At 38.1% G+C, this 60,948-nt stretch overlaps 4 protein-coding genes across 5 annotated transcripts; 3 read left to right on the top strand and 1 right to left on the bottom strand.

Moving 5' to 3' along the window:
- Positions 1–10,487: 10,487 nt before the first annotated feature.
- Positions 10,488–27,655, bottom strand: LOC121388624. 2 transcript variants are annotated; one of them, XM_041520043.1, is made up of 3 exons: positions 27,554–27,655; positions 20,984–21,452; positions 10,488–13,793 (listed from the first exon to the last, which is right to left on the bottom strand). In XM_041520043.1, the coding sequence occupies exons 2-3, from the start codon at positions 21,383–21,385 to the stop codon at positions 12,357–12,359; spliced, it is 1,839 nt and encodes a 612-aa protein (XP_041375977.1). In that variant the 5' UTR covers positions 21,386–21,452; positions 27,554–27,655; the 3' UTR covers positions 10,488–12,356. The 2 variants fall into 2 exon arrangements, with proteins under 2 accessions (XP_041375977.1, XP_041375978.1); XM_041520044.1 differs by lacking the exon at positions 27,554–27,655 and adding an exon at positions 27,026–27,109.
- A 2,407-nt stretch (positions 27,656–30,062) lies between these two features.
- Positions 30,063–32,129, top strand: LOC121388515 (carboxypeptidase Q-like). The gene has a single exon (XM_041519878.1). The coding sequence runs from the start codon at positions 30,398–30,400 to the stop codon at positions 31,838–31,840; it is 1,443 nt and encodes a 480-aa protein (XP_041375812.1). The 5' UTR covers positions 30,063–30,397; the 3' UTR covers positions 31,841–32,129.
- Positions 32,130–37,595: 5,466 nt separating this feature from the next.
- Positions 37,596–39,982, top strand: LOC121389019 (carboxypeptidase Q-like). The gene has a single exon (XM_041520613.1). The coding sequence runs from the start codon at positions 37,824–37,826 to the stop codon at positions 39,258–39,260; it is 1,437 nt and encodes a 478-aa protein (XP_041376547.1). The 5' UTR covers positions 37,596–37,823; the 3' UTR covers positions 39,261–39,982.
- Positions 39,983–43,622: 3,640 nt separating this feature from the next.
- Positions 43,623–55,914, top strand: LOC121388114 (charged multivesicular body protein 4c-like). The gene is made up of 5 exons (XM_041519336.1): positions 43,623–43,909; positions 49,999–50,176; positions 51,747–51,861; positions 52,406–52,529; positions 53,188–55,914. The coding sequence occupies exons 1-5, from the start codon at positions 43,726–43,728 to the stop codon at positions 53,247–53,249; spliced, it is 663 nt and encodes a 220-aa protein (XP_041375270.1). The 5' UTR covers positions 43,623–43,725; the 3' UTR covers positions 53,250–55,914.
- Positions 55,915–60,948: the final 5,034 nt, after the last annotated feature.

Here is a 60,948-nt window from a genome sequence, read left to right on the forward strand (position 1 = left end):
TAAATTAAATGTTGTCCGATATCTGCTGTCAGTATACTGGGCGTAACAAGAGAGGAAAAAAAAAACGTTGAAGCAAACCCAGACCCTTGGCCCCGTTCCGCGAAGCGATCTTAGTGCTACGATCACCTTAAGTACATAAGGTAGCTATGTGTTTAAGATTTAGGGCTAAGATCGCTTCGTGGAACGGGGCCCTGTAAAAAAAATATCAGTGTCATGGGGAAAATAAAATAAATCGTCTGCCTCATGCTGGCTACGCCATTGGTATAGCATGAGTTCGTTTAAATAATAATAACAATAAATAGTAATAACAATAAATAATGAAGTTTGACCCGAGATAAATCGGACCAGTAGGCCTATGGTACAACAATTTGTTATATTGCAAGTAATAAGGAAGTTCTTGTGTTTCCAAAGCCATCCCTCCTTATATGCGACAGCATTGCCAGTGGTGTGGTATGTAGGTTATCCTATGGCGCTGTTTGATGTTTTCCTTCTTATTTTTTTGTTAATTTTTTTTTTTTTTTTTATACATTATTTAGCTAATTTAGTTATAGGTCCTTATTATATGCCCCGCCCAACTAAACATACGAAAAAGTAGGCTACCCATTTTAGCTGAAGACCTTGTATATTACTGTACCCCGATATTTTGTTAGTAATCCCCCCCCCCCCCCCCCCTTATATTTTACGACGTGTATATATGTGTACGTGTGTTTCTGCGTGTAGGACTATATGTCTGTGTTTGCGTGTGTATGGTTAGAGTTTAAAATACACATGTAATAAAGATTTTTATAACCTAGTTTAAAAAAAAAAAATTAATAATATATTATAATAAATACACATAATATTATTTCCTGCTTTCACAAATTGTTTAGCCTACTATATAAGGTTTATTTATAAATCAAAACTGAAACAAAACTTGGCCTGCAAACCAGTAAATATGTCCGCGTTATTGTTCGTCATAATCGAAGTTGTTATCGAGCACGTAGGTCCTACTATGGGTATAAGTTTGAAAATAGACCAGAACCTGTTTGCTTATAAATGTTTAGTCCGGCTTCAAGGGTGTAGCGCAATTTGCATACTAACTGCTTGTTATTTGTATGGACTGGGGCGGAATGTAGCTCAGAAAATCTTCTCGGTGGACCCATTCTCCGATTTTATGTACCTCCCCCTCCCCATAAGCGTACGAGACGGGGGACCACTGCCCCCCCCCCCCCCCCCCCCCCCCGTGCTGGAGCAAAACCTAAAATCCGGGCAAAAATTATAGAGATATTCAGGGAAAATGTGCTAACCTGAGACCTTTTTACCAGGTATTTCTATCATTCTACCCTCAGAATTAGCTAATCCATGTAAAAATGCGGAGTGATTCGTGTGCCACCCTATATAGCTGTTTGGATGTAACGCTAATATGAATAAATGTTACTACTCAGATTCGGGCATTTTCGTTTAATTAAGGCAAAAGCCAGCCTCCCCATCCCCCCCCCCCCCCTCCACCATCCCCACCCTACAAAAATGGTAGCCCGTACGCCTATGATCCCCCACCCCATCCCAACGAGTTCTCCACGACTGCTATATCAAAGGCCGTGGTAGGGCTTCTGTAGGATAGAACAAGTATAAGATTCTTTGCTAATAATGGAAACACATTATAGCGGGCTTCTATAGGATAGAACAAGTATAAGATTCTTTGCTGATAATGGAAACACATTATAGCGGGCTTCTGTAAGATAGAAGAAGTATAAGACTCTTTGCTGATAATGGAAACACATTATAGCGGGCTTCCTTTTAAGACTACGCCTCAGAATGACCAAATGTTCGATTTCCAGTAGTAACCTGATGATTAAATAATCAATGTTATTAAAAAAAAAAACTTTACTTTTTGTATATGCAAAACGAAACGCCGCATGTGGTTATCAAAAGTGCATTCTTCAAATTGCAGGTGTCCTATTTTATTATTCACGAGTACGTATATATGTATTAAATAAGTACACAGTTTTAATGATATTTTCAAAATGAAAAGACCCCTTGTTATACACCAATGCAAGTAGCCGTTATTTAAATTTACTAAAATGTCATCAGAGAAATATTTGTTTCGTTTCGTTTCCTCCCTCTCCCACTTAGTCAGTTTGTCTTTAGCCTCTGCGAGTGCTGTTTCTCGTCATAGTGCAGGGGTGGCAACATCCAAATGGTTTTTCCTTGATGGAAGGAAGGAAATGTTTAATTAACGACGCACTCAACACATTATATTTACGGTTATATGGCGTCGGACATATGGTTACGGACCACACAGATATTAAGAGAGGAAACCCGCTGTCGCCACTTCATGGGCTACTCTTTTCGATTATCAGCAGGGGATCTTTTATCTGCACCATCCCACAGACAGGATAGTACATACCACGGTCTTTGTTACACCAGTTGTGGAGCACTGGCTGGAACGAGAAACAGCCCAATGGGCCCACCGAGGGGAATCGATCCTAGATCGATCATGCATCAGGCGAGCGCTGTACCACTGAGCTAAGCCCCTCTTCCTTGAATTGATGGTAGCCAATACAGCACAAGTTTCTGTATGACGTAAATGTTAAACATTTAACAATATAGTGTTTTCAAATATGTTTTTCGTTTTGCATTTAGTTCGTTGCAATATTGACGTATGCTTACCAAAACTCCATACGCTGTTTCTAAAGTCCGACCATGTCATGTTTATTTTTGTCTCCTTGAAGATTTTATTTTTGGTATACGTCATTCACAGAATTGTTTTCTCGGATTTATTGATCATTTTATTACTTTTCTTTTTTTATTGATGTTGAACGTAATATACCTTTTTTTGACATCCAATTATTGATGTATTTTATTCATTCATCCATTTACTCATGTCTGTCTGTTGGGGTGTCGTTAAATATTAACTCATTCACTCATATCTGTCTGTCTGTCTGTCTCCGTCTCTGCCTCTCTCTCTCCGTCTCTGCCTCTCTCTCTACGTCTCTGCCTCTGCCCCTCTCTGTCTCTGTCTGTCTGTCTGTCTGTCTGTCTGTCTGTCTGTCTCTCTCTCTCTCTCTCTCTCTCTCTCTCTCTCTCTCTCTCTCTCTCTCTCTCTCATTCGTTCGCTAACAGTTTAATTTCGATGTCCATTTAATTGTTAACAGGTGGTAATTGCCTGTTTTGTTGGTTTTTAAAATTCTAATGGAACTCTTTATTAATACTGTTGTCAAACCACATAATAATTTATAGTACTTTGGGCTTGACTACCCAAGCCTATTCCACAAGGAAGGCATATAATTGTCTGCAGTCTTTCTCTAGGAAACAAATACGATAAAGTATCAGCGTAAAGTTCAAACGACTTAAACCAGATTCCAGGACACACAATCCCAGCATTTCCAAGAAACGTATTTTAACCCGTGCTAATAAACATTTCTCTGAAAACAGGTGTACAATTTGGAGAGCCATTCACCTTTCACAATTTTAGGGATTTTCATTTACCGGAAATATGAACGGTGGGTTTTTGGGGGGATTTTTATTTTTTAAATTTGTTTACCGAACTTCTTAACAACTGATAATTATTTCAAACCGGACATATCCTTGATAATAACTTGTAACTATTTTAATTAATGAATTTGTAAACATATTAATAGATTTGTTTATTAAATCGATATTAAATTTTCACGTTTTCAACAGTTAATAACTGTAATATTTAATTCTAAACTAACTGGTTTGATAAAATAGAGCTGATTAGTGGACATATTTGCACAGTCTGGCTAGGATTTAGGAGAGGGATTACGCGTCCCGGATCCCGTTTTTAGTTATGTAATTAATTTCGCCCATGTATAAGTTCAGAATTTTTATTTTCTAACGTCGCCATAGATCAATACAGTAATATTCGCCCTACAAAATACAAAATAGATTTGTGAAAGCATTGGTTAAATCAAAATATTATATGTAAGCAAAACATCCATTTAAAACATAATGCAAATAGTAGAAGTCTATATATTAAATATTACTACAACAGACCAAATACAAATTAAGTACAAACTTCATTTACCAAGAAAGAACGTCTGTTTTATTAACAGCGTATACAAAAAACATTGAAAAAAAAAAATGTACTAGCATTACACAATACAGGTATTTGCAGCTGCAAATTAATTAAGATCATCACATTTTGACCATATGGCTAATTCTTCAAAAATAACAGTGAACATTTTGTGAATACAACCCCCCCCCCCCCCCCCCCCCCCCCCCCCCCCACCCCGAGGAAATAGAAACAAACAGATAGCAAATAGCACTGTCATTAATCATGTTAATATATTCTTCTCTTTTTTTTTTAAAGAGGAAGGAAGGAAAGAAATGTTTTATTTAACGACGCACACAACTCATTTTATTTACGGTTATATGGCGTCAAACACGGTTAAGGACCACAAAGATTTTGAGGGAGGAAACCCGCTGTTGCCACTTCATGGGCTACTCTTTTCGATTAGCAGCAAGGAATCTTTTATATACACCAACCCACAGACAGGATAGTACATAACACGACCTTTGTTACACCAGTTGTGGAGCATTGGCCGGAGCGAGAAATAGCCCAGTGGGTCCCCACTGAAATGATCAGACCGTAGCAGATATAATCCTCTTAATCCTAGAGGTCGGGAAAACAGGTTCTTTCCCACTGAAATCCCCCTATAGTTTCTGGGAAGGAAGGAAATGGTTTATTTAACGACGCACTCAACACATTTTATTTACGGTTACATGGCGTCGGACCACAAAGATATTGAGGGAGGAAACTCGCTGTCGCCACTTCATGGGTGAGAAATAGCCCAATAGGTCTCCACTGAAATGATCAGACCGTAGCAGACATAATCCTCTTAATCCTAGACGTCGGGAAAACAGGTCTTACCCCTGAAATCCCCCTATAGTTTCTGGGATATACTGTCATATACATGATAGACAGGATAGATTGATTGATTGACATACAGACAGTTAAAGTTTGTTGTTTAACGACATATTGATTAATAATCGGCTACTGGATGTCAAACATTTAGTAATTCTGACACGTAGTTATCAGAGGAAACCCGCAACATTTTTTCTTATGCAACAATGGATCTTTTATATGCACTTTCCCACATACAGGAAAGCACATACCACGGCTTTTGACTGATTGTGGTGCACTGGTTGGAAATAGACAGACAGACAGACAGACAAATGAAAGGTAGGTAGATTGAAACACCGTAGGAGCCCCTTTTCATCAGCCCCTAATCTAACAAAATGGGATGTGTGTATATACATACATACACATATTTACACACACACACATATACATACATACATACATACATACATACATATATATATATATATATATATATATATATATATATATATATATATACTGAACAGCAAAAGAAACGCGAGAAATTAAAATATCGTGTACATGTTGCCCTTAGCGAAAATTATAATCATAGTTATAAAATAAAACACAAACTCTCGTCTTCTAAGTATTTGTTGGGTTAAGTTAAAACAAAACGCAACACTTTCATATTCTTTTGCCTATTTCAAATTGCTCGATCAAACACATTTTGCACGTGACTCGTGCATTGCATGCTTTTAATGCAATAAAGAATTACTTTTATTCTTGTAACCTCGTGTCAATAGAAGCTAAAACAGAATTTATTTTTGTAACTACTCACTTAATCACTTTATTTCAATGCCGCATCTAAGTACAGATGATAGGACTAGAGCATTGGGGTGCGTTGAAGCAGTATGGAGCGTGCCAAGAGTTGCATAGCACCTTGGGGTACACCAGTCCACCATCAACAGGCTTTTCAGGCGTCATCAGCAAACAAATGTTGTCGCAGATCGACCACGCCGTGGAAGACCGAGGGTAACAACAAACAAGACAGGACAGGTACATTGTGACGTCACATTTACGTAATCGCTTCTTGCCAGCATCGTCAACGGCACATCAAACCATAGGAATTCACAATAAACCAATAAGCGAACATACAGTGCGACGTCGCCTGAGAAATGCACTTCTTAATACCCGATGTCCTTACGTTGGTCCAGTATTAACGCGACGTAATCGGGCCCAGGCTCACCGGAATTGGCGGAACAGGCAATGGCAGAACATCGTCTTCTCGGATAAAAGCAGGTTTTGTGTGCATGTGGCCGATGGTAGAGTCCGTATATGGAGACGTCGAGGTGAACATTTCAGAGATGCTTGCGTTATGGAACTTGACCGCTGGGTGGTCTATCAGTAATGTTGTGGGGTGCCATTAGTTGGGGACGTCGTATCCCACCTGTCATCTTCCAAAACAACGGTGCAGGTCGTGGTAGAGACATTACAGCGAGACGTTACATCGATGAAGTTCTGCAGCCTGTAGTCGTCCCATTCATGGCGGGTCGACGTCAATTGCTGTTCCAGCAAGACAACGCGAGGGCTGACACTGCGCGACTCACACAAGATTTCTTAGCACAGAATAACATCCATACCATTGATTGGCCTGCGTTGAGTCCTGATTTAAAGCCAACTGAGCACCTCTGGGACGAAATTGAACGCAGGATACACCACCGCCATGTGCTGCAAGTAACGTTGCAGGAACTTTGTGATGCCGTCATTTATGAGTATGACAACATTCCTAGAGCCTTCATACGGAACCTGTTTCTATCTATGGAACGACAATGTGCCGCAGTGATCAACAACAACGGTGGCCACACCCATTACTAACTTTTCGGACCCATTCATTAGCGATTTTTAATTAATCCTGGCCCGATAACGACGTTTGCTAATTGAAACAATAAAGTTCATCTACAGACACCTTCGTATTCACATTGGGTTGTTTTCTGTAATAAAATATCAGGTGAGAAATATCCGTTTAAAATTGGGCATATTTGATGGTAATGTCGCACCTTGCATTTCTTTTGCCGCTTAGTATATATATATATATATATATATATATATATATATATATATACACACACACACACACACACACACACAGAGGGCTTCTAGAATTTTTATAACATCCACTAGCCATGGGATCAGTAATTAATGTATTTTACTACTAGCCACGATTAAAAATCCACTAGCCCTACTTTACTTAAAAGTAAATACAATTTTACTAATAGTAATAATCAGATATGGCACCTAAACAGGGAAATAGAGCTTAAAAACACTAAGATTGGCGAGGTAGGAGTGTGGCATATTTACAAATTAAACTTAAATGCAGCATTTGACAACTTTCTTTTACTAGCCATCGGGCATGGTAATAGTAGTTATTTACTAGCCCAACGTTGAATATCACTAGCCACGGGAGTGGGGCTACCATAATCTAGAAGCCCTGTGTGTATATATATATATATATATATATATATATATATATATATATATATATATATATATGTTGAATGTTTCCTTCTTATGTATAACAATACATTGAAACAACTTATTTAGGTCATACTTGCTGATTTTGTTTATTATAAAAACAAATGTATTGATGTATTCTTTTCAATACTTTTCCCCCCCCCCCCCCGAGTCTGCAACCACAAACGATGTACCCGACTGACAGCCTTTTTGGTGACTAAAATTATATATTAACTACATTTTCATGTTTGTTTAGAATACCAGTGTCTATATATCCAATGGGTTTGCGAATGTGTGCTAATGTTTGTAGAAGTCATTTTTCATTTTACTTCATATATTTTTTTCCCCGCACGTATGACATTATTGGAAGGTGAAATCCGGTTGGAGCTACTACAGACATTAGGATCAAAACAAACACCTTATTATATAAATATTGATATTTTAAGCATAAAAATATCTTTAATGTGTAATTTTAGTGATAAAAAAGGATCCAGCAAAAGCAGTAAACTATCAAGACAAACATTTTAAAGCTTTCAACAATTATTATGGGAAATATAATCAGTGTCAAATACTTTACGCAAATTTAAATTCACACGAACCGCCGATCGGTTACGTGGCGATGAGCTACTACTCGTACAGAAAGTCACTTTACCAAATATAAAACATTTTCTATATTTTATTTTGCTTACACGTACAGTTTCAAATGGAAATATCGTCATCAAAATGAAAATGATTAGTACAATTAACACAACTGACAATCGGTTACCTGAGTAACAATCAAGTGAACTGTCTCCCGGTTACCTAAGATTTTGAAATATTGTCCACTGTAACGTTACAGAACTTTAGTAATTTGATCAATTTCGAGTTTCCCCATGGCATTAAACTAGTGTAATTGCCGACTAACCAAAAAGAAAAACTAACCATAAACAAAACAAGGTTAAAAAAAGAACTACAAATTTGGCTAAATACACAGAGAGAGAGAGAGAGAGAGAGAGAGAGAGAGAGAGAGAGAGAGAGAGAGAGAGAGAGAGAGAGAGAGAGAGAGGATAGAATTAGTGAAAAAAAGACGCTAATTTACGAATTAACTGCGTTTAATGTCATCAAAACTTTTTAAATGTTCACATGAACCTTGAAATCTTCTCTTCGTAGTTAAGATCCTTGGCTTTTCTCGCCATTATTGTTTGTTCAACGTCTGATCTTCTATGTAGTCCTATAGCAATACATGTAATTATCTGCATTATAGCAAATTATAGACATACATACATATACGCACATCAACCTTGCGCTAAAAAGCTAAATAGTATTTTTAAAATCATGCTATATAATATACAGCCACGTTATGAGTAACTGCGTATATATACACCAAATGTATGTCTGTTTTGCATAAACCAGGGGCGTAATTCACTTAACTCTTGCAACTTTGCGATCTCGCAGTGCAATGCTAAAAGACTTACAAAAAGGATGCTTTGTTGTCTAGCAGAGCCTAAGAGAACTTTGTGAATTAGGCTCCAGAACCGTGAACTCTGGTTTTAAGGATGGGGGGGGGGGGGGGGGGGGGGGGGGGGGGGGGAGGGAAAGGGAGACCTTATAAAACTGATAATTCAAAACACACGCACCAAAATTTACTACATAAATTTAAATGAAACTTTAACACAGAATTATTAATTCCTATCCTTTAATCTATATAATAATACACATATTCAAAACAGCGATGTTCAATGGACGTCGCCATGGTAATGACTGAACTTTAAATATATATATTGATGGAAAGAAATAAGGAATCACACCAAAAACTAACAGCAGCAAATCATCACTGAAACCAAAACTTTTAAATCTGTAGCGTCAGAGGTTGACTGTCACAGTGTCATTGACTATCAGTTCAATAATACTGACATTCAATCCCACGACAACTTTGTATAAAATACAGACACTGTTACTACGCTACCGGTAGTAGTAAATTAAATGTGGTATACTATTCCATGTGTTTCTTTATTTCTTTCCATCATTATATTACAAACTAAATTATATCACAAAAACACGTGATTCGCTAACGGTAGTTACGTATGGAGTGTTAGTTTTCTATGTAATAACATTCTTACAAATGTAAATACATATACATTAAATCGATAGTTTGATTATTAGGAATTCTTTGAGAATATATATTTGTTAATATTTATATTACGGTCTGGGATCATCCCCGTCGGCGGGCCCATTGGGCTATTTCTCGTTCCAGCCAGTGCACCACGACTGGTATATCAAAGGCCGTGGTATGTGCTATCCTGTCTATGGGATGGTGCATATAAAAGATCCCTTGCTACTAATAGAAAAATATGGCGGGTTTCCTCTCTAAAACTATATATGGAAATTACCAAATGCTTGACGTCCAATAACCGATGATAAATAAATTAATGCGCTCCAGTGGTGTCGTTAAACAAAACAAACTTTATCTTCTCCAGGTAAGACAAAATGAGCACATTTCTAAACTAAAATAGATCTCTTTTTTATTCCCTTCCATTTTCTGATAATGCTAATGCCCCACTGACTTCCCTCCCATTTGGTACGACCTTGTATTCTGCTAACTAATCACAACTGTGGTAATTTTTGGATATGGATTCCCTGTATCCCTATTTACAACAGCGTCATCCGATTTGAAGGCATGTAACAAAATAAAGAAAATACAAGTTGAATGTTGAAGTTTATTATTTAAAACATAAAATATATGGATCAATTCATTTAGGTTACTAAAGCTTCATTGATAATCAGATATGGTCAGGTCAGGTCATAGGGCTTAACGTGCACATTCAGAAAGAAAGAAGTGTTTTATTTAACGACGCACTCAACACATTTTATTTACGGTTATATGGCGTCAGACATATGGTTAAGGACCACACAGATTTTGAGAGGAAACCCGCTGTCGCCACTACATGGGCTACTCTTCCGATTGGCAGCAAGGGATCTTGTATTTGCGCTTCCCACAGGCAGGATAGCACAAACCATGGCCTTTGTTGAACCAGTTATGGATCACTGGTCGGTGCAAGTGGTTTACACCTACCCATTGGGCCTTGCGGAGCACTCACTCAGGGTTTGGAGTCGGTATCTGGATTAAAAATCACATGCCTCGACTGGGATCCGAACCCAGTACCTACCAGCCTGTAGACCGATGGCCTGCCACGACGTCACCGAGGCCGGTATGTGCACATTCAGAGTAAGCTGTTGTAGCGCACGCCTGTCATGGGCGCATGTGCCGACTTAAGCCGGCTCCTTCGTCCAGGACAGAATATTTGATGTCAGGCCCTTCCTTTTATCACATTTTTGAAAACCGGTAGAACCCAAGAAATCGAGTTTCCGACTGACAACGATCATAAAATACGGAAATTACTGAATGTATCGGTACAGGTCGGATGTATCGTAAATACATATTATTTATCACTTGAATCATAATAATACATGTATATCGACATACAGATAATACCGCTTATTATAGAACATTTAGTGAAATATCTTTAAATATCAGTGAAATAAAAGTGTTATCAGTCACTCAGTGACGATAACACATTTTAGAGTGAAAATTTCACCATTTCACTCTAAAAAAAGTGTTATCATCACTGTAGAAAGTGTTAACTTCACTGTGAGAAAGCCGGAAATATTTTGCTGCTGGCATTTTAAAAATAAAGGTAAATTGCCATAAAATAAACAGAAAATTTCATGGGTTTTTTTTGTGTTTTTTTTTGTGTGAATGTCATCTTTTACTCAGGGTTTGGAGTCGGTATTTGGATTCAAAATCCCATGCCTCGACTGGGATCCGAACCCAGTACCTACCAGCCTGTAGACCGATGGCCTAACCACGACGCCACCGAGGCCGGTATAAACTTAGCAAGGTTTTATGAATTTGGGGCCCAGAACCAAGTAATCAGATTACAAGGCTCATACATTGTTCGCGTGTATACTGTGAAATAACGGACGCACAAAAGTAAAAATAAATAGAACAATAGAAAACCACGGGAAAATAAACCGAATGAAGAATTTATACTAAAATGTTTAATCATTATGTATATTAAAAAACATAATAATAATAATTATTATTATACTCTAGATTGTTTTAAAATATATACATTCAAACCTGTCTTAAGCGGTCAACAAAGGAGTACATAAAAGTGGACGCTTAAGACAGATGGCCGCTGATTACAGGTTGCCACATATAGTGTCTTTCAAATATTTGTTATTTCGTGTTTTACCATCTGTACTGCTAATTAACGGATGTGTGCTTTACAGTTGACTATAAATCAACTTTTGACATGTCGCCTCCTTCAGAAAAAAATGCACCTGGAATGTATTAAATTAACCTTTTTCAATTTAGTTATTTAATTCCTACTTCGTGCGGTGTATTGTCATAGTAAGTGAATCTACAAATGTTAAGCGTAGCCTGCCAAGAGGCAATAAGATGCCTTCCAGTGTCATACTTCCTTAATTGACACACAGTAGAGATGTCGGGATTAAATGAGTACTAGCATTCCTGTAGGTTATTTGCTGTACCTTATTGCTGTTGTTAAAATATCCCCTTTATATAATAGTAAAAACTTTACTGTGGCCGCTTAATACAGGTATTTTAGCCATTTGGGATCCGATTTAGATGGCCGCTGGCCGCGTTAAGACAGGTGACTGCTTATTACAGGTGCATTTACATTATAAAACGTTTGGGAGGCAAAACAGTGGCCGCTTAAGGCAGGTGACCTCTTATTACAGGTGGCCGCTAGGACAGGTTTCATTGTATTAAACTTCACATATATAAACTTTCCAATTACCATAAAAAGGAACAAGTACATAATTATTCATTCTTAAATTGTCAAAACGGAAAACCCCCACTAAAAAAACAAATATTATATTTTAAAAATAAAATATCATCTTGTATCTTTGCTAAATGTCTTTATCACAATGCCGACATAAGCTATATATATATGCAGTTAACATTTGGTATCCGCAACAATTCTACTGTTAGCAAATCACGCAATAAATGGGTTTTTTATACATAGGTATTAATGTTATTGGGGACAAGCTCCGTTTGACAGGCGCCACACACCGAGGAACCAGGCTTATTTTCTAATGTGCACTGGCTACAAATCCTCACACTCTCCCCTACTTGGGGACCATCCATCTGCAGTGAAGGAATTCTACTTTTGCCGCATACATCACACACTTTAGAACCAGAATGATTATCCATGGTACACGTCTCGCATTTCCACCTTTCGTTCGTCAACTTTAATTCCATATCGGGCGTGTTATAACCTCTATTTGATACTTTATCCACCCGAAAGGCGCCCGACGATTCACCACCACGTGCCTTGCGCGCTATGTTGGAAAGATTGTTAGTGTTATATTGTCTGTGATTGTACATGGGTACTCCACGTACTGCTCCTGTTGTAAGCTGGGAACTTCTCGGTGCAGTCTGGGCAGCTCTTGGTGTGGGACTCCTTGTGGAATAAGGAAAGGTCGCCGAGGAAGGCGATACTCCTGGCGATAGAGGTGCCTCGTCACAGACCACCGAGTTAGATGGTGGATAGGTTGCCGTAGCAGGCAAATATACTCCAGTTCTGTATCCCGACGTCTGAAAGCTTTTGCCTGGCATGTCAATAGACATGGCGTCTCCCATCTGAGGGTGCGACCTCGGATCCCGGCGTGCAAGTGAATCGATTCCGACTGGCCTCGGTGGGTCGATTCTGACCGGCGGCGGACCTTCGCAGACGTCGATCCCTTCGTCGGAAATATCGTCCCGTTCCTCTGGCACTCGTCCCGATACTGCGTGCCTGTTGCTAGGATTAATGACGTCGCCCCTCACGCCGTCGTAGTAACTTTTCCCGTACCTATTCTCAAGTCCGAGCCGGACGTAAGACCAGTCCTCCGAGTTTGAGGCGGCACTCATTAGTCCCCTCTCCGGCAGCGTCTTCACTTTCTGAAGACTTGCCATCATGTGCTCGTCAATCGTCCCCATCTGAAACTTGGGCGCCACCTCCGCCACACTGTCGCTCAAATCTTCGTCAATGAACGGCAAACCCTTGGGAATATTGGGCACGGTGTTCCCGCTGCTGAAGCCTCTCTGTTGCAACTCTCGGCTGGCGTCGGGGTATATAATCTGACGCTTGTAGCAGGCGACGGAGTCCACATGTTCACTGGGTTTCTTCCTGCTCAGGTCAGGAATCAGTCCTGCAAGTCTGAAGGCGACGGCGTCCTGTATGCTACCACCTTTTTCCGATATGCACCTGTGGTACTCGCCGATCATCTCGCACTCTACGGACGCCACGACACACTCAAACGCCACGTCAAATACAAGTTCTTGGTTAACATTCCCTCCTGTCAATACCAACGTACTGTTGTCGCTCTCACGAAAACCAATTAGTTTGAAAATATTTTCAGCCTCTTCTAAATGCGATTTAATTCTACACTGAAAAAATCCACAATATGTCTGAAAGAAAAAACAAATAAAATGAGCATCAAACAATACATGTATATTGCTAGGCTCAAACTGGCAACTGTCACGACGAAATTGACCAACTCGACGACCGCAAGTTGTAAAAGTGCTCAAACTAGCAACTGGACTGTTGTAGAAGTTGCGAGAGCAGAAAGTTGGCGAACTTTGTTGTGGCAGTTGGTAGTCTGAGAACAGCATTAGACATAACGGATGTGTTAAGTATGTATAAAAAAAAAAAAAAAAAAAAAAAAAAAAATATATATATATATACATACATGTATATACATATACATGTATATACATATACATGTATATACATATACATATACATATACATGTATATACATATACATGTATATACATATATATATACATATATATATACATATATATATATACATATACATGTATATACATGTACATACATGTACATGTACATATATATATCTTGACAAGCAAACAAACCAAAACTCATTATTTTATTATCTGGCCATACTACGGTAGAATAATACTGAATGGATGGATAGGATGCAAACTATTAAATTAATATTTGTGCAACAAAGAAGATAATGAATTAACATCGCAATATAATTTAGCTTCGTCCTTGTATCTACGTTCGATCAAAGCACGCTATTCTGGGCAAGCACATCAGCTATCTGCGCCCAGAGATTTATGGTTAGTTCTTAATGTTTAGTGGTGTTCCAGTGATCGATTATTGATGGTTTGTTTCTACCGATGTGATGATCGTTGATAAAAATCAGTAATCGATTGTGTGATAAATTGTTTGATGATGGAATTGGTGTAAAAAAAAAAGAAAAAAAAAAGAAGAAAAAAATAGGGGGGGGGGGGGGGGGGGGGAGGGGGGGGGGGGGGGGGGGGGGGGGGGGGGGGGGGGGGGGGGGGGGGGGGGGGGGGGTGTAATTTATTTTCAACATATTTTGTGACATGGGAAACACCATTGCTAGGAGTTATTACGGACAATAAAATTATACGTTACTTGTCACATGATCCTGACAATGGCAGTGCAGTATTGGATGTTGTGAAACAAGAGTTAGGCGAAAATACTATTACTGAGAACGTTCTAAGTTTGAACTCATCAGGCTTTCTGCCAGAGGGTACGAAGGGTAAAATTAAATGATTGGGTGAGAACCGCTGTTTAAAGGCATATTGTCACAGACCACTGACCTATCTAATGGTCTAACAAAGTATTACCTGAACAAAAATAATTTTATTTGTTCCTAAATGTACTTTGTTCAACCATCTTCAATAACCACCATACTCCATTTATTAATGATATTTTGTAAAATTTATTGAATTATGGCAATGGTCCATAATTCAAAAACTAAAATTGCCGAGAGGGTTGACATGGATTTCACTCCATCATGGTTCAGTTATGGTGATGCGATAACTAGATTTGGTTTCCAACAATTAATGTAATTTTTAAAATTTATTATCCATTTTTAGAGAAATAAGGTCCTTAAATCCGTGACAGTATGCCTTTAAAATGTGGTCAAAGTGCATGAAATGCTGTGGTCCATGTGAAAACGTAACCACCTAGTAGGGGCATTTATGGTCTGTTTTGTTTATTAAGTACCACCAAAATATTTTCTGGCAGAAAGCCTGATAATAAAACACCATAACAGCAGTACGTGCATTTTTTAATGTTGATATTTGCAGAGGCTAAAATGGTAAACAATTGGTAAAGAAGCCCAAATACGAAGAACTACTAGTATACAAGCCATTTTAAAATGACACGGATTACACATAAAAATAGCAATTATTTAAGCTTCGTACACATTCATTCGTTGGTCATGCAATGACAAACCTAGACCGATTTTATAACTGGTCAACATTGGTCTCATCGCGCTGCCGTTGCCGGGTGTGTGTGTACTCGTCATATAATTTTTATATAACAGATTTAATTGTTTTGTTTTGTTTTTTAAATGCCATTGTCGCTGCCGGAAAAATGGATGAAAGTGCACAAAGCTTCAGACCCAAAGCATAGCTGCTGGGTATGGATCCCTGTCTGGGATGTATGGTACCAGTCGAAAATGGAACCCACTGAATCAAATGTGATAAAACACTCCGCGTCTGTGCTGGCTCGATCTACAGATTTGGCAACAGACGACGTATTATTAGAATACGCGCTATATTTCCACACTGCCAGACTTTCAGTCGTAGCCCCTGTTAGCCGTATTTTAATTACTGTCTTAATTAACAACATGAAATAAATATATTAATCAAAGTAAAGTTCTCATAATTATCGTTGGGTGTTTATAGAGGAAAATCTATCCAACGATATGAAGGCAGTTAATATAATTATATCGATGTCGTATAGACGCAGACGTTAAAATACACCCACACACAGACAAGGTGTGTTTCGGGTCTTAAACGCCATCAACTAATTCATGTCACATGGCTCACACACGACGGTTATGTTTTGAACGTGCACACTATGCAGGATCGTCCAGAGCATGCTGATCTATGGTTGCTGCCGCAACATCTTCAAAGTGAGAAGTCGACGGCCTGCCGCGCCACGTCGACCGAGGTCATGCTATGGTCACGAAGTCCTCGGAATGCTTCGTGCCGGAACGTGGACATCGTTCGAAGTTTTCTCTGCCATGGGAACACAATTTCATCTGTAGCGACATCATCAATGTTCAACATAATCTAGGGAACCAGAGAACCGATCCAAAGAGAAACAACTGCCTTTAGTGGTCTACGTCATCGGCCCAAACGTCAATTTCCGTCCGAATTACGGGAACATGGCTATGGATCTCCATTTAGTCAGTCTGATATTAAGATTTTTATCTGAACTAGACGTATTTATATTTAACATTCCAAGTCCGACTTTACCAACAGATCCGCCATAACGTTTTGTACGCGTTCTTCAACGGTGTTTTCGCAATCTACCTTGCACGTGTTCTACCTACCCCGACCCCGTGTGCATGGAAACACAACCGTATGCTTATAAGTTATACGGTTAATAATACGAGAACGGGAAACGTCTTGTCGAATCAGTTTTTTGGATGCAACAACTAATTTTTTGTAACCACATTCCGGACATCCCGATGTAACGATGCCAGCACAGACCCATTTTCGTGCATGTAATTAACAACATAATTCTGTTACCGATGCTAAGACAATCCCACATCACAGTGTGCATTCCCAACACATCAACCACACTACGTGAGCCTCGGCTACGTCCACAACCCATTTTGGTTGGCGCATGATCTGTATGTGCATCTGTGCACATGGTTTGCCGCTGGGATGCCAGTGACCATGGCGATTTTGACTGCCACGTCATGTGCTAAAAGTCTAATCCATACACACACTCTTTGATTAATAACTCAGTGTGCTCTAGTGGTAGCGTTTCACAAACACACACTTTTACATATATCTTTAACAATTCCCAGAATAAAAAATAATACTTGACGTCTGGTTAAGTAAACGAGAGCTATTTTGTTAGCTTTATTTAAACAAGGAATTTAAACTAGTACCGCCCCCACTCACCCCCAAACAATAAATAAAAATTAAATAAATAAATAAATAAATAAATAAATAGTAGTAGTAGTAGTAGTAGTAATAATAATAATAATAAATCAATAATAAAACAAAAACAAATAAGTAAATAAAATAACTAATTAATAAAATAACTACAACAAAACAATATTTAAATTTCAAATTTTTTAAATTATACACAAACAATTCAAAAATTGCGAAATGTATGTTTAAGACACGGTGGGGTAAAAACCATTCAAAAGTTTTGTACTTCATACAATAACAGTTACACAAAAAGTAACTTCCCGGTTAACAGATTAAAGCATGGGAAATCCCCAGTGCAGTCCAGGGCCTGCCTATGGAATGGGATCGTGACAACCGATAATAACAAACCAAATACGGCCATACCATTATTAACACGGGTGTACTTCAGTGTCGTAGCAACATCAATTCTGGCCCATAACACACACGCACGCACGCACGCACACATATATATACAAAAATGGCTCTACCGATGTGATGATCGATTATAAAAATCCATAATCGATTGTGTTCCTCCAGTTTATATGATAAAATTGATGTAAATATACAGTGGTTTGGGTTTGTTTTTATGTGTACATAAAGAAAAATTATATTAAATAGTTAATAAAGGTACAATTAGCCATTTACAGGGTGCACACGACAATAGGTACATGGTCCGTATAATTCTAAGCCTTCTTATGGTCATGGAATTCTAACCGACTGTGTAATCGAAGTTGATCGGTTGGTGCAAACCGATTATAACCGATGTTCGATGGTGAAATCCCCAACCGATTCCCATCACTAGTTCACAGACGCTCAAAATTGCCACTGTTGGTTCATCTTGTCATCCACTGACTGTTTGTTGCTTCTACTTGCAACCGCGACATAATGAGTGCCATCGTGTTAGTTGCTATCGTAAATAGTTGCTATCGTAGAAGATCTACTGCCATACTTGCGTTTATAATCGTACATAATCTGAATCCGTCTGATTACAACGTCATTTCTGTATCGGACTATCCCCATACCGTATCGATATCCGCAGCTCCAATAATTAATCTGAATACGTCCGATTACCGATGCCATTTCTGTATTCGCATACCGTATCAGTATCCGCAGCTCCAATAATTAATCTGAATACGTCCGATTACCGATGCCATTTCTGTATTCGCATACCGTATCGGTATCCGCAGCTCCAATAATTAATCTGAATACGTCCGATACCCGATGCCATTTCTGTATTCGCATACCGTATCGGTATCCGCAGCTCCAGTAATTAATCTGAATACGTCCGATTACCGATGCCATTTCTGTATCGGACTATCCGCATACCGTATAGGTATCCGCAGCTCCAATAATTAATCTGAATACGTCCGATTACCGATGCCATTTCTGTAGTCTCATTCCGTATCGGTTTCCGCAGCTCCAATAATGTGAAAGGCTTAAATTATACATGCCCGAACAGAAAGAAAGAAATGTTTTATTTAACGACACACAACACATTTTATTTACGGTTATATGGCGTCAGACATATGGTTAAGGACCACACAGATTTTGAGAGGAAACCCGCTGTCGCCACTAAATGGGCTACTCTTTCCGATTAGCAGCAAGGGATCTTTTATTTGCACTTCCCACAGACAACATAGCACAAACCATGGCCTTTGTTGAACCAGTTATGGATCACTGGTCAGTGCAAGTGGTTTACACCTACCCACTGCGCCTTGTGGAGCACTCACTCAGGGTTTGGAGTCGGGTATCTGGATTAAAAATCCCATGCCTCGACTGGGATCCGAACCCATTACCTACCAGCATGTAGACCGATGGCCTAACCACGACGCCACCGAGGCCGGTCATTTGTTGAATTAATTAACCAAACAAAACATAACAACAAACTTGAGTCTTTTTAATTAACGTTTTGACTATTTTAATTTGACACTTTTAAATATTTTCGCAAAATTCAACTTTCTATTCGCATTTACGATATGGCTAATGATCACTTAAAACCCCGAGTATGCACACGCGGCGACGGCAACAGCAACGGCTTCCCATAGTCAATTAATCTCAAACGACAAAAAAGCAACCCCCCAGCCCAGCCCTGCCCTGCCTCTTCGTACGACACCCGAAACATCATAAAATTTATATTTTCCTCAATTCTCGAAAGAATAAAAACTTAGGCTTAATAACTTTTACTGTTGTCATAAATGTAAATAGGCCTAGTTCCTGTTGGACCAAAACGACTAACGGCATATAAGTGTACAACTAAACATACAGTAATGGAAAAAAATATCGGAACACATGGACTTGTAGATCAAATTTAATTTATTACAATACTCGAAGGAAGGAAGGAAATGTTTTATTTAACGACGCACTCAACCTAGTTTATTTACGGTTATATGGCGTCGGGACATAATATGGTTAAGGACCACACAAATATTGAAAAAGGAAACCCGCTCTCGCCTCTTCATGGGCTACTCTTTTCAATTAGCTGCAAGTCGTGGTGCATTGGCTGAAGCAAGAAATAGCCCAATGGACCCACCGATAGGGATCGATCCCAGACCGATCGCACATCAAGCGAACGCTTTACCACTGGGCTACGTCCCGACCCCTACAATACTCGCGTAATTTTCATACTGAGCAGCAATGTTGCACGGACTGCCAGTAACGGTTTCACTATGGATTGAGGGTTTTAGTTGCAGTCATTATTCGCTGCTGCTGCTACTTGTGAACATGATCCCGCATTTCTTCCATTAGTTTATCTTGAAACATAGTGGGTCACGTCGTGCACCATAGCAAAAATTACCTTTGGAAAACTTCTAAATGGATGCGATGATACGATCACTTAAAACTCTCACACGCAATTGTCTTTTACAATCTGATAATACGCAAAATCGGAAAAGTTACTCAAAATGGTGGCGCTTGTTGGGCTTAAAATTGACGACCGCGGTGGTAATTTAAAATAACTATTTATTTTCTTCCAAACTCCGAACTGCCAGTTCTCATATGCATCAGGGGTTGTCCATAAAGTATATAAATTCGAGAGATCGTGGGTGGGGAGTGGGGATTAGGTCGGAGGAAATTCGGACTTCACACAAAAAAAGCATACAAAAGGAGGGGGTGGGGGAGTTTATTAACAGAGTACATATGCTTCCAAAATATGCCAGTCATAAAATACGGCTTTGCTTTTCTAGTTTACTAGTACTTGGAAAGGCGGGGTCGATCAGCCGCCCCTCTTTAAAAAAAAAATTCCAGAACACTGCGGCCTCTAGTTTTAAAATAGCACGTTTAGTATTGTATCAAAAAACTTAAAATTCTTATACAATTTAAATGTCATGGTGTAACATGTAAACTATCTATTTCTAATAATTATTGTATCCAATAAAGCCTACCTTATAATGTGAAGGATCGACGTAAGCATGATCATGGCGTTTTCATAAAATGTACAAAAGGGAGTTTAAAAAAAGAGAAAAAACAAAACACCCCCCACCCCAAAAAACCCCCACATCAACAACATAGTATGGGCGGCCTCCAACTGGTACCCTACTAATCGATCTTTGAAATGTGCGCCCCACGTTCAATATTTAAAACAAATACTGGTGTCGTAGGATATATATGTTACAACTGGTTAGCCCAGACATTTGGAGGCCTCGGCTGATAGGACAACTCACCTTCAATTTGTGGAATTCTTTCTTCCAAGGAAAGGTAAATAAGAGAAGAAGATATTTTTCTAAAAGAATAAACGCCGCACTCGTCTTAACGGCAACGAACTTTCCACAATTAGCCGTTTTATCGATTATCGATGCAAACTCCTGGTACCGAAATCGAGTCTTGTAGTTCTGACGATTTTGCGATTTTTGTAATAATTTCACGACTGTCCGTCTTATGTCGGCCTGTTCTGGTGGCCCAAGACAGTCATTGTCCCTGGCCTTCCTATACAGGTTTTTCGCTTGATCACGCTCCTCCATAGATCCTGGGACACAATGGCCAATAATCAACAGTGTGACAAATATAAAGAGTTCCTCAATAATCTGCATAGGCCTGGGAACTGTGCCACTTACAGGCAAGAGCATACAGGATCATGACAGCATCATTGTTATATGTAATTGCAATTGTGACATCCATCTAATGTAGTGGTATCTGAAAAAAATTAAATAATAAAATAAAAAAGGATTTTGAGAGTATTGCAATATAAGCAATAAAATGTTCAAGGGACATAACTCTGTCAAAATTTTATAAATCGCCTTGAAAGTTAAACTAGATCTGTAACAGTACCTGATAAAGCTATATATACAAAATTCAATCTCAATATCCTGAGTCAATGCAAAAAAAAAAATTTGGAAAAGGTCCAATATATTTTTCCATATCTCCTCAGTTCAAGGGCCATAACTCTGTGAAAAATTGGTAAATTGCTATGAAAGTCAAACTTGATCTGTAACAGAACATTACAAAACTATACACAAACTTTCAGTTCAATATCTTGTGCCATTAAGAAAAAAAAACATTCAGAAAACTATATGTGGGACAGACCTATGGACAGGTAGACAGAAGGACGGACATGAAACCTATAGTCCCCTACTGGTCCAATTGCGGCACAGTGATATTATGTCTTCTTCAGAAGACAAAAATGGCATTCGTAAACTAAAAAGGACACATTTTCGTGTTTTTTTTGTTGTTTTTTTCTTAGGGAGGTTGGCAATTATGTTAGGGTTCTTTGGGGTTTTTAGTTTTTCAAAACAACTAAAAAGTTGACTGTTTTCCATCCTTTCAAATTAAGTCCATATTGTTGTTCAGGTTTGATATTGTTTTGTTCTTCAAAATTTTAAACACAAATTCAGGCATAAAAGTTTATTTTAAAAAGATGCATGTTATCTAAGAAGAAAAAAATATTTCCCAAACAGCACAGCATGTACCACAACCTTTTGTATACCAGTCATTGAGCACTGGATGCTCATCTCAATATTAATTATAAAGTATTAATTTAAATGTTTAATTACAAGACTTTTGGATTTAGATCAATCAAGTCAATGTTAAGTATACATGTAGCTTATTTTTTCACAAATTACAAGTTTTCTAACCAGTGAAACATAGTTCGTAGTTGCATTATGGATGTTCATAATGTTATAAATAATGATCAAAAATAAATAAATAAATTCTTTATTGAAACATTTTTTTTGTCAATTACAAATTACAAACAAAATTATTAGCCTTTTTTAGGTCAAAATAAATTAATCATGAATTTTTCATCACAAATTTCTGTTACATAAAAAATTTAATTTAAGTACTTTTTATGTTATACTTAACATGCATAGAGATAAGCACAGTGAAAACCCTATAAAGCGGACACTCATAGGATCTACATGTAAGTAAAAACATCCATTATTAAGGGGCGTCTGCTATACAGAGGTTATGTTCTATACTGATATTTCAAAATGGGACCGTGAAAAACACCCGGTTTCATGGGAATTCCGGTTTACAGAAGATCCAGTTATGAGAGGTTTCCCTGAACGTGTACATGTCAAGGAAGAAGAACGTTCAACAACAAACCAGTCTATGGCAGGTGAGTCGTTCAATTCTTTCTGTTACCCATGTCTTAGTGATTACATGAACAGCATAAAGGAAGGAAATGTTTTATTTAATGACGCACTCAACACATTTTATTTACGGTTATATGGCATCAGACATATGGCGTCAGACCACACAGATATTGAGGGAGGAAACCCGCTGTTGCCACTTCATGGGCTACTCTTTCTGATTAGCAGCATGGGATCTTTTATATGCACCATCCCACAGACAAGATAGTACATACCATGAGAAATAGCCCAATGGGGTCACCGACAGGGATCGATCCGAAACCAACCATGCATCAAACGAGCACTTTACCACCGGGCTACGTCCCACCCCCAAGGAATAAAGAGGATGTGACGTAAGCACAGTGGTAAAGTGCTTACCTGATGTACAATCGGCCTAAGATCAATCTCCGACGATAGGCCTACTATTGGGCTATTTCTTTTTCAGGCCAGTGCTCCACAACTGGTGTAAAAAAACAAAAGCCTGTTGTATGGATTATCCTGTATGTGGGATACTGCATATAAAAGATTTCTTGCTGGTAAACAGAAAGTATAGCGGCAGTGGGTTTCCTCTCTCATTATTTGATGAGCGGTCGGTTTGGGATCGATCCCTGTCGGTGGGTCCATTGGGCTATTTCAGGGTTGAAAATTAACATGAAAACCATGGTCGCCAACAGGGCCAGTTGAAAAAAAATCTTACTGACCCTGCTCAAAATCAATTTGCCCTCCAGTGATCACATTCCAATTTAACTGCACAGGCAACATTAAAACTAGAATGTTCTTTGTCAAATATGTATTTTGTGTTCACCATATATTATCCGTTTGTGTCAAAAGGAAACCGATTAAATGACATGTAACTTCATAATGAATAAATCTAAAATGCATATAAAAACATGGTATTAAGTTTTAAACCCATACCAACTCAAAAAAAAAAAAATTGAAAATGAAATCCAGTGTAAATAAAAATGTTTCTTTACAAATTACCATTAAATTATACAGATTAAATCCTTTTTTAATACGGGGTGACGACAAGATGTAGAACAGTCGAGGTGTGTAGCTTGACTTCTATTGTCTCTGAAGTACAAGATAATGCAGTACCAAGAGCAAGAGTCTAAACGAAGAACTCCCGCGTGGTTTAGTAAACTAGCCCCAGAGAGAGTGGTAGTCTTCTTTGTCGCGATGCAAGAGGGATGAAATTGGCAGTCAAGGATTTCCTCTAAAGTGACTGTCCTCTTATAGACGAGGCACTAGCTAAAACTCCATGAAATCATCCACTATTTTGCCAAACACCTATTTGACTACATTGTGCAGATATACTACCCTGATCATGTATTATGGTTTTGCCGTTCAGATTACCGTGGATGTTCCATCAGTTGCCTTAAAACCTGTCAGAAAAGAAGATTTAATTTCTGCAGTTTGATTGTAAATCGGTGGTCGCCAAACGGATTACCTTTGTAAAATTCATAGTCGCCCTTAGCCAATAAAGGTTGCCTGTGGTGACTGCTAATTTTCAACCTGCTATTTCTTGTTTCAGCCAGTGCACCACGACTGGTAAAGGCTGTGGTATGTGCTATCTTGTCTGTGGGATGGTGCATATAAAAGATCCTTTGCTGCTAATGAAAACATGTAGCAGGTTTCCTCTCTAAGACTATGTCAAAATTACCAAATGTCTGACATCCAATAGTCGATGATTAATAAATCAATGTGCTCTAGTGGTGTCGTTAAACAAAACAAACTTCTGGGGGTTCCTTTATCCCTATGTCAAGATGCCATATAATCGTAATTATAATGTGTTGAGTGTGTTATTAAATTTTAAAACATTTGTTCCTGCATTCTTTCCAGGGATAAAATAATCAATCTCTGCCACTAAACTTTGCAGCATTAATTGTAAATCCACTTTGCCTTTTAAAATCTTTATTAATGATATTTCTAGTCAATTGAATATTGATTAGCAACTACTGTTTAATGTTTTTAAGAGTGTGTGGCAATCTCTGAAACTTGCGTATTGAATCACGATGCGATACTGAACAACATGTTCCCTGCTCTGAGAGACCGGCCTCAGTGGCGTCGTGGTTAGGCCATTGGTCTACAGGCTGGTAGGTACTGGGTTCGGATCCCAGTCGAGGCATGGGATTTTTAATCCAGATACCGACTCCAAACCCTGAGTGAGTGCTCCGCAAGGCTCAGTGGGTAGGTGTAAACCACTTGCACCGACCAGTGATCCATAACTGGTTCAACAAAGGCCATGGTTTGTGCTATCCTGCCTGTGGGAAGTGCAAATAAAAGATCCCTTGCTGCTAATTGGAAAGAGTAGCCCATGTAGTGGCAACAGCGGTTTCCTCTCAAGATCTGTGTGGTCCTTAACCATATGTCTGATGCCATATAACCGTAAATAAAATGTGTTGAGTGCGTCGTTAAATAAAAAAATAATTTCTTTCTTTCTTTCCTGCTCTGAGAATTGAAAACTGGCTTAACCAATTTATAACAGTAATGAAATACTACCAAAAAAAACAAATGTCACATCCTGGCTTACAAAAATTAACTTTTCAAATAAAACTGTCATTAAAACCCATAAAACTTAAGTAAATTGGCAATAAATACAGGGGTGCAGAAATGGAAAATATTTCACTAGCCAACCGGACTAGTACCAACTAAAATTTACTAGCCCGTCAGAATTTGTACTAATCCGCCAGAACTTGACTGACAAGTCATTTCATTCATATAGATTTACAAAATTTAAGTGACATCCCACAAGTACTTAACAGACCAATCTATTCATAACCGGCAACATAATTTGAATGTAAAGAATCCATTTCTAAATAGTATTGACCTTTGACCGATTCAGTTTCCTGACTGTCGCGCTTACGCAGTTGATTATTTGGAACTCTGAAGTCCTCTATTGTCTATGCTGTACATGCATTACGTATTTCGTCATCATTCTCAACAGTTTGTTTGAATGGTTTTAAAGTCTGGTATGGCAAATGCTCTGTCGCAGAATCGATGGAAAATTACAGTTAGTCAGAAAAAACCCAGATCGCCCGTTGGACTGGTTGTTGCATTTTGTAACTCGTCCGTCAGAATTTTTACTCGCATTTGGCGAGCGAGCAAGTACTTTCTGCACCCCTGAAATATATTTTTTTATATGCATGCTTAAGGGTGTTAACTTTAAGCCATAATAAAAACTTAGTTTAACAGATCATTTTTAAATTTCCACACCCATGGAATGGCGCTTACGCCAATGGGTTATGCAGAAAACAAATGGAGGTTAACTCATTTGGTATTTTGCATATATAATCTGTTATTACCATGCAGTAGAGCTGGGCGGTATACCGTATATACCGTTCGGTATCGGTATTATGTCAATACCGATTTACCGTACCGAGCAAATTTCAAAATACCGAAATTTCGGTATTGAAAAATGGGGTGGTATAAATCAGACGAGAGCCTTGTGTATGGAATTTAATTGTATTTAGATGAAATTAGCGGGTGAGCCATAACACAGGCATGCATTTAAAGCCGAGTATACCAAAAATAGCGCTCGATATCGGTATCATGTCAATACCGAATACCGTACCGATACCGAGGTAAATCACCCCTAAAATACCGATATCGATACCGAACCTCAAATTTCAATACCGCCCAGCTCTACCATGCAGCTGATATCCTAAATTCCTAAATTGAATGTACAAATGAAAAATGAATTGTTGAAATGATTGTTCTCACAATTTCCAAAATTCTATGCACAAAGATTATCAAATGGCCTGCTTGTGAATAAAACTGATGAAAACAATATATAAACTAGGTACAATAATACAATAATTTATTGAAATTATTTAATCAATATTATTTGTATCTGATATGTAACAAATGAACTACCAGTATAAGATATTAATATTTTATTTTTTTAAAAGTGAAGAGAAATACCCTAAATATGGGATAAACTTATGTTATTTGCATACTTTCCATGTTTTGATTGACAGCAGGTAGTCCCAAGTGAAGAACAAAAACCCAATGAACAACCATTGCTATATTTTCAGTTTAAAACAAACAAAAATCTATTTTAGTTTTACTTTTTTTGTTTAATATTGTTAATTGAACAAATGTTATGCTTGGCAACAGACTAAAATATAAAACTTGAAATACCTTCAAATAGAAAACAACCTATAAAATATAGTTATTGTAGTCTACACAGAATAAAATATACACCTTGAATTTCCTCCATATTTTCAAGAAAAACAGAAACGTGGAAATTTCTACAACATACATGATACAACGATTTAAAATGCGAAGTAGGAAATTCCAATGACTAAGATTTATAAGCGACTGCCGTCACGTCATATCGTGTGACCATCTTGGCAACTATTCATTCATCTTTTCCGTTAAATTATTTCCGTTCTTTTTATTTAATTTTAAAAATCGATTTAACAGATATTACAAATGTCTATATATATAATACTGTTAATACATACTAGTATTTGTCTGTAGACTGTAGTAATCAACGAACGGCTAACTTGACTGTGCAGAGTGACCCACCACTAAAATCCCCTTTACTTACGGGGAACACCCCAATAAATTTGAAATGGCTATGAGGTAAACAGTCAAAAAATAATGTGGTTAGGAAGTGTATTATAGATTAAATTTAGAGAACCGTTTTAATTAAGCAAGGAATACCTGGAATATGAAACAATTCTTGTTCACATATGCGATGTAGTGAACATGGCGTCAGTGAGATCTTAATGGGGATTCCCCATCACTGTGCGTGACCGACACCGGATTATGCGGTTAAGTATAAATTCAGTTGTTTTTCAGAAACGAAAATTGATAAATTAACAACGGTTCACACTAGTCTTGTCAGCGCTCAGGGGTGGGACGTACCCCAATGGTAAAGTGCTCGCATGTTGTGCGGTCGGTCTAGGATCGATCCCCGTTGGTAGTGCCAATGGGCTATTTCTCGTTCTAACCAGTCTGTGGTAGGCTATTCTGTCTGTTGGATGGTGCATAGTAAAGATTACTATAACGGAAAAATGTAGCGAGTTTCCTCTCTAAGACTGCGTCAGAAATCAGAATTTAATTATTACCAAATGTTTGATATCCAATAGTCGATGATTAATAAATCAATGTCCTCTAGTGGTGTCGTTAAACATAACAAACTTTAACTTTTCGTGTGTCACTCTGAAACGTGTCACTGTCAATATAGGGCCTAACAATATATTATTGAGCCAAATGTGAAAATGTATCACAGTATACAGGGCCGTAGCTAGGATTTTTTTTTTTGGGGGGGGGGGGGGGGCAACTGAGTAGTTAATAGTCTAAAACTCCTCAAACGTTAAGAAGATAATTTTCTTTAAGTTTCTATATAACGCCCCCCCCCCTCCCCCCGCTAGTTACGGCCCTGATATTTATTGTCGATAGCAGTTCTATGTCACCATACTACAGGCACGGCGGAAGCAAGTTGACATGGGGGGGGGGGGGGGGCAGGAGGGCTGATTGAGATCGAGGGCGCAAAGCAAAGTTTCCAGGGGTTTCGGGGGATATGTTTCCCTGTGAAATCTTGAAAATTATGTCCTGAAATGCAATTTCCTGCATTCAACAAGTATAATTCATCTCTGCCTTAAAATGTACTACCAATAATATTTTTGATTCAGAATTATTGGAGGGGAGTGTGTGCCTGTACCTTAACTATAAATATGTAATTTTTGTCATAAAAATTAAAGAAGGTAAATCGTATAAAGTTAACCGGCCTCGGTGGCGTCGTGGTTAGGCCATCGGTCTACAGGCTGGTAGGTACTGGGTTCGGATCCCAGTCGAGGCACGGGATTTTTAATCCAGATACCGACTCCAAATCCTGAGTGAGTGCTCCGCAAGGCTCAATGGGTAGGTGTAAACCACTTGCACCGACCAGTGATCCATAACTGGTTCAACAAAGGCCATGGTTTGTGCTATCCTGCCTGTGGGAAGCGCAAATAAAAGTTCCCTTGCTGCTAATCGGAAAGAGTAGCCCATGTGGTGGCGACAGCGGGTTTCCTCTCAAAATCTGTGTGGTCCTTAACCATATGTCTGACGCCATATAACCGTAAATAAAATGTGTTGAGTGCGTCGTTAAATAAAACATTTCTTTCTTTCTTTTTTCGTATAATGTTGACAATGGCAGCAAACGTTCATTTTATTTCTACTTATTTTTATGCTTATAATCCAATTAAGGGTCAAGCATAGTGTCCTGGACACACACACTTTAACTATCTGGGCTGTCTGTCCATGACACTGGGTTAATGGTTAGTAAGAGAAAAGTTGATACATAATAACTTTACATGGGTGGGAACCGATACGGAGTGTGAACCCAGTATCTACCAACATTTAGTCGTTGGAATTTTGTTACATTACCTTTGTAATATTGTGATCCAGTATGGAAGATGTTTATTGAAACTGGTGTGATGCTTAAATAATTACTACCAGTGGCGGATCCAGAAAATCCATTTAGGGGGCCCCAATGACATGAGACGGAATGCCAAGGGAACTTTGGGGGAAGTTTGGAGGGGGATCGTAAAAAATTAAAATTAATATATAATAAAATTACAACTGTCGCAAAATTTTGGGGGTCCCTCCCTTCCTCCCTCCCCCACCCCCCCCCCCCAATCTGCCTCTGACTACAGCACCGAAACCGGTAGGAAGCATTAAAATCAGAAGCCCCTTCAGGTTGTACTATACCAAATAAAATCCCATAGGCGACCGTGTTAGCGTTTATGTTTAAAAACACTATATGCAATATATCAACCAAACTATGACTCATAAATATCAGTACTATAACCCCTACCTCAAAGTATTAACTGAAGAAAATGGTACCTTTCATGGTTCGTTTTCGGTATAACCAGATTTTTTTTACAACACTCCTAGTTTCGCACAACTTTTGTTTCAAGCACAAGGCTACTTGACACAGTGGTACCAGATGAAATAAAACTGCATACATTTTTTGCCCAGATGAAACTAAATTTTTTTACAACCATTACTTACATTTATAACCAATCACAGAATTGGTGGTGTTAACTTCTCTATCAAAAGTTTGATGCATCTCGAACTTTGAACCAGGCGGAAGTTATTTGGTTTAGTATTATCTTCAAATACAGGGACGCTCACCACTTGAATATCTGACGAGCAGATACCGTGACGATTATACAGGGACGTATCAGAGGTCAAAGATCAACGGTGAATTGGATTCGTGCGTACTTCGGACGCGTTTGCCTTTAGGTTATAATAATATAGTTCAGTATATTTTGTGCTGCAGAATGAATGGCAAATTAACTAATTTAAGTTGCGTTTAGTTGTAATTTTGTTTTTATTTGTGAAGCGATTCTCAAACACTTCCCGGTTCGTGATTAATCGGGAGTTTCATTTTTCGGAACGGCACTGGACTACGGACCAGAGGTGTATATGTGACTATTTTAAGGTTATTGTTTTTAAAAGCTAGTTAAAACCATTTAATTTATTTACTTTATATATAAATAAACACATTTTAAAAACATGACAGCGGCTATTTATAAAGTATTGTTACTACTGTGTTCAATACAATGCGTTACACAGTCAGTGTTGAGATACCGTAGCTTTCATAATAAGGATGTTTTCCGTGAAATCAAAGACCACCGAAACATTGCTGCCGATCTTATTAAACTTTCTGTGGATGGAGCAGCCAAGAACCAATCCTATAATAGACTTGCTGAGTTTGTAGACAAATTTGGATTTCGAATAGCAGGTTCCAAAAATCTGGAAAATTCCATTGACTACGTCATACAAAAATTGAAGGAAGACGGTTTGGAGAACGTGCATGGAGAAACTGTGATGGTTCCTCATTGGGTTCGAGGATACGAGTCTGCAAAAATGATTGAACCACGAATTCATCATCTGTCCATGCTCGGTCTAGGAGGAAGTATTGGTACACCTCCAGAGGGAATCACTGCTGAAGCGTTGGTAGTTGGCTCGTTTGACGAGTTGAAAAAACGGAGTTCTGAAGCCAAAGGGAAAATAATCGTCTTTAACGAGGACTGGGCTGGATCGTATGGTAAAACAGTAGCCTACAGAAGTGGAGCGGTTCCGGCGTCGAAAGTAGGAGGGGTGGCTTCTTTAATCAGAAGCATCACACCATTTTCAATAAACAGCCCCCATACCGGATCACAGCACTACAAAGCCAATGTGAAAAAAATTCCAACGGCTTGTATCACTATTGAAGATGCCGAGATGATGGCTCGAATGGCAGCTAGAGGTGATAAAATAGTCATTCATTTAAAGATGGATGCCAAAACTCACCCAGATGTGAAGTCCAGGAATGTGGTCGCTGAAATTAAAGGGCGGACTAATCCAGAGGAGGTGGTTGTTGTCAGTGGACATATTGATAGCTGGGATGTTGGACAAGGAGCGATGGATGACGGTTGTGGAGCCTTCATATCATGGCAGGCTCTGTCTCTTGTTCATCAACTTGGACTTCGACCTAAGAGGACACTGAGAGCAATATTTTGGACAGCCGAAGAAGAGGGTTTGATTGGTGCACATAAATATTTTAATGACCACAAGGGGGACATGTCTAACTTTGATCTTGTAATGGAGTCGGATACTGGAACATTTTCTCCTTCTGGTCTAGGTTTTTCTGGGAATAAGGCAGCCACGGACATTGTAAGAGCAGCTGTCGATCTTTTGGATCCAATTGGCGCAACGAATTTCTCTACCCAAGCTGATGTCAGCGATGTGGTATATTGGCAGGATGCTTCAGTACCCACGGGAAGTCTGTTGGTGGATACCAGCAAGTACTTTTACTTCCACCATTCTAATGGAGATACAATGACTGTACAGAATTCACACGATATGGATGTGGCGTCCGCCATTTTTGCCGTTGTTGCTTATGTTGTGGCCGACCTCGAGGATATGTTACCAAGGAAACCTACTAACAATACAGACATACGGTTGTTTGACTAATGTATAACATAACGCAGTGGACTTTATTTTGTATATTATTTATATGTTAATATCCTGGGCCCATGTCCAGGTTTGCTTCACAAAATCATGTATCAGTCCCGATAATATATGCATATGTAACACCTTCTTAACACACACTTGTTTAAAAGGAGAACATTTAAAAATTTAGTTGGAATTTGTATACTAGAAGACTAATCATTATGTAAATTGTTTTCTTTGTATATTTTGATTAATGCGTATATGATGTGGATAAATGTGTGTATTTTGATATAAACATTCCTTAAAGCAATATATGATTCCTGAGTTTTCATTCCTTCTTGCTACTCCATTTAGCAGCACTGGAACGCATTGCATTAATTTCAATTTACTTTCGTTCCTGTATCCAATTGGTGTTCTAGCACCCCGTCCTGGTTACAGTGGTTACTTGTTAGTTAATGAGAGAAGGCGGCTTTCTGGGTACCTCAGCTACCAGGGCTCTGCGTCCAGGACAGTGGTTACTTGTTATCTGTTAGCGGTTAATGAGAGAAGAAGGCTTTCTGGGTGCCTCAGCTACCTGGGCTGTCTGTCTAGGACAGTGGTTACTGTTAGCGGTTAATGGCAGAGACGAAGGCTTCCGGAGTACCTCAGCTACCTGGGTTGTCTATCTAGGACAGTGTTTACTTGTTATCTGTTAGCGGTTAATGAGAGAGAAGAAGGCTTTCTGGGTACCTCAGCTACCAGGGCTGTGCGTCTAGGACAGTGGTTAATGACAGAGAAGAAGGCTTTCTGGGTACCTCAGCTACATGGGCTGTCTGTCCAGGACAGTGGTTACTGTTAGCGGTTAATGAGAGAGAAGAAGGCTTTCTGGGTACCTCAGCTAACTGGGCTGTCTGTCCAGGACAGTGGTTACTGTTAGCGGTTAATGAGAGAGAAGGCTTTCTGGGTACCTCAGCTACCTGGGCTGTCTGTCCAGGACAGTGGTTACTGTTAGCGGTTAATGAGAGAGAAGAAGGCTTTCTGGGTACCTCAGCTACCTGGGCTGTCTGTCCAGGACAGTGGTTACTGTTAGCGGTTAATGAGAGAGAAGAAGGCTTTCTGGGTACCTCAGCTACCTGGGCTGTCTGTCCAGGACAGTGGTTACTTGTTATCTGTTAGCGGTTAATGAGAGAGAAGAAGGCTTTCTGGGTACCTCAGCTACCTGGGCTGTCTGTCCAGGACAGTGGTTACTGTTAGCGGTTAATGAGAGAGAAGAAGGCTTTCTGGGGACCTCAGCTACCTGGGCTGTCTGTCCAGGACAGTGGTTACTTGTTATCTGTTAGCGGTTAATGAGAGAGAAGAAGGCTTTCTGGGGACCTCAGCTACCAGGGCTCTGCGTCCAGGACAGTGGTTACTTGTTATCTGTTAGCGGTTAATGAGAGAAGAAGGCTTTCTGGGTGCCTCAGCTACCTGGGCTGTCTGTCTAGGACAGTGGTTACTGTTAGCGGTTAATGGCAGAGACGAAGGCTTCCGGAGTACCTCAGCTACCTGGGTTGTCTATCTAGGACAGTGTTTACTTGTTATCTGTTAGCGGTTAATGAGAGAGAAGAAGGCTTTCTGGGTACCTCAGCTACCAGGGCTGTGCGTCTAGGACAGTGGTTAATGACAGAGAAGAAGGCTTTCTGGGTACCTCAGCTACATGGGCTGTCTGTCCAGGACAGTGGTTACTGTTAGCGGTTAATGAGAGAGAAGAAGGCTTTCTGGGTACCTCAGCTAACTGGGCTGTCTGTCCAGGACAGTGGTTACTGTTAGCGGTTAATGAGAGAGAAGGCTTTCTGGGTACCTCAGCTACCTGGGCTGTCTGTCCAGGACAGTGGTTACTGTTAGCGGTTAATGAGAGAGAAGAAGGCTTTCTGGGTACCTCAGCTACCTGGGCTGTCTGTCCAGGACAGTGGTTACTGTTAGCGGTTAATGAGAGAGAAGAAGGCTTTCTGGGTACCTCAGCTACCTGGGCTGTCTGTCCAGGACAGTGGTTACTTGTTATCTGTTAGCGGTTAATGAGAGAGAAGAAGGCTTTCTGGGTACCTCAGCTACCTGGGCTGTCTGTCCAGGACAGTGGTTACTGTTAGCGGTTAATGAGAGAGAAGAAGGCTTTCTGGGGACCTCAGCTACCTGGGCTGTCTGTCCAGGACAGTGGTTACTTGTTATCTGTTAGCGGTTAATGAGAGAGAAGGAGGCTTTCTGGGTACCTCAGCTACCTGGGCTGTCTGTCCAGGACAGCGTTTAATGAGAAATAACCAGGCTTTGACGGTACGAATTAAAAACAAAACGGACCATAAGTGCCCTTATTAGTTGGTTACGTGTTCGATATGTTTTAATATTTCACACTGCATTTCATGCAGTTTGCCAATTTTAAACAACAGTTCTCTTACTATAATGTGTATAAAAATTCTAAAATTATATCCATTAATTTGCTAGATTTTAGGATACGTATTTATACCCCACGTACCCTTGGAGAGCAGAAACCCAGAGAAGTCGGTGTAGTGGCCTTACACCCACTCATCCAGTCGTTACAACTCGCTCTGGCTGGGAACAGTATTGGGGTGCGAACCCAGTACCTACCATTGGCTTAATCGCTACAAGTCTCAAGAGGTCTGTTTCGTCTTTTGAACCAAATATCGAAGGTTGTTCAATTGGAATTATTTTAAACCTTTCCTCCAATGAATGGTCAGGTAGACTGAAGGGATGTCGACGTGATGCCGAATATCATACTTGTGAGAAACTGCTATAATTTTCAGTTGATTTTGCGTTTATCCTACATACTGCTTTAAAAAAAAAAAAAAAAAAAAAAAAAAAAACACCATCAATTACAGGTGATTAGATATACTACAATTTTTAATCACAGTTCAAATCTGTCCGAATTTAAAATTCAATCTTGGTCTGCTGAATTTTTAAAGTCGTCTGCGTTTGAAGTAGGTTGTGGAGTCTACACCTAGTTTTGTTACAAGTAGCTGAAGAACCAGTGCTTATCTGGGGTAGTTGGTAATGTTGAAGTTTGTATGGTTTATAGGCTTCAGTTGCACTTAGGGGGTTTTCTAATTCTCGAAAAGTTTTAGATTTTTTAAAACAGTGTTGAATATCCTCTAGGCTTTAAAGCACTAAATAAAAGTGAATAAGCCTCATTGAAATTCTGTTTTTTTACCCGAATATCTGTGAAATCTAATAATCTGACATTTAAGCATGCCTTTAAGTGTATGGCGTGGGTGAAACGACTTGTAGTGGAAAAGATGGTGTGTGTGTCTGTAGGTTTGAAAAATACTTTGCAATCTAGATGACGTGATGTTTCAAACTGTGTACCTTTATAAATTGTTACATCCCAAAAGTGAACTGATTTATCAGATATTGTGACGTTATTCTTGTTCATTTAATAGCTCAAAAAAGTTACAAAATTCTTGTTTGGAATGTGGCCAAATAATAAGATATCTGAGGTACAAATGGGGTGTTTTACTTGATTTCTTTAAAGCAGCCTCTTCCCATTCGGCAACATAGACTGATGCAAAATTTCGACTAAAACGTTTGCCCATAGCATAATCACACACCTACTGATACATTCCTCCATCAAACAACTCAAAATCGTTTCCTTTTAGGATTAATTCTAACAGCTCAATAATGTTTTATCTGGTCTGTCTGGATCTGGGGCCTGGCTGTCTTAACCGAATCAATGCCCGCATCATTACCTATGTTGGTGTACATGGAGTCAATATCAAGTATAGGCCTAATCAAAACTGAATCGTGTGTCATTTTGGAGAGTTTTTTTGGGGATAAATTTGATAGTCAGTGTGTGTGTGTGTGTGTGGGAGGGGGGGGAGGGGGGTTACAAAACTTTCGTGTCTATTTGCAATTGGTTTTAAGTGAAAGTCTATATATTCCGAACTATTGCATGATTCTGATCCACAATCTGAAATGACTGGACGACCGGGTGGTGTGTTAATATCGGTCCATGTATTGATTGGCTTGTGAATTTTTAGAAGTATATAACATTTCCGGGTTTGTCATTGCGACTTGGCTTCTAAATATTTTACTTGCTTTTTATTAATATGTCCTTAATCCTTTAGACATTGAATAATTACATTGCACTGTTTACAATTTGCAGGCCAAATAGCTTTGTCTAATGTTTTGTAGTACTTTTAATTATTAAGCTCCCTGGATATATTTCTTCATTGATAGAATGACTGTGGCTGACACCTTAGTTCAAGGGTAACCAGCCGGAGATTTCCGTGAATGGGATTTTTTCTCCAGTTGAATGTCGAAAACAGTCCGCCAGGTTTTTATTTTTTATTTGTTGTTTTTTTGTGGGTTTTTTTTTTTTGGGGGGGGGGTCAAAAACTGGCGTATCGATTACATCATTGTCAGGTTTAGCCTCTAAGGCTGTTGTTAGTTGGTGTGTGTCTGTGAGGTGGGTGGGTGCGAAATTCAGACCCTTGTCCAGTAATGATTTATTTTAGCGGATGTTAAAAGGTTAGTGTCACCAGTTATGTTAACAATGTTAGTTCCTAATCCTAAATCAGGGGGTGGACATTATCCTTTCACGGCCATAGTTTAAATTTAAGTACCTCATCCAACTGCGGTAAAGTTTATTGGCAGTTGTTTCTGTCCAGTGAATGTTGTCCTGCTCAACCTCAAAATCACATGCGGGAAGCGCAGGTATAATTTTGATGTCCCTCATTATTTTTGCTGCCAAATTTATTTGGATGAGGCAGGTTTTCTGATTAGCCTGTCCAAAAAGTTCAACTCGATAAAAATTAATTTGACCTAGGGAATCGTTTTTGAATCTAGCTGATCATATTTCACAACTGATTTATTGCACTGGTTGGATTTAGATCTTTTGAATTGATACCAATGTTAAGAACAATAATTTCAGGTTGGGACTTGCCCTTATAATTTTAGTCCATGGTCCGAAAGTGGTTGGTTGGAATTGGCCCCTGGGTAGCATTCTACTTATTTTAGGGAGATTTGATGATCCAAGGAGAAGAGGGTTTTTGTTCTTAATTTCAGGAAGGCGCCATTGTGATTTGTCCGAAACTTGTGCCGAAATTGATTGATATTAGTTTCCCGAACGTTTTTATCCTGCCCTGAGTTGCGTCAACAAAAGAAGCTCCCGGATTGGGAACTGCGCTACTCTTGGTGCGTGAGTTAGATGGGATAGGTGGGATGGGTGGTGACGTAGGTCGTGGTGTTAGGTGAGTGCAGTGAACCGTCTGGCAATGGTCCATACCATACGGTCGGGACGTTTGGAAGGGTTTTGTTGACAACAAAAAGGATAAATGTTTTGGGCCTCAAGTAGTGAGGTGTACTGACAGGTCAGGGCAGGTCAAGTCATAAGGCTTAACGTGCACATTCAGAGCAAGCTGTTGTAGCGCACGCCTGTCATGGGCGCAGGTGTCGACTTCCTTTGTTCAGGACAGGAAAGGGCACTGCCTCCCCTCACGGTTCCATAATGGATTTTTAAAAAATGTATTATGAATAGCTGTTATTGAAACATATTTACTCCTAGTCCCCCCCCCCCCCCCCCCCAATCCCCGCACATACACATGTGATCATTTCTGAAACACTCTTACTTCAGCTTAATAGTAGTCGTGCTTATATCTATAGATACAGACCAGTGGAGTTGATTTTAATCGGATTAGTGTCGCACGAAAGGCGAGAAGAGGTTCAAAGGTTCTCTATCTTACAAACGCTGGGCTTCTGTAGCCAAATACAATCAAAGTTCACTATATGTAATTTATTATTACTTTAAGAAGAACATTTTAGTTACTGTTTTCAGCTGTGACTTTTTATTGGTGTTGTCATTCTCAGACACTCGCTGTTTTGTACAAGATACAGCAGAGTTCTTCCCTCTGTTCAGTAGTGACAACTGATTAGGGTTGTGTATGGGATTGTTAATCTCAACAATCTTTAAACCAATCGAAGGTTTGTTGTTTGTTGTTTTCTTTATTTCTGAACGAGATAAGAAACAAAGAAATACATAATGGAATCTCTTCTAAAGGTATTGTTGCTACTGGTTTCGTTACAATGTGTTTCGCAATCGGTATTAAGATATCAAAGCTTTCATAAGGATGTTTTCCGTGAAATAAAAAACCACCGAAAAATTGCTGCTGATCTTATTAAACTTTCTGTGGATGGAGCAGCCAAGAACCAATCCTATAATAGACTTGCTGAGTTTGTAGACACATTTGGATTCCGAATAGCAGGTTCCAAAAATCTGGAAAATTCCATTGACTACGTCATACAAAAATTGAAGGAAGACGGTTTGGAGAACGTGCATGGAGAAACTGTGATGGTTCCTCATTGGGTTCGAGGATACGAGTCTGCAAAAATGATTGAACCACGAATTCATCCTCTGTCCATGCTCGGTCTAGGTGGAAGTATTGGTACACCTCCAGAGGGAATCACTGCTGAAGCGTTAGTAGTCCGCTCGTTTGACGAGTTGAAAAAACGGAGTTCTGAAGCCAAAGGGAAAATAATCGTCTTTAACGAGGACTGGGCCGGGGCTTATTATAAAACAGTTCCCTATAGAGATGGAGCAGTTCAGGCATCAGAAGTAGGAGGAGTGGCTTCTTTAATCAGAAGCATCACACCATTTTCAATAAACAGCCCCCATACGGGAATACAGGATTACAATGCTACTGTGAAAAAGATTCCAACGGCTTGTATCACTATTGAAGATGCCGAGATGATGGCTCGAATGGCAGCTAGAGGTGACAAAATAGTCATTCATTTAAAGATGGATGCCAAAACTAACCCAGATGTGGAGTCCAGGAATTTGGTCGCTGAAATTAAGGGGCGGACTAATCCAGAGGAGGTTGTTGTTGTCAGTGGACATATTGATAGCTGGGATGTTGGACAAGGAGCGATGGATGACGGTTGTGGAGCCTTCATATCATGGCAGGCTCTGTCTCTTGTTCATCAACTTGGACTTCGACCCAAGCGGACACTGAGAGCAATATTTTGGACAGCTGAAGAACAAGGTTCGATTGGTGCATATAAATATTTTAATGACCACAAGAGTGATCTTTCTAACTATGATCTGGTAATGGAATCAGACACTGGAACTTTATCTCCTTCCGGACTAAGGTTTTCTGGGAATGAGGCAGCCACAGAAATTGTAAGAGCAGTTGTCGATCTTTTGGATCCAATTGGCGCTACTAATTTGACAACCCGAGTTGATGTCAGTGATATAGTGTATTGGCAGAATGCTTTAGTACCCACGGGAAGTCTGTTTGTGGATGCTAGCAAGTACTTTTACTTCCACCATTCTAATGGAGATACAATGACTGTACAGAATTCACACGATATGGATGTGGCGTCCGCTATTTTTGCTGTTGTCGCTTATGTTGTGGCCGACCTCGAGGATATGTTACCAAGGAAACCTTCTAACACTACAGACATACGATTGTCTGACTAATGTATGAACACATAACGTGCCCTTTCACATCTAAATTCTAAAGCAAATCACAACGCAGTGGACTTGATTTTGTATATGATTTATATGTTAATATCCCGGCCTCCAGTTCTCCTACACAAAATCTTATATCCGCCCTCGATAATATATTCATATATCACACATTAACACAAGATGACATATTTGAGTTTAGTTGGAATCTGTATACTAGAATATAAATAATTATGTAAATTGTTTCATTTGTGTAACTTGATTAAAGGCACAGATCCTAGTTTTTAACTCGTAAAAATGGACACTAAGTTTAGTTAACCTACAACCCTGTAACACATTTGTATAAAGTTACAACAGAGTGAAAGAAGAGTCTGTGACGTTAAAACCGGGAAATACACGTAAACGATAGACAAGAACTAGAATCAATAACCACTACTTCTAAGACGCACGTGCGTTTTTAAAACTACGAAAAATGCATTTTGTGGTATTAGAAATACCAGGATGACCAGAAACACTTCGGTTCTACGGAATTAGATAATCTAAACAATAACATATAAGTAATGTTTGATTTCAGTGATCATATACGGCTCTAAAAGTGAAAACAAATATGCTATAGGGTCTGTCCCTTTAAAGGGACCCTATTTTCAGCTCATGAAAATTAACACTAAGTTTAGTTAATCTACAAACCTGTAACACATTTGGATAAAGTTACAATTGAGTGAAACATGAGTCTGTTACTTTGAAATGGTGAAATACCCTCTAAAAATAGACTAAAACTCGACTCCATAACTGTTATTTCTCAGACGTACGTGCGTTTTTAAAAATACGAGAAAATATATTTTGTGATATTAAAAACACCAGGATGACCAAAAACACTTTGAATGTACGGAAATGGATAATCTAAACAATAAAATCTAAGTAAAGTATGATTTCAGTTATTCCAAACGTCTCTAATAGTCAAAAATATGCCTTAGTGTTTAAAAACTAGGGTATGTCTCTTTAATGATTGTGAAAAGGATATATATACATTTGTATATGCTATTGATAAATGTATGTATTTTTACATAAACATTCCTTATTAAAGCAAGATATGATTTTTGAGTTTTCATTCCTTCTTGCAGTACTACAAGTCATTGCAATTTACTTTTGTTCTTAAATCGAATTAAGCTTCAAGCACGCTGTCCATGGCGCTCTCTTCAGCTGCACGGGCTATCTGTCCAGGACAGTGCTTGCATGTTAGTGGTTAATGAAAGAATAAGGTTTTGATGGTACTAAATAAAAACAAAACATAACATAAGTGGCTCTGTTAGTTGGTTAGAGCCACGTATGGTCTGGGTTTTTTTTATTTAGTACGCCACATTTTGGTGGAGTGTAAGTATCTGAAAGAAACTCGAAAAGATATATTTAGTCAAAGAAATGTGATGGAATCATTTCGATTCCATCCAGAATTTGTATTACAATTTTTACGTGATACTGACTTTCACTCTAAATTTTAATTTGATCTATCTGTGATATTTGTATTTTTGCACAGTTCATTACACTGTATTTTTATTTGACTCTTGAATTTTTATATTGATGTTGATCATCACTTCATGTTTTGAATTACTACATGTGTATAGTTTGACACCCAATAGCCGATGTCTTTTTCTTTTTTTTTGTGCTGGGGTGTTTTTAAACATTCATTCATTCATTCTATTAGTTGGTTATGGGTTAATGTTTTGAAATTGGTCACTGTATTTCATGCAATTTACCAAATATTAAATAGCAGTTCATAAATTACTAATAATTTGTCATAAAATATAAGAACATACCCATTAATTAGCAAGATTTTAGGATACGTCATTATAGCCTCCGTACTCTTAGATTGCTTTACACCCACTCATTAAGTCGTTACAACTTTAGACACAAATGTTACCTGTAAGAAAAGGCTTGAACTATGCTAAAATGCGATTGTATGTACAATGTATGTATGTAATAGTATGTATGTATACGCCGATTCATAGTTTGTGGACGATTCATTTGATTCATACGTTGAACGTAAAAGAAATAGCAGACAATCACACACACACACACACACACACACACACACACACACACACACACACACACACACAGATAGACAGACAGACAGACAGACAGACACACACAGACAGACACATACACACACATACAGACGCACACACACAGACAGACAGACAGACACACAGACAGACACACACAGAGACAGACACGCACGCACACACAGACAGACACACACACAGACAGACACACACACACAGACACACACACACACACACGTCTGTCTATCAATCATGAACCCTTTATATACACAACACAAAATCAGTGTGTTAATTCAGGAAGGTTTATCGTCCAGGTTCAAAATGGAAGACAAAATTTTATATAATACGTCATATACTATAACTTTTATAACTTACAACTGAGTTATGCTGCAATGTTCGCTGGCAGGGTCCACGGAGTGTATTTAAACACTAGGGGATGTAGGAGAGTGGGCAGTGTCAATACAATAGTCAGGAGAATGACAATACATGTATTTGAGGGCCCATCCTGTTGGGGGTGGTGGGGGTGGTGGGAATGTTTGAATTCCAAGTGTTCATATGTACATATACGGTATTGCCAGCCTTCAGAACACAGTATCAAGGAGTGCACCGGATCCACCACCCCTTGATTCTATCACCGCTTAATCTCAAAACATTGTTAAAAACAAGTTGTATGATACATGAGGTAATTAAAGTTAGTTTTTTTGTTTGTTTAACGACACCACTAGAACGCATTGATTTATTAACCAGCGGGTATTGGATATCAAACATTTGGCAATTCTGACATATATTGTTAGAAAGGAAACCCTCCACATGTTTTCCATTAGCACCATCCCATAGACTGGATAGCACATACCAGTCGTGGTGCACTGGTTGGAACGAAAAATAACCGATTGGGCCCACCAATGGGGATCGATTCTAAACCGACTGCGAACCAAGCGAGCGCCTTACCACTGAGCTACGTCCCGCCTCGATCAAGACATGAAAAGAAGATTTTAAAAAGTGAGATTTACTTCTGAAAACATTAGTAAAAGCTTACAAACTGGTTAGTAAGGTGCATAGAAACCATCTTGAAATTCCATACCTGTCAGCTCTCACACATTTGGCGTGAGTATCACGCATTTGTAACAAACATCACGCTCTCACGCAACGTTACTACAATCTCACGCTTTTTCTACAAATAAAAATATTTTATAATCGTGGTTTCTATTTGAGAGCTGAATAGAATTATATACTGATTATGCAGGGTCTCTGAATTCGTTACCTATTAATAATAATACAGCAATAATATATATATATATATATATATATATATATATATAGAGAGAGAGAGAGAGAGAGAGAGAGAGAGAGAGAGAGAGACAGAGACAGAGACAGAGACAGAGAGACACAAACACACACACACACACACAGATATATAGTCGAACCTGTATATAACGGTCACTCAAGGGACATGGCAAAAGTGGAGTGGCCGTTACGGACAGGTGGCTGTTATATACAGGTAAAGGAAAATACATATAAAATAATTTACTATGAAAAAGCATTACTAAATTGGAATGCATAAAGTATCAACCCAGTGGTAAAGCGCTCTCTTAATGAGCGGTCGGTCTATCGATCCTCGTCGGTGGACCCATGATCTATTTTTCGTTCCAGCCAGTGCAAAAACCGTGGTATGTGCTATCCTGTCTGAGGGATGGTGCATATAAAATATTCCTTGGTACTAATGGAAAAGTATAGCGGGTTCCTCTCTAAGACCAAATGTTTGACATCCAATAGTCGATGATTAATAAATCAATGTGCTCTAGTGGCGTCATTAAACAAAACAAACTTTAACTTTTCATTAGTAGGCCTAAACGTATCTTCGCAAGCCAAGATACTCATTCCGTACAAATACATCATATCGGAATAGGCACATTGGGATTACAAGCCACAGAACATAGATACAAATATAAAATAGACAAATCCTTAAAAAAAACCCCATAAAACATGAAATAAAGCTTGTCAGAGACAGAAATATTCGGTCGACCTTGGGCTTGTCTTGCGAATATGGTCTAAACGATGTTATAAGATGCTGACTAGAGAACGCACCTTTAAAAAAAAAAGTGGTTTGACGCTAAAGTACTTTAAAAATATAACTAATAAGGTTAACAGGTGTTATTTAAGTTTGAACACAGTAAAATCGGATTGGTCAACCACTGGGAAAAGTTGGTAAGGGTCGTGTTGGCTTTGGGACAAATCGATCTACTCCAGAGTTATGTCCCCATAACAATTTTTCACCAATCAAAAAAAGGTATTTTTTACTTCCGACTCTAATGTTTAGCTTTGCAAGTGGAAGAACATTTGTGACTCAGAAGCACACATCTTTGATTTATCTTATTGTGTTTTTGTTGTGGATAGCCATTTTTGTAAATTAATATAAAATGAGTCTCTTTGCTAAAATATTTGGATCTGGGAAGAAAGGGGAAAAAGCCCCCACCCCACAAGAAGGAATCCAAAGACTACGAGAAGTTGAAGAAATGTTGATTAAAAAATCGGACTTCCTGGAAAAGAAAATTCAATCTGAAATTGCTACAGCTAAGAAGAATGGCACTAAAAACAAAAGAGGTAAAACGCCAGAAAGATATTTGGGCAGGTCTTCCGGATCTCCCTTAGTTCTATACACTTGTCTCCCCGGCTTGCAGTGAACTCGTATGGAAATCCACAAGTGAACTCGTATGGAACTGGAAGACTTACATGTATGGAAATTACAAACTGATATATCTAATACTGTATAGCAAGTTGCGTGTAGTTTTTATGCAGAGTTCGACAAATCTGCTAGCCCGACGTCTGTGGCTAGTGTTTTTTAAGTTCGGGATAATACCTTTTTTGTTCATCAATTAACAACGGATTACACATCGCCATTATATTCATTTGACATCAGTCCGACACGGGATGATGCCCTGTATTTGAGCACTTCTCCCTAAACTAATCTGTTTACTTATTAAATTGACACCTATGCCTCACCGGCGGATCAGAGTAATTTAACATAACACTGAATTCAATGCTTAAAACTAAAACTATAAAAAGTCACTCCAAAATCCACCCAATTAAATTCACTAGCCCTCTTGCCCCGGAATTGGTCACTGGCGAAGTCAGAGGCTAAATCCGAGGTGGGCATGCCTGAACCTCTGTGGATATGGGCACGTAAATAGAGATCTCATTCCAACCCAACTTCACTCGGAACCATGGCAGACTCACCTTGTGTGGTTTGTCACCGACCAGTAACAAGATGACATCACGCCGTGGAATGCGACTCTTGCCAACAAAGGACACAAAATGTATAACATGACACCAAAATAGGTGACCACAGGTGACATGAAAATAGGTGACTGCCGTTGACGCACAAACTGCGGTTGACACGCAAATAGTTGACTGATGGTGACATAAATAAGAAGCATATATACAAAACAAGTGTCAAAATACACATTTAAGAGAAATATCTAAGTATATCTGCATATATATCCAAACATCCTCATACGAGTTCACCGTTATTTTTTACATACAAGTTCGTTTTCCATACGAGTTTTCCCGTTCATACGAGTTAGTTTCCATACGAGTTCACCGCATCCCGTCTCCCCACCCCCCTCCATTAAAAACTAAAAAAATGTCCCATTTTTCTTTTGCGCCCAAAACACCGGATCTGGGTCTGGTGAATATGGTGCTAGTCTAAAGTGAAACACATTGAATCAAATGTGACTGAAGGACTTTCCTTTGGCACTGTCACTAACCCTGACCCAAACTCGTTTTATGATAAGTATTTATAATGTTCTTTATATGTGACAGTGCCAAAGGAAAGTCCTACCAGAACATGCGCTATATTTTCACTGACAGCTGCACAATGTTCCCACCTTATTAAAAAAAATTTAATAACCAACAAGAAAGGTGTATACAGGCCCTAATCTAGAGTTGAAAAAGTAGGACTGACTTCTCCCTTCCCAGAATATTACGGCAACTTAAATTTCTCACTACTGCTAATAAAACTGAGATAACAATGTAATCGATTGGCTTGAACAAGATAGGAATAAAAAGGTAAGAATATAAGACTCCATCATATGCGGTCATGTGGGATAGAAAAAGTACACCCGAGGTGGTGAAAATTTCAACATGATCGAAATTTTCACCACCTCGGGTGTACTTTTCTATCCCACATGACCGCATATCATGGAGTCTTTTTCTCTCATTCATTCGGTAAATAAACCATTATTTTACACGAACAGACAAAGATGGCTGAACAAGTAACTTTTTTATTTAGCCATTTTATCATAAATAAACTACACCATCGTATTTACTGTGTTTATTAACAAAATAGCTTTTAAAATGAAGGTTTTAATAACAAAATATTAATTTAAAACTGTCTAATGACCTCACGTCACCACCTCACATTAGTATGACGTCATATATTACCAACGACGTCATGTTAAACGCAAGCGTGTGATATCCAATGGTGATGTCATTAAAATTAAAAATAACAGGTGAAAATCAAATTATAGGCGGCCATTAATCAACAGAAAGTCAACAAGCCTTGTTTATAGCCTCTATTAGAAATTTGCGAGAAAAAAAAGGCAGAGTTACGTCCCCATACCACTAACTATTTCCAGCGCATTCCGCTTTCTTTGGGAGTAGCCGATGGCCTCAGTTGTTTGTGACTCTTCAGCATACATTTATGCATGCCAGTCCCTATGCTAATAATTAAGTTGATGAAATTGCGTTTTGTTATAACTGGCCATGTGTTAAATATAGGAGATGAATCTAGTGGTCTGTCATACACCTGATTGTTTTGGTTTTCTTGCGTGGACATTTTTTTGTTTTTGTTTTAAAACTGCAATCTTACCTCACATTAATTATCATAATTTCATTTAAACATACAAACACACCTGCAGTTTTAAAATTAAATTTTAATGAATTATGTGTGACAGTAACACCGTTGTAATAGATAATAGAAACATTGTGTTTATAGTGCATCTCACAGGGAACGCATTTTTTTCATACTATGGAATTTACAAGTTATTTATTTCTGAGCCGCATTTTTTCTACATTACACACAAAAATAGTATATTTTAGTTATTTCCAAAAAACTTCTATTTTTATTTTTACGTCAAACCAAACTTAAATTATTTACAAAACCACAAAACATTTTTGTAAGATGGGTCGGACTATATGTAATATTCCAATCAGAACAGTCCCCTTCCCTGCATGCTATATTATGTTATTTTTGGGGGTTTTCAGTGTATTTCTGGGGACGCATGACCTGACCCCTCCACTAAAAACACCACTAGCCAGTCTAAACTTCCTCTACGCAATTTCCAGCACATGTGTCTGACTAAATATTTTGTTTGCTTTAAATAGATTAGGCCTATATACATTGCATTATAAAGTGTAAATTTTGCTGTAATAACAGCTAAATATATAGTTTAACCTAAAAACATCTACATGTACCTATAGTAATAGTACTTGGTATCAACGACGACGGATGTACACACATGCACACACACACACAGAGACTAGAGAGAGAGATATTAGTGGCGCAGGAAGGTGCCAAAAAGTGTAGGGAGGGGCCACACTTTTACACTATTATAAAGCAAAATATCTGAAAAGTGCTCCAGTGACTATATATATAAATATATGTATATATATATACCATGGAATGCTTAATGGTTGTGCATAATATTAATAATTGCAGGTAGATTGTCGATCGTAACTATTAAATTACACATGAAATTGTGTCCGTTACAGTATGTCCGTCTGACAATGACACTGGAATCGCTGTTCCGATTTGTTTACGAGTAAGACAGTAGAAACCTTATCGTTAGGCGAGGAAGTGAATTTCTGTATCGTTAGTTTCATTATTAACTACTGCATAGGTCGTAGTTAATAATGTAGCTAGCGGTACAGAAAATCACAGCTAGTCATTTAGTCAAATTAATGTACACTTCCATTCGTACACAGTGATATATACGCAAACACATGCATATTACTTGCAAATATCAAAAGTTTATTAAGATACCGTTTTAACGAGTCAGTCATCAATGAGCCATTTTTCTTGATTCCCCCCCCCCCCCCCAAGACGTGTTCGTAAGTATTTTTGTTGAACACAAAACATATTGTACATTTTCTTTTCTGTAAAAGAAGGAGATTGCACACAATCTGACAAACAATAATAGTAATAGAAAACTTTATTAACGTCAAAAAATAACGTCGACAACTATGCCACAATTCAGTAGTAATAAAGGGCCTTTGTTGCAAGCGACTGGAGCATAACATGCCGGAAATAATTTAGTGGCTAATTGAGATCGCTTAGCGCAATGAAAACCAAGGGCAGATAAGTATGTTTCTAATAGAGGCTATTGGAAGTTCGATACCCGGCGACAATTGATTCGATAGCTGGCGAAAAATCGTTGGGTGCCGGCTATTAATGATATCCCTATCCCATGTAAGATAGAAATTTCTTACATGGCTTTCTTTCATGGGATAGCTCTGTTCCATATATCTGAGGATGAGAGAACAGTGTTTCCCACATTAGGGGATCACTTTCTATCATCGTTATTCAGGTTTTTGAGACATCTTGAAATCTTTATTAGAATATAATGTTGAAACTGATTGGTTCACCAAAATGAATGTCTATGAATGACCAACTGACGTTATCTCCAGTTCAGTTATACATAAAATACATTGTACTAATCGTTTTTGTGCCAGATACTTCGGGGCAAAATAAGTGGTAGGCCTATCCACAGAGTCAACTAACCCACAACAATATATTATGGTAACCAATCTTTCAAAAGTTTTTAGTGGATTTAATTTTTAATTTGTCTTTTGCTTTTCTGGTTTACTTTAAAGGACAGTGGGGAGATGGGGTGTCGCTAAGCCATCCACCTGTTCTTGCTGCCTGGTCTTATTCAATAACATGTGCCTAATGTTTTCTTTCAAACACGGTATTAACAAAATGATGACATAATAAACATAAAATAATAATAATAAAATAAATAATATAAATTAAATAATAATTTTAAAAATATATAAAATAAAAATAAAATAAAAACATGATTTGCTGTTTTGAAGGCAAAGTCTAAAATGTTTTCAACCCGTTCCCCCCCCCCCCTCCCCCACACACACACTTAGTTCAAATGGCTTGATTTGCGTTAAATGTAAGCATGTAATTAAAATAAATAAATAATTTTTGATTGTAAAGCATTAGAAATCTTTTGAATGGAGTTTTACCCTGTAGTGTCTTTAATGAACATAATACATGTATTTCGCAATTTTTAAAGTACAGTTTAACCCGTCTAAAACGGACACCCTTGGGACCATGTGAAAAGTCTGTTTTAATAGTGGCATCCAATTTAGAGAGGTTCGGTCCTGTACTGACATTTATGGGGATGGTGAACTTTGTTTTTCGGATTAGAGGAAATTTGGTTTACAGAGGGCCTGGTTTTGAGGGGTTTTACTATATGCTGGTACATGTATTTTTTTTTTTTTTGGGGGGTCATTTCTGAATATAATGCTCCATAACTGGTGTAACAAAGGCTGTGGTATATACTATGTAGGATGGTGCATATAAAAGATCCCTTGCTGCTAATCTAAAAAAGTAGCCAATGAAGTGGCGACAGCGGGTTTCCTCTCTCTATATCTGTGTGGTTCTTAACCATATTTCTGACACACAAATGTATAACCATAAATAAAATGTATTGAGTGCGTCATTACCTCTGAGAAGTAATGGTTATGGAGACAAGCTCTAGTCTATTTCTAGACGGTATTCCCCCTGTTTCATCATCACACACACTTGTTTTACCATAAACACATGTACCTCTGAGAAGTAACAGTTATGGAGTCAAGCTCTAGTCTATTTTTAGACAATTCCTTAGTCATTTTTTGAGGGTATTTCCCCTGTTTCAACATCATCACACTCTTGTTTCACTCTTAATCACACGTACCTCTGAGAAGTAACGGTTATGGAGACAAGTTCTGGATAGTCTATTTTAGAGAGTATACTTCGGCATCACAGAATCCCATTTCACGTTATTGTAACTGTATCCAGATTTATTCAGTGCAGAAAATTAGGATTAAATATTACATTTCTGTGTGTAACTACATCACAGTACAAGTACATATAGACAAAAAAAAATCCTAAACATTTTCATGGGTTAAAACTAGGGTCTTCGACTTTTAATGAAATGACTATTATAATATAAATATGAAATGATTTTGCTATGAAATGACTCAATTGCTCTGAGTATTGAACAAACTTAACTCTTTTTTTTTTCACATCAGTAAAATAATCTTAGATTATATACTGTTCTTTATACAGGTATACAGGGCACAATATTTTACGAAATCCATTATTCTCTTCGTTTGTTGGTTACGCAACTTTAAAATCACGAGAACCGCCAATCAGTTACGTGGGGAACTATTACATTCTAAAATTAAAAGTACCATATATGAGTTAATGAAAGTGAAAATCAGTTTATGTTTTTAAATACATTTGAACCACCAATGTAGCACAGAACCATAGTTCAAGAGTTTTTGGATCAGGTAGGCAAAACTCATGTAAACTAACTTCCGGTTACCTTAGATTTTGAAATATTGTCCCCAGGATGTGTGAAATTTACCCCGATTACTCAATATTTTTATTTTTCATTAATTATTTTTATTACATGTAGTTGCCCTGCAAGCTTTGAAACGAAAAAAGCGTCTTGAGAAGCAGCTACAACAGATTGACGGGACATTGTCGACAATTGAACTGCAGCGGGAAGCACTAGAGAATGCCAGTACGAACACTGAGGTGCTAAAGGTGATGGGAACAGCAGCCAAAGCTTTGAAAGGAGCTCACCAAAATCTGTAAGTTACCACTATCCTGTCTGTGGGATGGTGCATATAAAAGATTCCTTGCTGCTAATCGAAAAGGGTAGCCCATGAAGTGGCGACAGCACGTTTCCTCTCTTTATATCTGTGTGGTCCTTATTCATATGTCTGATGGCATATAACCGTAAATAAAATGTTTTGAGTTCGTTGTTAAATAAAACATTTCCTTCCTATAAGTTACATTTATTCGGAGGTCGAATTACATTTGATGCTACATCAGGATTTTTACGTGTCCTTGAAATCCTGGGATGTCCTGGAAAAAGCATTAAATTTTATTGTGTCCTAAAAATTTAGGCCAAACATTTGTGGGGTGTTTTTTTTCTTGCATTGTGACTTTGGTTGTCCTCATAACCTGTTCCCATCAAATTCAGACAACAATTTGTTATAAAAACATTCATTGATTGAACATTTTATGTCCTGGAAAAGACATGGAAATGTCCTTGAATTTTATGTTTTTTCAAGTGAAAGAACTATATACATATACAGTCCTTCTCGTTTAAAAATATCAGGTGGGTGATAAAGCACTCACCTCATGAGCTCCAGGTGTGTGATAAAGCACTCACCTCCTGAGCTCCAGGCGTGTGATAAAGCACTCACCTCCTGAGCTCCAGGCGTGTGATAAAGCACTCACCTCCTGAGCTCCAGGCGTGTGATAAAGCACTCACCTCCTGAGCTCCAGGTGGGTGATAAAGCACTCACCGCCTGAACTCCAGGCGTGTGATAAAGCACTCACCTCCTGAGCTCCAGGCGTGTGATAAAGCACTCACCTCCTGAGCTCCAGGCGTGTGATAAAGCACTCACCTCCTGAGCTCCAGGCGTGTGATAAAGCACTCACCTCCTGAGCTCCAGGTGGGTGATAAAGCACTCACCGCCTGAACTCCAGGCGGGTGATAAAGCACTCACCGCCTGAACTCCAGACGAGTGATTTGTCTTCAATGGAAAAAAAATTCAGTAACGTTTGCATATATTGACAAACAGATGTTTTGAATAGCACACACTGAACTGTCACTGAATCAGTGCAGTGATATTCAAACTCTGGGACTGGATGGGATTACAGCAGCATCTTTTCAAACAAGTAGAGAAAGGGTGCTGTTATAACATTTTTAGGTGGACAAATAAAAAAACACTTGTGAGATAAAATTAAGGTGTTTTTGGTAGGTATTTATGATGATAGTGCTAAGTTCGTTTCATGGAACAAGGCCCAGGATCTTAGTAAAAGTGTTGTAAATCAATCTAAAGTCTTTATGGAATACCAATTGACAGTTCATATAAATTTAAAGAAATAATGTGCCGGGCTGCTGTCCGAATGGTCATATTGTGTATTAATTAATAAGCATAATTTACTTATTAATTATTTAATGATTTATTCTGTACAAAAAATAACGATTACATATTACATAACAACATAAAAGTGTTCTAAAATAGAAGGTACCCAGATCTAGGTAGCTAGATTAAAAAGTATAATGATTTTTAAACATTTGTTTTTTTAGAATTCCTGAGTATTTTTGAATTGTATTATATGTTCACATTGTTGTGCTTGTTGCAGAGACGTGGATAAAGTCCACGACTTGATGGATGATGTAGCTGAGCAGAATGAAATAGCTTCCGAAATTTCTGATGCCATTTCAAATCCTGTTGGTTTCGGAGATGACGTGGACGAGGTAATAGTTTTACAAATTTGGCTATAAAACTGTATTTTTAATGACACCTCAGTATGGCTATTTGCTGTCTAACATAGGGTTATTTTGACATTTGCCACCACATAGTTTAATATCCCATGCGGATAGAAAAGAAGCTATTTTCTATAGTCAGGACAGACATACCATGGCCTTTGCTGTATCAGTCAATAGCCACCGATTAAATGGGGGGGGGGGGGACAAAATCCTGAGATTCTACACTCCACTGAGGTACAACTTTGGGAATTTGGACTCGGGCTAAAAATTAAGTTAGAAGTGTTTTTAATAGATGTTAAATCTCAGCCTTTGGATCATTCATTTAGCTTGTATATTTTTTATATCTCATTTGCCCAATCCAATCTATTTTCCCATTCTCCGATGTAGAAATGGTAATTTTTGTTAAATGCCAGCCTTTGGAACCTTTCATTTAGCTTATGTAATTTTTATATCTTATTTCAAATATCCAGCCCCTATCATTTTCATGTTCTCCGATGCAGAAATGGTAAATTTTAAAAATGGTTGCTTTCAGGATGACCTTTTGGAAGAACTGGAGCAGTTAGAACAGGAAGAATTAGACAAACAGATGCTGGAGATAGGCGAACCTGCAACCGACCAACTCCCTTCTGTCCCCACGGAAGAGCCGGTACCCGCCCGTGAGTTTCACTTTTCACTACTTGCACCAAGTCATTCCAGCAACGTAAATACCATCTTTCACAGCCAACAGTAAATCTTAACAAGTCCTCTCTACCCACTGAGGAGCCAGTTCCAGCTACAAGTATCACTTTAGGCAACTAGCAGCAAGTCTAGACACTGCTCTCCCCCTCACCCCCAAAACTAAAATGTACCTATAAAAAAGATGAGATATAGTTATTACTTTTCCGGTGGCAGTGCTATTTAAAGTTTCGCATTTAGATGATTTTCTCGCAAACTATAAGTCCCAAGTCAATGAAATTTGGTTTATAGGTGCACCTATGGATGTTCATCACAGTGTATTGAAAAGGTTTATGGTAGGTGAGATGTTTATTTCTGTGGAATTCTTGTTACAACTACTAACTTAAGTAAGGCAGTGATTCAAGGCTCCCTAGCCTTGACATTGTTAATGATCTGGGGATAATCAATTAAAAAAATATATATATAAAAGTCGGGACCTCTCTTTCGTAGCCATGGATGGAGCCGTAAGTATACGTTCAGAAATAAATCTGGCTTCTCCTCATAGACGTGGTGAATGTTGGTGTTTTTAAAGCTGTAATAGGAAAAATTATTGACACAATATTAGAAAAACTCCAACGTCTTTTCATTTCGTCGTTTCAGGTGGAAAACCTGTTCAAGAGGATGATGATGAGATGAAAGAATTGGCTGCGTGGGCGTCTTAAGAGAACACTTTTAGACTTTTATAAACAAATTTTTAGTCCAGTCACAGGTGTACGATTTAAATATGGTGGTTTTACTGTAAATTGTTTTATGCAGCCTTTCCTTCTGGTAAGATCATTTCCAGGTGCTTGTACAGAAACTTGAGCAGGGGTGGGTCTGGACTGTGGCAAAAGATGTTTCTAGGGGGGGGTTCGTGTCATGCTCCCCTGGAAAATAAATTAAAAGTTCATTAGTGGCAGAGGGTTTTTTCGACCTGAATTATTTTATTATCATCATTGGTATGTTTGTCAAAGTAACTGATAGTGTATGTGATAAATTTAAAGAAAGTTTTTCCTGTTTCGTTACCCGAGATCTCAAAGCAATAGATTTGGTGTTCAGGGTTGTGAATGAGCGATAAAATAATTATGTGGTGCGTCTAAAACGTCATTTGACGTACACGCCTATTTATGGATTATGCCAGAAACAAATTCAGGTAACCCGGTTCGTTTTTGTGTAACCTCTTCTGACCAAATTATCTCAGAGTAGTTTGTATGTCTAAACAAAAATAACAAAGTTTGTTTTTGACACCACTAGAGCACACAGATTAATTAAAGCACATTGATTAATCATTGGGTATTGGAGGGAAAACATTTGGTTATCCTGACATGCAGTTGTCAGAGGTAACCCACTACGTTTTGAAAGGGATGTTATATCTATACTTTTCTCCATATTTGTTAACATGTACCACAGCCTTTAATATACCAGTCTTGGGGCACTGGATAGGACAGGGAGAAAAAATTATCAGAGAATGGGTCCGCCAAGAAAATTTGATCCAGTTATCAAAGCATCCCGGACAAGCAATTTATGGACTAAGCTAGAGTAGACCCTTAAAAGCAAAAGCCCTTTATTTGTGTTTTTATATCTAAATGAGATTTAAGTTTATAACTGAGGACCTGGCCTCATACGTATACAAAATATTTTAAGTCAAGGCTCCGTGCTTTAATAGTCGTGGTCCATACAAAATGCTTGTTGTTAAAGTCTGCAGGCCATGCTAAAGTCTCAAATCTAGAGTGCAGAGGTTAATCACAAGAGTCAGCTATCATTACATAGACTATGGTACTCAACGTATTGACAGCAACTTACCTTTTTTTTTAATGTATATTACCACAGATAAGTGAACACATTTGATATACTAGGCATAAAAAAGTGATCATTACATGTGGTCTGTTATTTGTAGTTTGATGTTAATTTTTTTAAGTTGATAACATTACGGTCAGGGAATATTTAGTTTAATTTTTTTTTATTAGCAACAGTTGTTAATCAATTTAAAATTGAAAATTAGCAACTACTGTTTAACGTTTAGGATTGTGTTTGCGATCTCTGAAAATTGCACAGTGAATCGCAATGCAATACTGAACAAATATACCCTGAAAGTTCATGATTTTGTTGAACCAATGAAGCAAAGCATCATGTTAAACAATTTGTTTCAGTTCAGATCTAGAAGCAGAATAAATGTCCAAAGAATGATTTATCATTTTTCGTTTAAATGTGTGTACAGTCTTTCTTCCAGATTTAGTGTTCTTTGAATTGTGGGGCTTTACTGTATGTCAGTCAAATCAATAGTTCCAACTTGCACACCCCTGAGGGCATAATGGTCTGTTCCATATTTTTGGTTGATGTTGGGGGCACATTGTATAACATGAGAGTGTACCTATAAAATTATGGAATTTTAGTGAAAGTCTGAATTGCATTGACTGGTTTCAGCACCAGCCTATATTCCTACTACCCACTCCCTCCAAATAAAATAAATAAATAAAAACCTTCAACAATGGCCCCCCCCCCCCCCCCCCAAAACCCCCAACAACAACAAAACAAAAAATCACCACCACCAAAACAAGAACAACATAAAACACAACATTTATACATGTGTGTGTTCCCAATGCTTTTGTTCAATATGGACACACCCCCCCCCCCCCCCCCCCCAGCACATTATCTAATTTTTGGTTGACCGTAATACTGGATGTCGACTGCAACATGTATGTTTAAATTTGTATATTTCAGTTAAGATACAAGACAATCGGATCATATCTTTGTTACCTCATTTGACACAGAACTAGTACGTTTATTGTTAGATCTCTTTGTTAGGTTAAACAAACCAAAATTGTTTAGTAAGAAGTAAGATGATATTTTTTATTATTGTGTTAAAATACAGTTATGGTCATTAACTGGTTATCTGTAGCATCATAGGGCAATTCCTTTTCATATTAAATATTATTGGGTGGTGGGGGGATGTCTTTTAAATATTTAATTCCCCAGTGCCTGTAAACTGCTGTAAGCATTGCTGAGCAAGAGTAACTTTGAAAATCTAAAACAAAGTAGCAAGCAAATATAAAAAAAAATATATATGTACATGTGTATATTAACATATGCTACTCATGATTTCTGGGAAGAAACGAGCAATTTCTAGAAAAAAATTTTTAACTGAACTTTGTTTTAAATTTAAAAATAGTATTGTGATAATTAGTTGGGTACAGGGTCATCGAGCAAAGAGCAACTGGTCTGTAATAATGGTTCTCTACATCACAAACAGTATGGGCCGAATTTATGAAGGTCTTAAATTGTGATAATTAGTTGGGTACAAGGTCTTAAAGCAAAGAGCAACTGGTCTGTAATAATGGTTCTCTACATCACAAACAGTATGGGCCGAATTTATGAAGGTCTTAAATTGTGATAATTAGTTGGGTACAAGGTCTTAAAGCAAAGAGCAACTGGTCTGTAATAATGGTTCTCTACATCACAAACAGTATGGGCCGAATTTATGAAGGTCTTAAATTGTGATAATTAGTTGGGTACAAGGTTTTAAAGCAAAGAGCAACTGGTCTGTAATAATGGTTCTCTACATCACAAACACTATGGGCCAAATTTATGAAGGTCTTAAAATGTTAAATTTGTTTTAACACCACAACTACAGCATATTGATTTATTAATCATCGGATCTTGGGTGTCAAACATTTGGTAATTCTTAGAGAGGAAGCCCGCTACAGTTGTCTGTTAGTAGCAAGGGATTGCACATAGCATAGCCTTTGATACACCAGTTGTGGCACACTGGTTGGGACGAGAAATAGCCCAATGGGTCCACTGACTGGGATCGATCCTAGACTGACTGCACATCAGACATGTTCTTTACCACTGGGCTACATCCCGCCCCTGTGAAGGTCTTGAATGCAGACAAAATGTGATGTACACACCTGCATTAAAAACCTGCATTTATCATAAAATATTCAATATACATGGTTCTTCAGGGAAGTTACATGTGACGAAGGAATAAATAGTTTTTCGTAAATTCAGCACAATGAAATATACTTTGAATTTCTACAGTATGATCATCCTAGGACTTCGTTCATGTTATTGTACATATGTACATCATGTAGCTGTCATGTTTAACAACAACCTGTATATATTATTGTTATTATTTACTTTCTACGGCGTTTTGCTTTGTAAGCTTTTGTGTCGGACTATAGTTAAGCTTGTTTTCAGTTAATTGATTTTGCTTATTTTAATAAATATATCCATAATTTAACTTTAATTTTTGTTTATGTAATACCCATTTGTCACCTTCATTGTATACTGAAATACAAAAGAAATACAAATATTAATTTTATTATTTTAAAAAAAAATTAAATTTATAATAATCTACTTTGAATCCCATTAGGTTTTTGTCTGTCAAAATTATCAGCGTCTTGTGAACATTTTACGCTGATAGTGACAGTATTTGCTGCATTATTGCATCATGAAAAAACCCAAACATTTTTGTTCAGTATATTACCTAGAACAAGAAAAGTCGTGGAATTCACTCCCAGAACACACAAAACCAATAACGGCTTAAGCAGCGTTTTCATCGGAATGTACAACTAAATTTGTTCCAATTTAGGTGTTCTGACTGTATGTTTTGATCACCTGTGACATGTCGGTGCAAGTAATTGCATAATGAGTTGCCCCTTTAACATATCAGAAGATATTGGCTTTGGAGAATTATTACAATTAAAATTGAGGACATTTTAATAACTGGTCTCTTAATGTAGAAAACGTTTTTACTTTAATGAAGTGGGGGAGTGGGTTAAGGGGTTGCATTATAGTTATTGCAAGTCAGTTCCTTGCAAATCAGCCATGTAACAATATATATGTAGGCCAAACATTTATACAAATATACAATATGGTTTCATTATTCATATATCTGTACTTTCAGTTGGTATATGGTAACCATGATAGCTTCTTGGCTTTATCATGTAGCTAAGTTCAGTTTCAGTCTACATGTTTTGTTACTGCATAAGTTAATTGCAATAATATGCATGTTTTATTAAAAGGAACAGCATGACCACAGCAGTTTTTTGTGTTTTTTTTAACAATCAAATATAGAATATTAACTGAATTCACTTAATACAAATTGTTACTGTGTGTAATTTGAAAGAAAAATACATTTCTATGCCATGTCATGATTGTTGTCTATGTTACGTTATTAATATTATGTACATAAATTGAATGTGTATTTATATAAAAGAACAATTAAACGAAATTGTTTTATGTATCTGTGCAGTTGTTTGTTGTGGTTAATGTGACGAGGAAAGAAAAGGAAAAAGAGAGAAAGATGTTTTATTTCACAACACATTTTAAGTTATGATTATGTGGATTGAGACGGACGGACTACACAGATAATGAGAGAGGAAACCAGCTTCGGCCATTCCATGGGTTACTCTTTTCAATTAACAGCAAGGGATCTTTTATATGCATGCACTATCCCACAGACAGAATATTACATACCACTGCATTTGTTAACACCAGTTGTGGAGCACCGGCTCAATGACATGGATTGATCCTAGAGCAATCACTTATTAGGCCAGTGCATTATAGACCGTGGGCCCCCTGCCCCCCACTAGGGATTTTTCAAGATGAGTAGATCTTTGAAGCCTATCCGTAGACATATTCAAATCAGTTTGTCTGCAGGCAATCTGTTGGTGGGTGTACCTGTAGGGCACGTTTGAGTGTAGGCACCCTATTTTTAACTGGAAATTTCTGATCAAGGTTAATGTTCCACATAATTTTCAAAAATATTTGAAAATAATTCTGGACTATCACTGCTTTTACTTTAAAGCTGAGTTACTGGTGAATGTATTCCACCAAAAAATAATACATTTTTGGCATCTGACTAAGCATAGTGAGTCAATGAATTTGAAATGTCCTGAATATTACAAACATAGTATATGAAAAAACTGCATGGCAATGTTCAAGTTAACATCCAGACATATTTTGAACAGGTTTAAGACCAAATTATGAATGCTATTCATGCTAAATTACATGTTCATAACAAACCACAAAGCAATGCAATATATGTGGTATGGATATAGTACTGGGGGTATACTCACCAGCAAAAGTTACACAGTTCCCGATATACGTAATTCTCTATGTACATGTGTATATATACATACCGTACCTAAAACATTCTGATCCTTTTATTATTGTATTGTATTTAATATCTGAAGGCAGCATTACTTAAATATGGTGCAGTACATGCTGTATAAACCAGTTAATGGATATTTTGAATATTTTTATATTACACACATACAAACATAAAAAGTGAATTTACATACCATTCTAGGCAAGTCTGCATTACATATACAATTTATCTGTCTCACAACATTTCATCTTACAATAGCTAGGTTTTTTGTTGCTTTTTGTAATATTTTAGAATTGCAGTTCTATTTATATTATGCTTAACTTATGTTTTGGTGTATATATTTGATATCTACATAGAATATTGTCATCAGGCAAATATCTAGCACTATAAAAATCTAACTTTCATTCACAAGAAAATGCAGAAACAAAGATTATACTTCAATGTCTGTATACATTGCTGCCAGTTCACCATCCCAGATACGGACATTTGTATACACTCAATTTGGCAACAAGAGTCATCTTATAGATGTGCACAGCATCATTAAGGATGCAGGGAAGACACCAACTAGCAATTCCAGCTGTGCTTGCCATTACTGGCTATGATACCAACAGTGCTTTTATGCAGAATGGAAAACTGGAGGTTTTGAACATTCTCAAGCAACACCAAGACTTCCTTGAAATGTTGTTAGCTCATGGAAGTTCAGCAAAAATTGATGTTCATATATTTAAGAAGCAGATCATTTCATATACCTTCTCTATGGGAGTGCAGGTGCGAATAACATACAAAAACATCATGACTTGAGAAATATCTGGAAATGTTTGTTGCTAAACCAAGGATGATAATATTGAACTACAGTAGAATATAAATCAGCCTTCTCCACTCTACATGTATGTATTCACTGAGAATGCTCTGAGAATGCACATAAAGAGAACAAATTGCCAAGTTGTCATTTGGTATCAGTCATGCCAGGCATACCAGACTATTCCCCAACCAAATGGTCATATGGCTGAGAAATTTTAGAAGGCACACTAGAGATGAAATAGTGATATGATACCACGAGAGCTGATGGACATACTGATGGTGGAACCAGAGCAGAGTCTGGAGAAGGAAAATACCAGAAATTGTGAACATGACAGACATATTTTAACTGTATGAAAATGCAAAGGAATATGAAAGGAAGTCAAAACTTTCCTAGACAATAATATTTGATGTAGAAACTAATTATATACACTTGAACATAAGTTAAGCACAATGTAAATATAAAGGCAAATCTAAAAATATTACAAACACAGACTAGTATAAGATGAACTTCTGTGAGATAGATGACTTGTACATGTAATGCAAAAGAAATTATGGTAGGTACACAAAACTGATGCTTTAACTTTTTTAACACTGGTGTTTAGTAAAGAGGGACATTCATAATATTGATGCACATATACTCAACAAAATTAATTAAGGGCTAGTAAACTTTCTTATAATAGAATTCTTTGTTACTGTCATATTATACTACTCAAAAGAATTTAAGGGTCAAAAATTTATAACCAAATAAGTTTCATAGTGTATTAGATTGATGATGTAAACTACACCAAAATTTTTATTTATTGTTCCATATTTACAAAAATCCACAAATAAACGTCACTGTATACAAGAAAGTCACATGACATGCTGTCAAAGTTGAAGGTTGTCAAACATGGATTTTACACATTAGAACATTCGTTTAATAGTGTGTGAATCCACCCCTGGCGCGAATACACTCGACACATCGTTGCCTCATGCTGTTGATCAGACGTCTGAAGAACTCTTGGGGAATGGCCTGCCACTCTGCCATAAGAAGTTGACCCAGATCATGAAGGTTGGCCGGAGGGTGCATGGTTATCCCAAACTCTCCTGCCTAATTCGTCCCAGGCGTACTCTATTGGGGCCAAGTCAGGCGAATATGCTGGCCAATCCATCCTGGCGATATCTTGTTGTCTGAGAAAGTCCGTTACCACCCTGGCGCGGTGGGGTCTGGCATTGTCATCCTGCAGAACTGCCCCGCCGCCAATCTACTGAAGGCCTGGGAGAACCAACGGCCAGATAATCTCATTCAGATAGCGGATTCCATTCAGATTACCATCCACCACATAGAGGGGGGTCCTGTGGTGGATAGAGATGCCGCCCCACACCATGACGCTGCCACCACCGAACCGGTGACGTTGTCTAACGTTAACGTCAGCGAAGCGCTCCCCAGGACGTCTGTAGAGACGAACCCGACCGTCGTTGAACTGGAG

Source organism: Gigantopelta aegis, chromosome 14, assembly GCF_016097555.1.
Source record: "Gigantopelta aegis isolate Gae_Host chromosome 14, Gae_host_genome, whole genome shotgun sequence".
Classification (NCBI taxonomy): domain Eukaryota; kingdom Metazoa; phylum Mollusca; class Gastropoda; order Neomphalida; family Peltospiridae; genus Gigantopelta; species Gigantopelta aegis.

Coding starts and splice junctions, on each gene's coding strand:
- LOC121388624 (XM_041520043.1), bottom strand. CDS start 21,385: ATGCTCTTGCCTGTAAGTGGCACAGTTCCCAGGCCTATGCAGATTATT. Junction 13,794..20,983: donor AAGAATTCCACAAATTGAAG/GTGAGTTGTCCT, acceptor TTTTTCTTTCAG/ACATATTGTGGATTTTTTCA.
- LOC121388515 (XM_041519878.1), top strand. CDS start 30,398: ATGACAGCGGCTATTTATAAAGTATTGTTACTACTGTGTTCAATACAA.
- LOC121389019 (XM_041520613.1), top strand. CDS start 37,824: ATGGAATCTCTTCTAAAGGTATTGTTGCTACTGGTTTCGTTACAATGT.
- LOC121388114 (XM_041519336.1), top strand. CDS start 43,726: ATGAGTCTCTTTGCTAAAATATTTGGATCTGGGAAGAAAGGGGAAAAA. Junction 51,862..52,405: donor TCGGAGATGACGTGGACGAG/GTAATAGTTTTA, acceptor GGTTGCTTTCAG/GATGACCTTTTGGAAGAACT. Junction 52,530..53,187: donor GGAAGAGCCGGTACCCGCCC/GTGAGTTTCACT, acceptor TCGTCGTTTCAG/GTGGAAAACCTGTTCAAGAG.